Source organism: Stenella coeruleoalba, assembly GCF_951394435.1.
Source record: "Stenella coeruleoalba genome assembly, chromosome: 2".
NCBI lineage: Eukaryota > Metazoa > Chordata > Mammalia > Artiodactyla > Delphinidae > Stenella > Stenella coeruleoalba.
The window spans coordinates 73,524,283-73,585,524 of record NC_137147.1 but is presented as its reverse complement, the minus strand read 5'-3'; the positions used below and the strand labels follow the sequence as shown (position 1 = coordinate 73,585,524).

General features: G+C 55.7%; 4 protein-coding genes across 7 annotated transcripts; 1 reads left to right on the top strand and 3 right to left on the bottom strand.

The window, feature by feature from the left end:
- Nucleotides 1-951: 951 nt before the first annotated feature.
- Nucleotides 952-7,855, bottom strand: SLC22A17 (solute carrier family 22 member 17). 3 transcript variants are annotated; one of them, XM_079914206.1, is made up of 10 exons: nt 7,344-7,855; nt 6,632-7,141; nt 6,436-6,539; nt 4,176-4,330; nt 3,428-3,593; nt 3,086-3,231; nt 2,817-2,922; nt 2,439-2,656; nt 2,040-2,151; nt 960-1,905 (listed from the first exon to the last, which is right to left on the bottom strand). In XM_079914206.1, the coding sequence occupies exons 1-10, from the start codon at nt 7,737-7,739 to the stop codon at nt 1,617-1,619; spliced, it is 2,202 nt and encodes a 733-aa protein (XP_079770332.1). In that variant the 5' UTR covers nt 7,740-7,855; the 3' UTR covers nt 960-1,616. The 3 variants fall into 3 exon arrangements, with proteins under 3 accessions (XP_079770334.1, XP_079770332.1, XP_079770333.1); XM_079914207.1 differs by having other exon boundaries at nt 6,632-7,138; XM_079914208.1 differs by lacking the exons at nt 2,439-2,656; nt 2,817-2,922 and having other exon boundaries at nt 952-1,905.
- A 3,834-nt stretch (nt 7,856-11,689) lies between these two features.
- Nucleotides 11,690-21,211, bottom strand: EFS (embryonal Fyn-associated substrate). Its single transcript, XM_079913387.1, is given in 9 exon segments — nt 11,690-12,230; nt 13,649-13,738; nt 14,119-14,841; nt 14,960-15,100; nt 15,359-15,637; nt 20,377-20,438; nt 20,441-20,488; nt 20,491-20,575; nt 20,577-21,211. Coding segments are annotated over 9 exon segments (1,908 nt in total). The 5' UTR covers nt 20,622-21,211; the 3' UTR covers nt 11,690-11,795.
- A 10,122-nt stretch (nt 21,212-31,333) lies between these two features.
- Nucleotides 31,334-33,895, top strand: CMTM5 (CKLF like MARVEL transmembrane domain containing 5). Its single transcript, XM_079913386.1, has 5 exons — nt 31,334-31,642; nt 32,621-32,773; nt 33,199-33,291; nt 33,494-33,578; nt 33,679-33,895. The coding sequence occupies exons 1-5, from the start codon at nt 31,517-31,519 to the stop codon at nt 33,687-33,689; spliced, it is 468 nt and encodes a 155-aa protein (XP_079769512.1). The 5' UTR covers nt 31,334-31,516; the 3' UTR covers nt 33,690-33,895.
- Nucleotides 33,896-36,177: 2,282 nt separating this feature from the next.
- LOC307182856 (myosin-6) lies at nt 36,178-60,195 on the bottom strand (the record flags this gene model as incomplete). Of its 2 annotated transcripts, none has more annotated exons than XM_079914482.1 (37): nt 59,972-60,179; nt 58,705-58,848; nt 58,304-58,460; nt 58,179-58,206; nt 57,782-57,893; nt 57,426-57,518; nt 56,409-56,472; nt 56,045-56,143; nt 55,512-55,615; nt 55,289-55,427; nt 53,023-53,291; nt 52,574-52,744; nt 51,048-51,357; nt 50,289-50,359; nt 49,911-49,998; nt 49,703-49,820; nt 49,434-49,557; nt 49,028-49,164; nt 47,495-47,750; nt 47,130-47,372; nt 46,804-46,980; nt 46,373-46,518; nt 46,056-46,146; nt 43,534-43,923; nt 43,056-43,182; nt 42,846-42,964; nt 42,289-42,485; nt 41,560-41,743; nt 41,221-41,386; nt 40,960-41,084; nt 39,743-40,051; nt 39,299-39,502; nt 38,605-38,730; nt 38,117-38,392; nt 36,869-36,964; nt 36,613-36,747; nt 36,178-36,252 (listed from the first exon to the last, which is right to left on the bottom strand). In XM_079914482.1, exons 1-37 carry the CDS (start codon nt 60,170-60,172, stop codon nt 36,229-36,231), a joined length of 5,820 nt encoding a protein of 1,939 aa, XP_079770608.1. In that variant the 5' UTR covers nt 60,173-60,179. The 2 variants fall into 2 exon arrangements, with proteins under 2 accessions (XP_079770608.1, XP_079770607.1); XM_079914481.1 differs by having other exon boundaries at nt 36,229-36,249; nt 59,972-60,195.
- Between the last annotated feature and the right edge of the window lie 1,047 nt (nt 60,196-61,242).

Below are 61,242 nucleotides of genomic sequence, written 5' to 3'. Positions count from 1 at the left end.
CCTGTCTCCTGGGCCCTTGCCTAAGGTCTTTCTGCCTCTCTGAGTCTCACCTCCTTCAGGAGGCAGCCTTTTGATGCTCCAAACCACTGGTCTCTCTTCCTCCTCATTAATATTCCCAGTGTTAGATGGATTTTAAGCTCCTTGAAGGATGGCCCACGCCCTAAACATCCAGGATGGAACTGGTCTGTAAATCCGGCACAGGAAACATTTGTTTAAAGAATTAACAAATACAACTTTTTGAACACCTATCGTGGGTCACATGTTGGTGTTTCAAAGTTGCGTAAGACAAAGTTCCTGTCCTCAAGGGGCTTACCATCTAGTGGGATAATTTAAGAGGCACTTACAATGTACTATCTTGTTTAATCCTCATAGCAACGGTTGAAGGAAGCTGGAGGTTAAGAGACTTGCCCAAAGCCAGGCCAGGGCTAGTCAAAGGCAGGCCCTGGCACTGAGGTGGAAGGCCTAGTCTCCTACAGCCCCCTCCCAGGGGGGCCTAGAGACTCACTCCTCACTTCCAAGGGTCGCACGCAAAGATTGGAAGGAGTTGGGAAGCTGGCCACGGTGTGCATCCCTAGAGAGCTCCAGCTCCAGGATCCAGTTATATCCCAGCTGGCACTCGTTAACTTTGTAACCTTGGGCAAGTTACTGAGTCTCTGAGTGTCAGTTTCATCATCTGTAAAAGAAGAAGAATACTGTCGTGGGCATCCATTGTGTTCACCTGCACAACTCCAGTCCTACTTCTGCCAGCAGCACTCAGGTACTGCTCTCCCCTCCCCAATTGTCAGTAATAGGGGTGGGGTGGGGTGATACACAAGCTAGCCAGTCACTTGCTCTCTTGCCTTTTCTGGCTCCTGGCCTTTTATGACTAGTTCTGCTTTTCCTTCTGCTCTGTGAGCTCCGCACCACAACCTGCCCCACCAGATCCCTTTAATAAATTGCCTTTGTGTTTAAGTTCATTAGAGTCAGTCAGTTATTATTGCTTGCAAAAACAAGAAGCTTTAATTGATCCAAACACCTACCTTGCAATGTTGTAAGGCTTAAATGATTAAATGAAGTTTGTAAAGTGCCTAGCCCAGTCCTAGCAGCATAGCAAGCAGTGAGTAAGGGGTGGTGGTAGTTGTCTGTAAGTTAACATGGTGGGGGAGTGAGAAGAGGGGGCAGGTGCAGGGAGGGGGAGGGAGATTTTTACTGGTTTGGGTTCCACTGAGAGAAACCTTCCCCCAAGAGACAGTGAGAAGGACAACAGAAGGGAGGGAAGTCCAGGCTATGGTATGCTCATTTATTCAAAATGTCTTTATTGAAACAGAATGATAGAGCAAGAAAGAATGAGGTCTGGGAGGATGTCTTTGGGCATAGGATGGAGCCCAGACCTGGTGGATACAGTGTGGAGCTCCCTCCCTGTCCCCTGACTCTTGCCAAGGAAGTGAACACAAAGCAGCAAGGAGGAGATGGGGTTGAGGGCAGCCCTCTGAGCTCTCCATGATGACTGGCGTGAGATGCCTCTGAGGCTTCAGGGCAGCCCTGCCTTCCTCATTCAGTCCTCCTGCTCTCCTTGCCAGGGCCTTGTGCCACCTTTCTGTATGGGCCAGCCTCCTGCCAGGGTGCTCGAAGGTCGCTCAGAGGGCAGGGTTGGGGGTGGCAAGCAGTGGAACGTGGTCACAGCGGTTAGGGGGTGGCTGCCGCAGCAGGGAGGGCCGGCGGCACAGCTCCCCATCCCGGAGCACCTCGGGCAGGAGCTTGCGTTTGGTCTCCGGCAGAAGCATGATGCTGAGGATGCAGAGGAGAGCACAGGCCGCCAGCACCACGTGCTGCAGGAAAGCTCCGTGGCCCATGTGGAGGCGCTGGGCTGGGCCACTCAGCCCGCCAAGTGCCCCCAGTGCCATGATCAGGCCCAGGCCTCGGCCCCTGGGAGAGACAGACAAGGCACTGAGCCTGTAGCTGTGGGCCTCACCCCAGCTCTTCTCCAGCAGCCTCCCCTTTTTCATCCCTCAGGCCCTGTCCTCAGCTGGAGACTCCCCTGGCAGCACCCCTGCTCTCACCGGACAGTGGTAGGGATGACTTCAGCAGCAAGGAGCGTGCTGAGGATGCCAGCAGCTTGGGAGGAGAAGAGGCCAAGGACGGAGAAGGTGGTGATGGCAGCCTCGTTCAGATCTGGAGGAGCAAGAGATGGAGCGTGTGAACAGAGGTGGGGAGGTCATGCTTGGCCTAGTCCCTGCCATCATCCCCTCTGATCCCTAGCCGGGCGGGTCTGGGCATTCACTCATCGGTTGAGAGAACAGACAGGACTGTGCGGCCAGGGGGAGAATTGTGGAAGATCTGGGCAGGGTCTGGTCTGGTTTTGGGAGGCCTGTGCCAGAAGCAGTGGCTGAGCCCGTCTGAGGCACCTCTGCTGGGGTTCCTTTGCTGAGCCCACACCGTGGGGAAGGGAGGATGCTCACAATCCCACAGGCCCAGCAGGACCAGGGACGCAATGCCAGTGAGGGTCATCGAGAGAAGCAGGATGCCCCGGCGGCCAAATCGGTCCACGGTGACCCCCAGGAAGACGCAGGCCAGGGCAGCTGTGCCGCTGGCCAGCAAGGAGCACAGGTAGAAGTCCGATGGGCTCCCTCCTCCTCCCACAGGCTGGTAGCAGTGACGAATGGCGTGGGCAATAAAGCTGTGAGACAGGGTGGGGAGGCGAAGAAAGGTGTCTGAATCTCCATCTGCAGCCTTTCACAGCCCTGGCTGGCCTCTGTAGGGGTCCTCAGGCTTTCCCCACCCGGCCAGCCCCCATCCCAGCTACTGGCCTGGCCCTTGGCTCAGACACCCAGGCTCACTTGGTGAATCCCAGGATAAGTAGATTTTTCCAGATGTTGCGGTAGTTGAGGAGGGAAGCGAAGGAAAAGGAGGATGTTGCAGGGAGAGGGCAGGTGTTCTCCAGGTCTTGGGAGACAGAGAGGAGCTGTCTGTTAGAAGGAACAGCTGAGAACCCAGGGTCCTCCCACATGGATGGCAGGGACCCTGGGAGAAGGTGGTACAGCTACAACAGAGGGCACCATCATGTGTGCACACTGAGGTATCACCTGTAGGGACCCCTGTCTCTTACCCTGCAGGGCCTCCTGGGCCTCCTCTCCCAGCATCTGCCCGTGGGGCCGGTTCCGCTCAGCCAGTATCCTCAGCACAGACTGGGCCTCCTCAATCTGTCGCTTCACTATCAGCCACCGTGCAGACTCCAGAAACAGACCAGGCCAGCTGGGGGTGGGGTGGGGGGTACACTGTGAGGCCTCCTGAATCCTGACCCAGGGATGGAAAACTCCCACCTCTGAGGGGCTGGGGCTGGAGTAGGCCTGGACAAGGGGCAATGGAGAAGAGGAGGGGTCTCCAGGCTAGAGCTAGGCTGGAGGTAGAGATGGGAACGGCCAGACAACAGGTGGAGGGTGATACTGACCCATAAAACAGGAAGAGGATGCAGGGAGCGGTGATCATTCGCTGCAGAAATCGCCAGTCCTTAGAGACAAGGGCCAGGCCCAGGAACAGGAAGTGCCCCCCTACCCCCACCAACTCCCCTGCCAGGGCCACCCGAAGCCTCTGGGTTGGGTCGCACAGCTCCAGGCCTGGAGATACAGCAGGGACAGGGAAGAGAGGCCAGGGAGGAAGGAGGCGAGGGAGAGAAGAGGGGAGAGGGAGGGAGGAGGACAGAGAGCAAGGTCAGCCCCTGAGTGGAGGCTGCAGCCATCGCCTCCCACAGGCCAACCGCTAAGGCAAAGAGTGGAGAGTTGTTCAGTTCTCTCTCCTCTCCCACTCAAACCTGGGAGGGCTCGAGGGTCAGAGTCCCTGGTGGGTTTTCAGCATTCCCAAATTATGGGCCCTTTCACACCAGACCTCTTATTTGACTTTCACATTAACCCTTGTTCAAGGTCATACAGCTACTCAGGATTTCATTTTTAAAATAAGGCTCATTCCCTGACAGCAGTAAGTCCAGAGCAAGGAAAGCCTTAAAGATCATGGGAAGAGAGGGGTGTGGAGAGAAGGAAGACCCCTGGATCCTTCAAAGGCCTGGGCAGAGAGATTCCGGACAGCTGAAATCTGGGGCTGAAGAAGGGACTGAGGGGATCTTAGGGAGCAGTAGGAATGGCCTGGGGATATAGACAGGCAGCCATGAGTCCCTAGGGAAGCTCTGGGGGGATGCCACTCACGCATCAGGTAGACACCAAGGTCAACGCCGGCAAGCAGAAAGCCCAGGAGGAATCGGAGTGCCATGACACCTGTGGAGGAGCCTGCAGCAGCCCCTCCCACTCCACAGGGGCCCACCAGTCCCAAGGTCAGCAACACAATCCCACGACGGCCAAACCTGGAAAGTAGGGAGAGCCTCTGATCACCCAGACTCCCTGGGGGAGGAGTTGCTGGGTGGGGCCCAGCTGCCCACTTCAAAGCTGGAGGTATGAGGATGAGGCCCTGGAGTGAGGCTAGAGAAGATGGGAGAGGATGGGGACCATGGTTGGCTACTGGGCACTGGGGCGAGGCTATGGTTCTGTGGGGGTAGGACCATTGACTCTTGGGATGGGGCTATTGGTCAGAGATGAGGGCATTTCTTCATGGAAGTGAGACCAACGATCAGAATGGATGGGATATTGCTTAGGGGACTTGGAACCATTGGTCCTTGGGCAGAGAGCTATTGGTCAGTGGGGATGGAGCTTGTCTTGCTCAGACTGGTCAGAGGAGATGGGGTCATTGATATATGGGGTTGGAGCTATTGATCTATGGAGGTAGGCCATTGGCCACTTGTCCATGGGGATAATATTGGTCAGTGAAAGTGGAGCTCTTGATCTTAGGGGACTGAGTAATTGATTTTGGGGGATGAGGCCATTTTTCCATGGGGTTGGGGCATGGGTCTACTAATCCATAGGGGTGGTCAGTGGGGATGGGGCCACTGACCAGAAGATGGAGCCATTGATCCATGGGAATGGAGCTCTTAATCTATGGGATAGTACCATTGATCAGCAGGGATGACCACTAATCTTTGAAGATTTGACCGTTGATCTTTGAGGATGGAGCTATTGATTCATGGGATAGGGATCTCAGTCCATGTGGATGCGACAGTTGGCCAGTAGGGATGAATCTATTAATCCATAGGAATAATCAGTAAGGATGGGGTCACAGACCAGAGGAGATGAGACAATTGGTCAATGATGATGGTCACTGACTATAAGTCAGTGAGGACAGGGCTACTGAGTTGGGCTATTGACTTTGGGGGATAAGACCACTGATCTATGGGGATGTAGACTGGGGTCAATGGTCATTGGGAAGGGGGCACCGATAGCCTGAGGGTGAAGCTACTGACCCAATGGGGGGAGCCATTTTTCCATGGGGCTAAGCTTATTGGCTAAGGTTACTGAATTTAGGAGCCTGAATTATTGGTCTTTGAGGATGAGGTTATTATTCCACAGGAATGATGCTACTGGTCTGTGGGTATGAGGCCACTGATGCATAAGGAGGGGCTATTGACCTATGGGTTTAGGATCATTTGCCCACAGGGGTGTGTGACTATTGGGCAGTGAGGATAGGCATTGATTTTAGGGAACTGGATTATTCAATATTGGGTTGCCTTTGATCCATGGGAGTTGAACTATAAATCCATTTGGATGAGACTGTAGACCAGTGGAGATGAGTTTAATAATCCACAGGGATGGTCAGTGGAGATGGTGTCGAGGATCAGAGGAGATGGGAGTTTTGACCCCTGGGAAGAGCTATTGGTTGGTGGGGATGGGTTGTTGATCTTTGAGATGAGGCCACTGATTCCTGGAAATGGGGCTTTTGATCTGAGAGGACCTGAGAGCACTGAAGATCCATGAGGATGGGGCTGTTAGTCTTGGGGGAGGGGTGCTATTGTGGTCACTGATCCATGGGGGTTGAACTATTGACCCCCATGAGGGTAGTCATTTGTTTATAGAGTTGAGCTATTGGTCAGTGTGAATGGAGCTGTTGATATTTAGAAATTAACATAATGAGCTTTAGGAATGAGGCCCTTGAGATGGAGTTAACAGTCCAGGTGGATAGGGCTGTTAGCAAGGATGAGTCTATCAATCCATGATGATGGTGAGGCAGGTGCTTGGTGGTGATAGGGATGATAGAGGAGAAGTTAGGACTTTCGATCTGTGGATATAGGGGTTTTGGTCAGTAGGGATGGGGCTATTGTCTTTTGAGATGAGGCCATTGATCCATAGATCTAGGGATTGGCAAGGGAAGGAAGAGTTATTCCCTGTGTGGAAGAGGTATGGAAGGAGTATCTCTTGATGGGGAGTGAAGCTGAGACAGGGGTGGGGCTGCATATCATTGAACAGAAGAAATCCAGAGAACACTGCAGAGTCCACCGAGTCCCCTTCAGCCTCTTGCCAAGGCAAGCTGCCTGGGCCAGCCTCCCTAGCACCCCCTCCTCTCTACTTGCCCAGCCCTCACCTGTCTGCCGGGTAGCCCAGGAACAGGTAGCCAGAGGCAAAGCCCAAGATGAAGAGGATCTGCTCCAGGATCACCTGCCAGCCCAGGTCACACACCAGATCCCACTAGATACGTGAGAGGGATGGAGTGGGTGTGAGGCCCCTCGCTGGTCGCTCTCGGCCCGCCCCCAAACCCGCGGCCCACCAGGCTGCCTCACCTGGCCGATGGCGTTGGTGGTGAGCACGGGGAGGCCGTTATAGTCCCAGTCCTTGAGGCAGTGGTTGAAGTCCGGCGGGGCGAAGCCGCTGCACGAGGGGTCCGTACTGGTGGCGATGCGGCTGGCGGCGCTGGCTGCTAGGGCGGCGCTGGCGACGCTGACGCCGCTGGCGTTGGGGGGCTGCTCCCAGCCAGAGGCGTTGGGGGCGAAGGCCCCGTAGTGGCAATGCAGCGGGGGCGCCAGCGTGAAGATGGGGTCCGAGGCCATGCCCAGCGCCACAAAGAGCACGGGCAGGCAGCAGAGGCCGAGCTGCAGCTGCTGGCCGCCGCCCAGCGCCCCCACCTGGGCGAGCAGCGCCTCGAAGCTGAGGGGGCCGGGGGGCACGGCCAGCGACAGGCTGCTGCCCATCCCGTCGCCACCCGCGTCGCCCTCCCCATCCCGCTCGCGTTCGCGCTCCCGCTCACCCTGCAGCTGCTCCGTGGGCACCGCATCTCCGAGGGTCCCGACCTGCTGTGTGAGGGGGGTGAGGTAAGGGGTGTGTGACGTGGTGGCAGGAGAAGGGTGAAGCGGAGAAAACCGCAGAGTAAGCGAAGAGGCCGGGACCAGCGGGAGGAAGGCGGGCGGCGGAGGAGGGGGCGCAGGAGGAAAAGGCCGGGCTCTTGGCGGGGGTGCTGGGAGATGATGGCGTAGCCCCCAGGGCGCGGGCACTTACTCCATTGGGGCTGGGGGTGATCTCTACAGTGCTGTCGATTTTGCTGCCGCCCCCGCCATTGGGCTCGGGGGTCCCGGTGGCCACCCGGGGAGCCAGCTTGCCGACCGCAGGGGCCCTGGCGGCCCGCACCGAAAGGATGCACTGCCCTCTGGCCCAGTGGCGCGCCCGGTGCCCGGACACAGAAGCCGGAGAGACCCTGCTCTGCAGCCGCGGGCGCCTCCTTCGTCTCTGCGATCTCTGCGCTGCTTTCCCCTCCCCTTCCTCCAGACTCTCCTCCCCTTCCCACGTCAGCAGAACCTTCGGTCCAGACTCTTCGTCAGAGAGAGGAAGGGGGGCCAGGGCCCAGCGGAGGGAGAGGATGGGGCTCTGTCTCCGTTCCCTGGGTCTGCGGACCATTGCGGTATAAAGAGGAAAAAAAAAAAAAAGACCCTGAAGGATAGTAGATCCCAGGCAGATGCCAGCAATTCCTCCTTTGCTTCCAGTTCTTCTTTCTCATCTACCCATCCATCCACCTACCCACCCATCCATCCATCCATCCACTCATTCATCAGTAAAATTTATTAAGTGTCTGCTATGTTCTGGCCTTGTGCTGGGCTTTGGGGATAACAGGATGGACAAGACCGACCTTGGAGAAGCTTACTGAGACAGACGGGTATACTGGAAGTGATGACACGGGGCATGCATATGGTGGACTGGGCTGGGCACTGTACTCAGCCTTGGCCTTAGTCCTCTACAAGACCATTGTCTGGTTTCACCACCCCCTCCCTGGCTGAGTCTCCATCATTTCTCAACAGCATTTGGCACTGTTGGCCACCCCTTCCTCTAACCACTTTTTTCCTTGGCTGCTAAGTCCCACACTCTCCTGGTTTTCTTTCTCTTGCTCCTCTTTTCTCTACTGCAGGCTTCTCCTCCTCCTCCTTGCCGTCATTCAGTGTCTGCGATCTTCAGAGGCTTGGTTCTAGGTCCTCCCCTCATCTCACACTGTTCTTTCCACCTCGGGATCTCACCTGTGCCCACGGCTTTGATCACCCCCAGTATAAACAATACGAGCCAATACAAACCTGATCCCCAGATCTACATTTCCAGTTCCCACCTCTCTTCTGAGCCCCAGACCCATGAAGCCACCTCTTATTTGACCTCTTACCTTGGATGACTCACAGGGATCTCAAACTCAATACATCCAAGACCAAACTCATGTTTCCCCCCAACCCCCCACCACCCTGGTTGTCTTCTAGTGCTTCTTTCCTCACTGAATCTTTCCTCATCATCCAATTGTGGCCAGATGCTCAGCTGACAGCCCTTGGAGTGCCCTCTTCCTTACCCCCATGTCAGATCCTTTACAAAATCCTGTCCGTTTTACTTCCTATATAGTTCTCAGATATTCTGCTTCTCTCCAACTCGACCACCACTAGTCAAGCTACCTGTTGTACAGACTGCTTTAGCCTCAATTCTTAACCAGTGTTCTGCATCTGCTTTGTTTCCATCCCTTTTCCCCATCTGTTGTTCATAGTGCAGACAGAGTGATCTTTTCAAAATGCAGATCTGGGACTTCCCTAGTGGCACAGTGGTTAAGAATTTGCCTTGCCTCCCAATGCAGGGGACATGGGTTCAATCCCTGGTCCAGGAAGATCCCACATGCCGGAGCAACTAAGCCCGTGTGCCACAACTACTGAGCCTGTGCTCTAGAGCCCGTGAGCCACAACTACTGAGCCCCCGTGCCACAACTACTGAAGCCTGTGCGCCTAGAGCCCGTGCTCCGCAACAAGAGAAGCCACTGCAAGGAGAAGCCTGCGCACCACAAAGAAGAGTACCCCCCGCTCGCTGCAACTAGAGAAAGCCTGCGCGCAGCAACAAAGACCCCACGTAGCCAAAAAAAAAAAAAGTGTATCTGTTCATGTCCCTTTCCTACTTCACAGCCTTCAATGTCTTCTCACTGACAAGGTAAATACTAATTTTCTAGATATCTCAAACGTGACCCTGTGCTCTCTGCAGCTCCACCTCACATCTCTCCCCAAACTCTCTGCGCTCCAGTCACACTGACGTTCTTTCAGGTTTTCCAGTGCCACGGGTCCCTTGCATTAAGCTGGTCTTTACACCTAGAAGGTTTCTCCTCCCCCTACTCAGAGTGTGATTTACAGACTACCAGCAGCTGTGTAACCTGGGAGCTTGTTAGAAATGCAGAATCGCAGCCCTTTGAGTCATAATCTGCATTTTAACCAGATTCCTAGGTGTATGTACATTAAAGTTTGAGATACACTTCTCTAAGAGACTGGATATCTAATAGGTACTTTATTCTCTAATTCCAGGTAAGGGCTGAAAAGGCATGTCCTATCAGTCTCAGCTGGGAAATCCATTCCCTCTTGTCTCCACTGAACCACACTCATAATTTGCCTCCTCTGTTCAGAAATTTTCTAAATATGGGAAACTATTCTAATGCAATAAGCAGCCTCACACCACTTTCCCTCCCCCAACTCATTTGAGCATCTCTTCGGGATTTACTTTTGGTGCTGTCACAGCCAACATTCCTTGGGGTTTGTTTGTGTCCTTGTGTCTGTCCTGGAATTATCATCCCTTTGACTTTCTGTGGTGCTGGGCTGTTTACATGCATTGTCTTGTTAGGGCCTCACAATAAGCCTGCGAGACCATTATGTTCATCCTCATATTAAAGATGAAACCAGGACTTGGAGGGACTGACGGGATTTACCTGCAGACATATAGGTACATGGAAACTTGCACAGAGACCTCTGACTCTAATTCCAGGCTGATCTCTTGAAATTCTTTCTGGAAGGTGATGGAGGATGGCCCCTGTTACAAGTCTTCAACACCTGGGGTAAATTTTGGTGGCCTCAGAATCTGAAAATGAGTTTCCTTTTGAGAGTGAAATGAGAACAAAGAACCCAAAATGGAGGAGGCAAATGCATGGGGAAAGGGGCCAAGGGACTAAGAGTGTGATTGAATTTTGGGGTGCCTCCAACCCAGTCACTGTGGCAGAGTAGCATCTTGGGAAAGCAGAACTGAAGCAATGGATCTGTGGCTTGGACTACTTCCCTTGTGGTAAATGGCTGGAGTGATCCCCTATCTAAGCCATGGCCCATTAATTTCACCAAAGCCCCGTGGACTATGGACTTCCAACGCATTAAATTCACTGGCCCCTCAGCTCCTCTAAAAGATGGTGTGTCCAGAAGGATAGTCAGGAAGCCTGGAGAGGGGAGTTTAAGGGGCTAGACCTTCTTGGGTTAACTGAAGGGAGAGGGCGCCCAGGCCAGCAGCGCTCTCCAGTTGGCCAGAGTTGAGGACAGCTGGGGTGACCTCTCCAGCACGGCACCATGAAGGCTCTCTTGTGGCCACCCTCTCCACATGTGCACCTCTCTAATGACATCACTTGACATTGGTCTTGGAGGAGAGGCCTTGGTCACAAATCAGGGCCTGCCTTCCTGCTATGCCGCGTCGCAGACTCTTCTTGGTTCTCTCATCCTCCGAGTCTCAGCACAGATACCACCTCACCTCCCCAACAATTCTGTCTAAAGTCTCCAATGGCCTCTCTCCTCACCTAGTTGGTCTGGCATATCACCCTGTTTATTTCCATTACCAGCAACTGTCAACTTCGTGGCAGGTTTCTTTCTTTACTTACTTCTTTTAGCTGACTCGTTTATATCCAGCCCACCCCCATGATGTACCTTCAGAACAGCGCCTGGCACATCACATGGGAGCAGAGAACCTGCCAGATGAATAGTTGTTGAAGAAACAGCAAAATTTTCCCCAAAACCCTAAAGGCAGCCTGCCCACAGCCGTGCGTCTCATCGTTTTGGCCAAGGGTGCCAGGCCCACTCCCCAGGCTCCCAAGAAGCAGAGTCAGGGAACCAGACAGCCTGGTTTATTGAGATGCACCAGCGCTCAAGGCCCAGCTCTCCTGTCTCCTGTGGGGAGGAGCCCTCTGGCCTCTCCCAGGCCTTCCCATTCTGGGTGGCCAACGTCCTCCCCTCACTCTCAGCTAACAGTGAGGCACTGATGTTCTAGAGCCAAGACACAGGACAGGAAAGGGGCTCCGGGTGGCCCCTTCCCCCAGAATCTGAAAATGATTCAGGTTTCAGCTACCTGAACCTCTGTGGGGCCGAAATCCCAGAGGCAGGCAGCCACGCGGTGCCCAAGAACCTCTGCGTCAGGCTGAGGGAGGAGGAAGGTCCAGTTCCTCCTTCCCCTGGAGGGCCTGGCGCCTGCCCCTGACAAAGCAGGGAATAATATTAAATATAAATAATTTATACAAAATGGCTCGTACAAAAAGCTGCGGGGTAGGGAAGGAGGCGCCTCCGTGAGAGGCTGAGATGACTGGAAGAGGGGGGAAGGGGGAGGGATGCCTCCACCTCTCCTAGTCCCTAAAACAGAGCCCGCCAGCTGCCCAAGGCCTTGAGGGGGCTCTGGCAGGCAGGCGAGGGCAGAGCAGGGCCAAGGGGCTCAGCGGGCCAGGCTGGTGAGCAGGGTGGTAAATTGCAGGGCCCGCCCTGCCAGCTCCGCCACACACTGCACCATCTCTTGGGCCGCAGGGCCGGATGGGTAGCCCAGGGCGGCCCCCTTGATGGCCAGCACCGTGGCCCGCAATGCCTGGCCCAGCGCTGTGCCTGCAGCTCCGACCTGTGCTCGCAGAGGGGTGGAGGCTGCCAGGCGGCCCAGGGTGTCCCCAACAAACACCAGGCGGTGAGCAGCCACCAGCACCTGCTTGCCGTGGGGCACGAAGAGGCGCGGGGGCTGGTTGGCCCGGGTGCTGGACATCAGGGCCGCCACGGCTGCCTGCAGTGTTGAGTAGTGGCCCTGGCACTGCCCGGCGTAGAAGTGCAGGAGCTGTAGATCTCCGGCGGGAAGAACCAGTGGCTCCCCTGGGGACGGGGCCTCCTGCGGGCGAGAAGAGTGGTCCGTGGGATTGCTCTCACTACTGCCGCTTTTGTTCTCATTTCCTTTCTCCTTCCCTCCCTTTGTTCCTCATTCCTTCCTTTCTCCCTGAGCTCAATTCCTTTAGATCGTACCTCTGCCCATCAGACAATTTAGATTCTCATAGCGAGTGGCAGGAAGGTACCCAGAATTGATGTCAGATAAATCTGGATACAAACAACCTCAAAAACAAGTCTCTGAACTTCATCGTTTCCTTGTCTCTAAAATGGGGAGCCTAGGACTGCACTGTCCAGTGTAAACGTAAGGCGAACCACCCATGTAATTTCAAATTTTCTAGTAGCCACATTAAGAAAATCCAAAGAAATTGGTCCATATTTTCTAACTCCATATATTAAAAATGTGGTAATTTGAACACTGTAATCAATACGAAAATTATTGAGATTGTTTTTCATACTAAGTCTGCAAAATCTGGTGTGCACTTTTCATTTACGGTACATTTCAGTTTGGACCGGTCACATTTGGAGGGATCGGTAGCCGCATGTGGCTGGTGGCTACCAGACTGGAGAGTGCAGCTCTCGTCTCTGCCTCCTAAGGCTGCAGTGGAGATTAGCTGATACGATGTACAGAAAGGGCTGAGAACAGAGAATTGCACACTGTAAGCACTATGTGAGTGCTAACTATGGCTGTGATCAGTGCTGACGCACGCGATGTGCTGACCACAGGGTGTGGCACTTGGTACAAACCTGACAAATGGTAGCTATTGTGATTAGGACCATTCTAGATCAGGTCGAGGAGACCATCTCACTTTCCCGAGGCCCAGAGAGATTAACTGGCGGCTTCTTAGTGGTGGAGCTGGGATTAGGAGCCGGGTCTCTTAGGAACCCAGGAATTCACAGTTGGAAGGGGCCTCGGAAGTCACCCGGCCCAGCAACTCTTCTGCTCCCCTGACTGCTCGCTTTTCTGACTCTTCTCCAACACATTCTTTCCTCTTTCCGAATCCCTGATATCCCTTTCTTTCTTTCTTTTTTTTTTTTTTTTTTGTGGTACGCGGGCCTCTCACTGTTGTGGCCTCTCCGGTGGCAGAGCACAGGCTCCGGACACGCAGGCTCAGCGGCCATGGCTCACGGGCCCAGCCGCTCCGCGGCATGTGGGATCTTCCCGGACCGGGGCACGAACCCATGTCCCCTGCATCGGCAGGCGGGCTCTCAACCACTGCGCCACCAGGGAAGCCCCCTGATATCCTTTTCTAAGTTCCAGCTCCTTCCTGAATTCTAACTCCTCTCTACTCCAACTGTCCCGTTTCACTGAACTCTTACCCCCATCCTAAATCGATTTCCCTTGATGCTCGAGTTGAGAACAGCCCTCCTTCCAAGTTCCTGCTCCTCCCCGCCCCTTCTCTAGCACCACCCCCATGGGGTTACCTGCTGCTCTGGTGGCCCCCTCTCCAGCAGTTCAGGATCCCCTGGGGAGGCCTTATCCCGGGGCCTGGCTCCCTGAGCTTTATCCATGCCCTGCAGGGGGGGAGAGGGTCTCAGTGCAGTGGTGGGGGAGCAGGCTGGGGTCTAGCCTCCATGGTCTTCCTGCGCCTCCCCACTCCCACGTCCTCCCGAAGGTCTCTCCTGCCATCAGATCTGCAACCCCTTGACTCTAGGTCCGGGAGAGCTCTGGTGGCAGGTCAGAGGTCTCAGGGACCCTAGGCTGGGTTTAGGGGGAGGAATGTGGCACCGATACAAGTGATGTGGCCAAGTACTGGGGCCCAGGCCATAGGGTACCGGGCCATGGATGCGGAAGAAGGGAAGGGAGGAAGCCGGGGTCTGCATCTGGGGCCTCAGGCCTCCTTGCTGGCTCTCCTGGAGCCATTTCTGGTGGGGCTGGCTGGAGGCGAGCTCACCTTCAGGTGGACGTAGTCATACTCCTCGGCCATCGGGATGCCCTCGTACTCATTGTGGTGTCCTTCTTGATGGTCCTCCACCTCCCCGATCTCTGGATCCCCCTCGACCTTGGGGCCCCCGTAGCCCGGCAGGCGGGGTGGGGGTGGGGGCAGAGGCCGGTCCTGGATGCTGCCCTTCCGGCCTGGAGCAGGAGAGGGAGCCGGGGAAGGGCTGGGGGCCTCCGGGACAGGCAGGGCCGGCAGAGGGCGGCGGGACAGGCTCTCAGCTGAGGGCAAGCGGGGCCTGTGTGCGGGTGGGGGGCTTCTGGCCAGAAGCAGGGCCAGGGCGTCCAGGTCATTGGAAGCCAAGGCTGCCAGGGGCTCTGGAGAAGGGGGTGTCTCCGGCCCCAGCAGGGGGACGTCGTAGATGCCCTCGTCAGTGCCCCCGCTTTCCCCGTCTGCCAGCAGTTCCTCTGGTGCTTCGTACAGATTGAGCAGGGCGGATGCTCGTTTCAGGTTGGAAGGGGCAGCGTAGAGTGGGGGCCCTGGCTCTCGGCCCCCCTCCCAGTCCAGATCTGGCTCCAGGTCTGACTGTGGCTTCGGGGCCAGAGGCACGTCATAGGGAGCTTCATCTTCTCCAGGGGACTGGGGGACAACCCAGGCCAGAGGGCGGGAGAAGGAGGCCGGGGAGTCATAGGGGCCGTTGGAGGGAACTCGGAGGGCAGTGGGGGGTACGTCATAGACCTGGAGAGGAAGCAGTTGGTTACTCTCAGTCTCAGCAGTGGGCCCCCATTCTGCTAACCCCTACCCCCGAGAGCCGTCTGTTCCCTGCCCAACATACACACAAACCTCTAGCCCTCACCTCCAGGGCATCTCCAGGGGCAGCCTGTTGGGTCCCACTGCCTCTGGGGACCTTGTAGATGGGATCAGGGGAGGGCGGACAGGGTGCAGCCAGAGGTCCCGAGGTAGGACAGGGCCGAGCTGGAGGTGGTACCACATACACCTGGGGGATCAGCACAGGCGGGTGGGTCAGGTGGTGTGGGGACCAGGGGATCAGATAATGTGTGCCCGGGAGGAGCTTAGACATCTTCCAACCCCCTCCCTGTACCAGTGGGGAAAGAGCCCAGAAAGGGTTGGCCACCAGGATTAGTACAGCAGAGTCGGTGCAGAGCTGCCGTCTCAGGGCTCTCCCTCCTCCACGTGCAGGCACCGGCAGACGGGCATGTCCTGGCTTGGGGTTTTGGGGGGCTCCAGCTCTCACCTCCTGGTCCTCAGTGCCGTGCTCTGGGGCTGGATGTGGTGAGCCAGGCTGGGCTGGCGGCACCTGGGAGAGGCCAGGCTTGGGCGCCGGGCCATTGGGAAGGAGCTTCACTCTGTTGGCAGGCACAATGCCCTGCTGGCCGTGCAGGGAGCAGAGGCACCAGCCATCCAGCCCACCAGCGCCTTCCCTCTGCAGCACCCGTAGAACGTCCCCTCGGCGGAAGGACAGTTCCTGGGGGGACTCGGCGGTGTTGTCGTACAGTGCCCGGGCCAGCTGGGCCTGATGGGTGAGGTGGGAGTAGGGAGAGGGGTCTTCACACACATATCAGGTCATGTCCTCCCCTGCTCAAAACATAGAGCTCCCCACTTCCCTCAAGCTAAAAATCTTACCTCCTGACTCAGCCCTGCCTGTCTCCAGCTTCATCCCTTGCATTCTCCCTCTCTATTCCTTGATCTAGACAAGCTCTTTCCCACCTCAGGGCCTTTGCAGTCCCTTTACCTGTCCCCTGACTATTCATTTGACTGGCCCTTTTTCATCCTTCAGTTCTTCTTAAATGTCTTCTTCTCACTCTTCTCCCCACCCCATTCTGTGTCTGTCTCCACCCATTGTTTCCTTCACAGTACTTTATACTATTTGTCTATTTACTTTAAAAAATCAATTTCTTCCCTTGTACTGTCAGCCCTGTGAGAAAAGGGATTTCTATATTCCTAGCCTCTGCAATAGGCCTAACCTGGAATCAGTCCTCCATGAACATATGTTGAATGAATTACATGAGGAAGTCCTGAAAAGGTCTCCCATAGGATCTCCTTTACCTTCCCTGTTTCCCAGTCAGCATCCCCTATAAGCAGGTTAGATTAAGCAGCTGCAGAGACGCCGTATTCTGAGAAGGAGTGGGAGAAGCCCAGCCCAGACACAGCCTCGACATAATAAGGAAGAAAACAGAAACCAAAGCAATTGTTTTATTCTCAGTCTGAGCAAGTAAGGCTCTACCAGCAGAGGCTGAGGTTATCATGGAGAAAAGTGTATACGCTCGTGTGTGTTTGTGTGTGTGTGTGTGTGTGTGTGTGTGTATGCAAGGGGGCTGGTGGACGAAACAAGAGCAAACATTTATCAGCCTGTTTCCAGTCCTGTTTGGTGGGGACATCTAAGCTTTTTCCTTTGAGAGCTACAGGCTCAGGTAAGCCACAGACATCAAGTGCAAATTATATAGCCAGACACTGAGCGAGTGTTTGCACTAATCATCTCATCTCATTTAATCCTCAAAACAACCTGATGAGGGAGGAGCCATCATTATCCCAATTTGGAAAGGAAATTGGAACAGAGGTTGGTACTTTGCCCAATGACATACAGCTGGTGCAGCATGATTTGAACTCCAGGCTGTGGGATTCCAGAGCCTCTCACTCACTCCTCTGCTGCCTCTTCACAACCATAAGCATAAGGATCTACTTTTTGGGAGTTCCCTGGTGGCCTAGTGGTTAGGATTCCAGGCTTTCACTGCCATGGCCCAAGTTCAATCCCTGGTCACAGAACTGAGATCCCACAAGCCGTGCAGTGCACCCCCCCCAAAAAAAGGATCCACTTTTTTCTTCTTATATAAGTAACAGTAGTTAAGTCAAGAGGGCCCATGACATATATCCGGACAAAACTATAATTCAGAAAGAAACACACACCCCTAAGTTCACAGCAGCACTATTCACGACAGCCAAGACATGGAAACAACATAAATGTCCGTTGACAGATGAATGGATAAAGAAGATGTGGTACATATATACAATGGAATATTACTCACCCATAAAAAAGAATGAAATAATGCCATTTACACCAACACGGATGCAACTAGAGATTATCATACTATGTGAAGTAAGTCAGAAAGAGAAAGACAAACACCATATGATATCACTTATATGTGGAATCTAAAGTATGGTACAAATGAACCTATCTATGAAACAGAAACAGATTCATGGACATAGAGAACATACTGGTGGTTGCCAAGTGGGAGGGGACTGGGGGAGGAATGGAGTGGGAGGTTGGGGTTAGCAGATGTGAGCTATTATATATAGAAGGGATAAACAACAGGGTCCTACGGTATAGCACAGAGAATTATATTCAATATCCTATGATTAAACCATAGTGGAAAAGAATATAAAAAAGGATGTACATATATATGTATAACTGAATCACTTTGCCGTACAGCAGTAACACAACATTGTAAATCAACTATGCTTCAATTAAAAAAAAAAAAAAGGGGACTTCCCTGGTGGCGCAGTAGTTAAGAATCCATCTGCCAATGCAGGGGACACAGGTGTGAGCCCTGGTCCACGAAGATCCCACATGACGCGGAGCAACTAAGCCCGTGGGCCGCAACTACTGTGTGCTGCAACTACTGAAGCCCACACGCCTAGAGCCCACGCTCCGCAACAAGAGAAGCCACTGTAATAAGAAGCCCGCTTACCACAACCAAAAGTAGTCCCCGCTCGCCGCAACTAGAGAAAGCCTGTGCGCAGCAACGAAGACCCAAGACGGCCAAAAATAAAACAGAATTAAATAGGGCTTCCCTGGTGGCACAGTGGTTGAGAGTCCGCCTGCCGATGCAGGGGACACAGGTTCGTGCCCCGGTCCGGGAAGATCCCACATGCCGCGGAGCGGCTGTGCCCGTGAGCCATGGCCGCTGAGCCTGCGCGTCCAGAGCCTGTGTTCCGCAACAGGAGAGGCCACAACAGTGAGAGGACCGCGTACCGCAAAAACCCAAAACAAAACAGAATTAAATAATAAAAATTAAAAAATAAAATAAAAAGATAACAACAAAAAGACTTAAAAAACAAAACAAAAAGAGGACCCATGGCTCAAACATGACTCAAGTTCATAGGCAGTCTTCATGATGCCCAAGTTCCCTTTGCTAGTCTCTCTTCACTGGGCTCTGGTTCCACCAAGTTATTTGGTAGAATCAAGCTTAAGCCACTCACAATGTCAAAATATATTCCGCTTCACCTATGTTTCCTAAGTGACCCGAGCCTGCTGGCAGGATCCCAGGCAGTGGTAGAAAGCAGGTAGTTAGGCATTACTGAACAGGTAATCCACGTGGGCTAACTCAGTGAAACATCTCAAGCTCAAGATCTCTGGCAGGCTGCATTTGGCCACCAGGCCCTGGGGGAAGGGTGTCTGGCTCAGCCAGCATGAGTGCATGTTCCTCGTGGCCAGTGTTTCCCTCAGGTGGAGAGGTTGTCCAGCCCTTTATGGCTGGGTGATTTTAACAATAAGCTGACTTCTCTTGCCTGATTCCAAATGATCAAACCCTCTTCTGATTATATTTTGGCTTCTAAAGGAGGTTGTCCCACAAAAAGCCAATACGCTAGCCAGATGACACAAATTCCTGGTGAGCCTGGCCTTTTTCTTTCTAACTGTAAATTAGAAATTGGCGTTTTGGATCTAGCCAGGGGGTTAAAAAGCACGGTTTCTGAGGCAGACCGACCTGAGTTTGAGTCCTGGCTCTGCCCCTTTCGAGCTGGGTGACTTTGGGCAGTTTGTTTAACCTCTCCAAGCTTCAGTTTCCTCCTTTATAGAATTCCATATCCACAGCTGAATATCCACTTTCAGATAATAACAGTACCAGCCTCACAGGGTTGTTGTGAGGACTGGGTGAGATAATGCATCAAAGAACCAGGACAAACCCAGACAAAGCTCAGGGCCAGCTTAGGGCCAGGAAATACTCAGTAAATATTAGCTGTTGTTAGGATCCTGTGAGTTTCATAAGCGTAAATACCAACACGCCTCGCTCCCCCAGGCAAAAGAAAGATCTACCTCCTGGCACTACAAAGTTGACCAGCTGACCAGCTGGCTCCTGAGAAGGCATCTTTATGTCACAGTACCCCACTATGTTCAGGACCTCCCCCTCTTCTGGCTCCGAACTAGGGTCTGCTCACCATCATACAGATTGAGGAGCTAAGAGGAGTTTGGTCTGAGAAGGAATGAAAATCTAACTCATCCTCGGGGGGTGTGGGAGGATGTCAGAAGCCATGCTTCTCTTCCCAGCCTCACAATCCTCCTTCGCAGGATGCCCATTCAGAGGGAGCCAGAAAGCAGGTGGCAGCCTCGCTTTCCCTGGGAATCCTAAGGCCTAGGGAAGGCTGGAAAGGGGACAGAGTTGCTTAGATTCAGACTACAAGCAGCAGAGGACAGAAAGCAGGGGCGGGGCTGTGAAGAGTTCCTCCCTGTGTCAGGTTTGAATTCTGTCCAATGGGACCAAACCTCTGGGCCTTGCAATTGCGGGAACCCAGGCCAGAGTCCCTGATAGACTGATTGATGATGGGTGTGGCCACCCCAGCTCTACCCCCTCCTCAGGGGCCCAGCTGACTTGTGAGGGAGTGGCTGTCTTAAAGGGGGGTGGCCGTGGGCTACACGCTCACTGGGAGGCCTCCTCCCACTGGCCCATCATGCCAGCTGTCTCCTCCCTTTGTCCCCAGTCCTAGGAAAGTGGCCAGAGGCTGGCTGACATCACCTCCCCTCCTCCCTCTATTTTCTCTTGCTCCCTGCCCGATCTCCCTCTTTTACTTTATTTCCCACCTTTCTGCCGTCCCTCCTCTAGAGAAGGGCCCCCTTGGGCCCTTTGCCCTCTCCTATTTCCTTGAAGCCACCTCCGTTCTTTCAGCCCCCTCCCAACCTTTTACTAGCCTCCCAATCACAAGCCCCTGCCAACCTCCAGTGGCCATCTGTTCCCGCCCATAAAGGAGCAGATAGGACTCAGGCTTGCCCCCTCCCCTCCTTCCAGGAGCAGCCTCTGGAAAGAAAAAGGGGAGAATGGGGAGCGGGAGGAGAGAGGGGGAGGCCAGATCCAGTAGGAGCTAGGGATGAGGAGTGAGAGGGGGAAAGGGAAACAAAAGTGCCAGAAGGGGGACACAGTCTCCCAAAGAAGCAAGGAACCAAGGAGCGAGACAAAGAGAAGGCAGAAATAAAAGTGACAGCAGTGCAGGACAGGCTGTGGACGTCTCTGCCCGGCAGCCTCCTCTCTCTGGTGGACTCACCGACGTGGCTATGGCCATGGCCTTGGCCTTCCGCGCGGCCAGCTCCAGGCCAGGCTCGGTTTCGCTGACTTCAGCAGCGGCTGCCCCGCACCATGGAGGCGGCCCCCTGCTGCGGCGCCTGAGTCGTGGCCTCCGCAGAGGTTGGAGGAGGAGAAAGAAAACCCACGAAACTCCCCAAATGGGAGGCAGCTTGGCCGGGCAGGAGGAGGAGCGGGGCGGGCCGGGGCGTCGCTGCGGGACCTCATCCAAGGGCGCGCGCTCTGCCCCGTCCCCGCGGCCTCCCGGGGGCTGCCGGGTGGACCAGGCCCCCGGAGCTGCCTGTCCTAGGCCTAGGGGGCACCCCGGATCCGCACGGGCCCAAAGCTTCCTTCCAGTGCCAGGGCGGGCGAGGAGGCGGGAGCTGGGGCTGCGCTCGACGCCTCTCCGGGCCGCTCAGGACGGCCCCGAGGGCAGGGAGAAGCCGCCGGGGCGGTCGGGCTGGACGAGCGAGTTTAGGGGCCAAGCCTCCCCACCCGGCTGCTGCGCCGGAGAGCGGTGCTCCCGAGGCTGAGGGGCGTCGGGGGCTCTGCGGCAGCCCCGCTGCGAGGGAGGGGTGGGGGGGGCAGTGAAAACTGAGACGTTCGTCCCTCTTCAAACTCGCCCGACTTGGCGAACCGAGGCCAGGCTGGCGCCGAATGTCTCGGAGAGCGCGGCGGCTGGGCTGGGCGGCCCGAGTGGTTGCCTTCTGCCCAGACTCTCGCAGCCCCGGCGAGGAAGCGGGTTCCCAAACACGCACACTAGCTCGCAGCGCGCCTGGGGGTCTGGGGACGCCGCGACGACGCCTCGCTACCCGCACGCGGGCCCGGCTCGAAGGGGCGGGACGGCGTTCCCCACACGCCCCCCTCCAGCCCTCGACGCCGGCGCTCCCGCTCCCACCCTCGGCCCCCGGCCCTCGGCGCTGGCCCCGCCGCCCCGCTTACACGCACCCTTGGCGGGCCCTCTCCGCGCGCCCCAGGGCTCGGGGCAGCCCGGGTGTCTCTGGCAACCGAGAGAAAGGCCACAAAGCAAAAGAAGGAGCAAAGAGAAGGCGAAGGAGGAGCAGAGGCCAGGGTCCTGCGGACTCGCCTGGAGGTGGGGCTGGGGGGGGGGGGACACTGAGAGCGCTGGGAAGGCTCCGGGGGTCGCGCGCGGCCTTCAGGCTCACCCCCCGCTCGCGGCTCCCCTCCCCTCCCCTTCCCGGGCTCCCGGCGCCCTTTCTGTGCAGCTCCTTTCTCCTCCCCTCGGGCCCTCTCCGCTCCGGCGCGGGGCTCAGTCCCGGGGATTAAGAGAAAGGAGGGAGGGGAAAAGGGAGGGGAAGGGAAGGGGCGGAGGAGAAAGAAGGACGATCCCTCCAAAGGCGGGTGTTGAGTTTCAGCTCAGGACCCTCGGGCCAAATTGCACGCCCCCTCCCGGCTCCTCTTCCCCGTCGGCTGCAGCCCGGCGTCGCGGCGAACCTCCAGGTGGTCTGGTTCGCTCCCTCCCGGGAGCTTTCCTCTCCCCGTCACGCCCCCGATCTCCCCCGCCGGCCCCGCGCCTCTCTGCATCCCTTTCATTAGCCCCACATCTGTCTTTCCCTTGGGAGGGAGCACGCTCCTTCCGCCTTTCTGGGGTCCTCCGCGGAGCCTGTCTACTCCCTTGGCAGGGCCTCCGCAGGGGTCTGGGGCTGGACACGGATTCTAGCCCTGGCGAGAAAACGTGATGCCTGAGCATCTGGTCCCGGAGCCGCGGGCGGGCCGGTTGTGCCGCCTCTTAACGCTTCTCTGCCAGTCTAGACCTGTCCCCTGCCCTCACTCTGGCTCGCTCCTGAGGAGCAAAAGTGGGGACTTCGGGCACAAAAGGGCAGGACTCTTTCAGAGGAGCTGGGATTGCCCCCAAGCTTCGGCTGGAAGGACGCGGCTCGTGTCCCCCACACCTCTCCTGCCCTGTTACTGCTCCTTCGCGTGCGCTGCCTCCCTCCAGTTGCCCGCCCCCTCCCCGCCCACCCCGCGTTCTTCCTTTGGGAAAGAACACATCGAGGCCTCTCAGAGGCTCCAGAGAAGCCTTCCTTCTTCCGTTTTTGAGGTTCCTGGAATTTAAAAAGTTAGATGCCAAACTGGATTGAAAAACTGTAGCATGTTTTCAATATTTACATTTAACACATTAACACTTCAAACAGATAGACAATGGCTCTATGTATGTATAGCGTCATTTGGAGATAACATCAGAAGTCTAATTTAAGGCCCTTTGTGAACCTGAGGCCGGGGATACAGAGAGGCTCCCCTCTCCCCTCCCATCCCCCTCCACCTTCGCATTCCACAGGCCCACTCTTCCAGGCATTTGTCAGCAGGGGAGGGGGAAGCACCTGACCCAGCTCCTTCCTCTCCCTGTTGCTTGGGCACCTGTGAACAAACTCAGACTCCTTTAGGATGGGAGAAGAACTTTAACATTTCCAGATGCATCTCAAGGGAGAGCTCCCCCATTCCAGTTCCAGCCTGGTCCAACTTCTCCCAGACCCCAGCCCTGGGGGGGGCCTGGCTGCCTGGAACACAGATATTCAGCTTCTGGGGAGTGACTTGGTATATGATCTCTGCCCAGGGGACTGCCAAGGCAAATTGGGGCTCAAGATGGAGGTGGGCAGGAAACCCTGTTCCAAAGATGAGTGCCCTGATTGGCACAGGGGAAACAGATGGAGGCCGGAAAAGACTAAGCAGGAAGGAAGTGCTGGGACCCGGCAAAATGGTGGTTTGGGAGGAGGGTAGTGAGGCTCACTGCCCTCATTGTAGCTGAGCGCCTAGCTAGTGCCTGGAGCTAGGTGAGGGGGTTAGAGTGCACACCTGCAGGAACACAAGTCTGTGCTTCTGGAGTGCCCAGGCAGGAAATGGAGCCGGTCAGGCTCGGGAGTGAATCCTGGTTTGTCAGCTCTGTGACCTTGGTCAAGTTCTGGAACATCTCTGAAGTTTAGCTCCTCATCTGGAACAGTTGCTCTGGTGAGGAGTAAATATATGTAAAGTGTGTAGCACAATGGCCTTTCCTCTTCACCTTGGCTCCCCACAACTCCCCCTGCACCCCCAGCTTGTACCTTCATGAAAGTTCAAAGTGCTTCTTTGTTGAAGGCAGGAGGAGCCTTCTTCCTGTCCTTATGCCTCATCTCTGCCCTCTCCTTCGCAAACTGAGGTTTCAGGTGATTCTAACTTGGTCAGGGAGAGTTCTGGGCTCCAGGTTAGGTTGGAGAAAACCCAGGCTGGGTGGTAGGCTAAGACCCTGGGTGGGCGGCAGCCTCAGGCAGGGGGGCCCTCAGCTTCGGGGCTTGCGTTTGCCACTACTCAGGGGGTAGAAAGTCAGGAACCCCTCCGTCAGGCTTTCTGGGTCCCAGTCTTCTCTCCCACTCTTGTCCTTTCCCAGCAGGGCCAATCAGCTGATCTCCTCCTCATCCCACCCCGTGACCTGTTCTACTCAGAACTTCTCGGGTGCTCATGGATTCTTCCAGTTCTCTTCTCTTTGGACCCCACCGCATCCAGATTGGCTGCATACTAATCCTGGCTCCAACACTAGCCAACTCCAACCTTGGCAAGCTATGTGACCTCTGGGAGCCTCTGGTTCCTTGTCTGTCAAATGGGTTAATAATGGAACTGAGGATTAAGAGAATCCTGAGAACTGGAATTCCCTGGTGGCGCAGTGGTTAGGAATCAGCCTGCCAGTGCAGGGGACACGGATTCGAGCCCTGGTTGGGGAAGATCCCACATGCTGCGGAGCAACTAAGCCCGTGCGCCACAACTACTGAAGCCCGTGCGCTTAGAGCCCGTGCTCCGCAAGAGAAGCCACCGCAATGGGAAGCCTGCACACAGCAACAAAGAGTAGAAGCCCACATGCAGCAGCGAAGACCCAATGCAGCCAAAATAAATAAATAAATAAATTTATTTTTTTAAAAAAGATTCATTCATTAAAACAAAAAAAAAGATAAAACAAAAAAAAAAAGAAAAAAAAAGAAGAAGTCTGAGAACAGTGCCTGGTCCATGAGTGTAAATGTTGGCTCAAAGCAACTGTTACTATTGTTATCTGATGTCAGTTCTGTGGGGCAGCAGAATGTCAAGGACACGGAACTTGCCTTCAAGAAACCGACATCATGTAGATCATGCTTGAATACAGTTGATACCTTCCCACTAAATCTGGCATAAAATCCAAATGCTCCGGACTTCCCTGGTGGCGCAGTGGTTAAGAATCTGCCTGCCAGTGGGTTCGAGCCCTGGTCCGGGAAGATCTCACATGTCGCAGAGCAACTAAGCCCGTGTGCCACAACTACTGAACCTGCGCTCTAGAGCCCGCGAGCCACAACTACTGAGCCCATGCGCCACAATTACTGAAGCCCGTGCGCCTGGAGCCTGTGCTCCGCAACAAGAGAAGCCACTGCAATGAGAAGCCCATGCACCTCAACAAAAAGTAGTCCCTGCTCACCGCAACCAGAGAAAGCCCGCACGCAGCAACGAAGACCCAACGCAGCCAAAAATAAAAAATATATATAAATTAAAAAACAAAAAACAAATGTTCCGCCACAGGCTTTAAGATCCTATGTGAGCTGGTCCCTGCCCACCTCTTCACCTCACTTCATCCCACCCTTTCCCTTAACCTTTGTTTTCTACCCACACTGTCCGTTCTGTTTCTGAAACATGTCAAGCTCTTTCACCTCTAGGACTCTGCATGTCCTGTTCCCTCTGCCTGGACCACTCTTTCCCAGACCCTTTCCATCATCTTGTCAAATTCCACATCTTCAGAAAGGCCTTCCCTGGCTTTATTTTTTTTTTTTTAAGATTTTTTTTGATGTGGACCACTTTTAAAGTCTTTATTGAATTTGTTACAATATTGCTTCTGTTTTTTTTGTTTTTTTTTTTTTTTTTGCTTCTGTTTTATGTTTTGGTTTTTTGGCTGCGAGGCATGTGGGATCTTAGCTCTGACCAGGGATCACCTGCACCTCCTGCATTGGAAGGTGAAGTCTTAACTGCTGGACCACCAGGGAAGTTGCCTTCCCTGGCTTTTTAAAGTTAAGTTGCCCCTCCCTCCACCCACCCCCCACCTCCCAGTAATTCTCTATTTCTTAACACTGTTTCATTTTCTTCATAGCACTTATTATTATCAGAGATTATCTTGTTTCTTTATTTACCATCTGTCTCCTTCTAAAACGTAAGCTTCTTGAGGCACGGACCTTATCTGGCTTGTCCTCCTCTGCATTCCTAGCATTTAGAATGGTGCCTGGCATATAATAAGTGCTCAATAAATATTTGGCAAATGGGCGAATGAACAGGGCAGCCATGACTGTAGGACAGAGTTGAGTAAGCCAAAGGCGCACCATGGGGGAGGCACCAGGCCTGGGCTGGGGGAGGGAGTTGCTAGGCTTTTTGTCCTGTTCACTCTGATTCTCTGCGTGTCTCCCAGGCCAGACTGGGTTCTCTTTGAAGGCAGGCTCCAGGCACCATGTAAGTAAAGATGATACTACAAATAATTAGCAACTGGTACCATCATGGCATCCCCATCAGGACACGGGAGCCTGTTCTGGAGGCCTCCGTCTGGGCCAGGTGGTCTCCCTTTAGTTGCAGGATCACAGGGAGGTTGTAGTGCGGACGTGCTCCAGTCCTGAGGACAGTATCTATTTACCAGCCGGGACAGAAGTAATATTTCAGCATTTTAACCACCAGTGCCCCTGCCTCACCTCAGGTGAGTGCAGATGAGCTTCAGTAGGCCCTGCGGAGTGCTGGTTTCAGCACTGTTGCAGGGGCTGCTAGGCTGGTTGGCACTTTCGTGGCCACCCAGGTTACCCCCAGCCCACCGCCCAAGCTGCAGCCAACATGCATATTTCTACAAGAGAAGAGAGGCCCCTAGGCGAAGAGCTGATCAGAGGCAGGGGAAGGGTGAGAACTCGGGTGACTTTCTGAGGAAGGGCAGGACAGCCATCGTAGCTTTTTGCAAGCTTTCTTGGCCGAGGTGGAGTGCTTCCTTTCACATCCTCCCTGCTCTTTCCTGCTAGGGGCTGATCTCTTCCCAGAGGCTCGGGGGTGGGACTCTCAGCTGGTCCCCCGTGGCTGCCAGGTCAGGCCCAGGCAGGTGAGGACACATGGGGAAGCACCCGTGATATTGGGTACTGGGTGAACTTGCCTTTGCTTCTGCCTCTACATTCTCCCCATTGCCACCCCCATCTCTCCACACCCCTAGTGATTCCCTGGAAGCTGACTGACTCAGGGATTCTTAGTCATCCCAACAGGAGAACCCTCTGGAAAATGTTTCTCATGGCAGGGAGTCATCCTGAGGAGACCCACAGCTGCTCCTGAGATAAGGGTGGAGACTGAGCAAATGGGAAGAGGTGAGTGGGGACATGTGGCTCAGAGCGCAAGTTCTGCGTCAGGCCTGGTCAGGCAGGGGAGACTGCCCTTCAGGGGTTTCGTTAGAGGAGGTCCTGGTACAGAGGCAGGGGACACCCCAAAGTCCTCTCCTGGAGGGAATGTCCCACGTAACCCACGTGGGTCCTTTGCGGCATCAACAAGTGAAACAAGTAGCTTGGATCACTTCCAGCTCTTTCAAGCACGCTGTCCTGGATAGGGGCCAAGATCAAGAGGTCCGCCCCGTGTCAGCCTCTGAGGTTCTGATTGGTCTGGGAGAGACCCAAGGGATCCAGCTCTCCTGGAAGGCTCCCTCAAAGCCTTTTCTGCGGTTGGGGGTTGCTCGGGAACACCAAAAGCCACCCTGGGGTCCACGTGCCAGACCTAAGGCTGGACTCTGCACTAAGGTCGGTGATCAGGAGGACATCTGAGAAGAAACGGAAGAGAAGAGACAAGACCATGGGTGGAGCAGCAGGGATCGTAGAAACGAGGCCTCTTGGAGAGAGACCAGGATGGTGTTCCCTAATTTTGGGTAACAAGCGAACCAGGGAAATTCCAATAATGCCTGTTCTCAAAGGCATAGAATAGCAGGATACTATTGCTTTGACCCATGCCTGGAAAAGTATAAAGAACAAAGTTTACCCAATAGGTTATGGGGCTTACAATGATGTTAATCACAACTTCTGTGAGTCTAGCATTTAAATCAGCTTTTGAAAACACTTGCAAGTTTTTTGGGGTTTTCAGTTTTTTTTGTTTTTTTTTTGCGGTACGCGGGCCTCTCACTGTTGTGGCCTCTCCCGTTTCGTAGCACAGGATCAGCGGCCGTGGCTCACGGGCCCAGCCGCTCCGCGGCATGTGGGATCTTCCTGGATCAGGGCACGAACCCGTGTACCCTGCATCGGCAGGCGGACTCTCAACCACTGCGCCACCAGGGAAGCCCTTGTTTTGTTTTTTAATCTCAGGTCACACACTCCAAAAGGTAGTGGAAAAAAATTTGAATAAACAAAACAGGTTTGCTGCAGATAAACCAGGACTCCTAAACTGCTCCAGTCAACCTGCTTCCACAAGGCCCTGCTGTCAGCCAGTGCGGCACCCAGGCTGGGGGAGCAGCATCCGGCATGTACCAAGTGAGTGCGCAGGGGCCTGGCTGGGACGGGACGTGCTGAGCAGGGCAGGAGCAGAGATGTGGCTAGGGTGGAGGAAGCTCTCAGGTTTGGGGCTGGGGACCAGATGCGGCATGAATCCAGGAGCTCAGGGAACAGCTGGGGGAGGGGGCACCCGGACTAAGTGGAAGCAGTTTTCTCACTGGCCTTTTCCTACAGGTGGTTGCATTTTTGGCAATGGTCTTGGGAACCCACACCCTCCATTTGCGGCCCCAGAAGGGCTGTACCCACTGGCCCAGCTGCTGCCCCAGCAAAGGACAGAACCCCACTGAGGAGTGGCTGAAGTGCAACACTGTGCGCATGCCTCCCCCAGAGACCACCAGCCTTGCCCACCACCCGGAATCCTGCAAGGCCAGTGAAGACGGACCCCTCAACAGCCGGTCCATCGCCCCCTGGAGATACGAATGCTGGCCCCTGTCCCCTCCCGAACACCTGCTCATGTGCTGGTCAGCGTGTGTGCAAGGGACCAGGGGGGTTCCAGACAATTCCAGCCTACCTGCCCCCTTTTACCTCAGGGAGGTTATCAAGTTTGGGTGTTAGACAAGGCCTAGCTCTGACTCTTATTGGGTGACCTTGGGCCAATCACTCAAGTGTTCAAAGCTTAGTTTTTTTCATCTGTAAAATGAAATAATAGTCCATAGGCTAATGGCGCAGATCATAGGAAATAAGATATGAAAAATCTGTACTTAGTACAGAAAATGTTGGTTTCTTCCTTTCTTCTTCTTCCTCTACTTCTTCCCCGCCTCCTCTTCCTTCTTCTCCTTCTTCTTCCCCTACAATGGCTGTGTTTTTCTAACTAAAATATCAGAGAATAATGTACAATACAGGCACGAAGAAGCCCGATACCAAATGCTACTGCCCTGAGCCATGAATGGGTTATAATTATACCCTCCCTCTGCTCTGGGGGGCGCAGCTGGGTGGTTGGAGCGCCAGGCTGGTTATCTCTGATCACGAGCAGTCTTATTCTTTTGCTGTGTGCCACGCACATAATCCTGTATTTGTGTCATGATGTAAAATAAAATATTAGGAAGCCCTGAAATTGGGACAATTAATAAAAATATTAAAAATTAGTGCCTTAGGGATCCCAAACATATTTCTCTTGCAGTCTTGAGTCCTCACGGGGTGTCTGTGTTCCCACGCTCTGTAAGTCTAGTTCTGGCTTAGCCTTGGCTTTGCGGATGGATGGAGTAGGTCAGTGGGTAGGGAAGGGTCAGCTTTGATTGAGACTAGATCCAGGGTGGAGACTGTAGGTCACTTTGCTTTGAAGTGGTCTCAGAAGGCTGGCTGGGTTCTGGGCTAACTCTAAAGAGGTGGGAGCCCCTTTGGGGAGGCTGGGTACCAGATGGCTGACTCGGCTGGGATCTAGACCCCTGGTTGGGAGGCCGTGAACCCCCGATAACCACTCTGCTGTCCTTCCCCAAAAGCGTGTTCTTTGCAACTCTTGTCCCACAAGCTGTTCCTCAGAGAAAAAAAAAAAAATGATGACGTCAAGTAAGTGGGGGAAAAACTGCTGCAGGCCCCACTCCTTGGAGGTTCCCAGTGTGCCCAGCACCTTCATGGCAAGAAGTCCACAGAGAAGAAATCATTAAACTCAGCGCTTCCCAGACTCATTTGGCCACAGACCCCTCCTGCTGCAGCGTGTTTATTGGGGAATGCCACTCCGGGAAATGCCGCACTAGCTGAGCCCCAGTTTGCGAAGTCCTGTCTGTTTGGAGGACGGTTTTACAACCTAGGGGCTGTTTCCCTCTGGGCTTCTGGGGTCCCAGACCTTTGGAGCACCTACTTTTCATGCCTTTCAGGGACCATGAAATCCTTTTAGAATAAGTCACTAAGCCTTACCACACACTCTTATGTGTGCTCATAATACATGCACAGCCTGTGTCTGGAGGACGGGCAGGATATGGCAGATGGTGGCTTCCTCTGGGGAGGGGGACGGGGAGACAGACTGTCAGCCTTCACTTGATACTTTCTTATATTTGGATATAAGAGCAGTTTTTACTTTAAAATTTTTAAAAACCCTAAAAAATAATAACAATTACAAAAAGGAACCTCAGGCTAGAGCCCAGTGTATGTATCAGATGGAACCAGGGCTGGTCTGGTGGAGGCTCTGGTGGAGCTGCTCACCTGCCCCGCCTCCCTTAGGGCTCTGGGACCAGTTGGAAAGTCACTCTTCTATGCCCGACCCTCACTGACAGTTGGGGGAAATAAATCCCAGGGAAGAGGGGGTGACTTGTTCAAAGCCACCTGACACGCGGGTACCAGAGCTCGAATAAGAAGCCAAGCCCCCGACAGTCCTGGCATTTCCACCCTGGGCCCTCGCTGCTCCTGGCCGGTCCCCTGTTTGCCAGCCAGCCTTACCCCCAGGACCTGACGCTTGCCGCCCCTGCAGGTTGGACAGAGACTTGAACTGGCTGTAAGTGGCCTGTAAGATGGGAATAAAGACACAGACCTACTAGAGCATGGACTTGAGGATATGGGGAGGGGGAAGGGTAAGCTGGGACAAAGTGAGAGAGTGGCATGGACATATATACACTACCAAACGTAAAATAGCTAGCTAGTGGGAAGCAGCCGCATAGCACAGGGAGATCAGCTCGGTGCTTTGTGACCACCTAGAGGGGTGGGATAGGGAGGGTGGGAGGGAGATGCAAGAGGGAAGAAATGTGGGATACATATGTATATGTATAGCTGATTCACTTTGTTATAAAGCAGAAACTAACACACCATTGTGAAGCAATTATACTCCAATAAAGATGTTAAAAGATAGATAAATAAATAAATAAATAAAGTGGCCTAATTTGTCTTTGGCATCCCTGGTGCCTGAGCATCTTGTGGTCCCCAGCCTGGTCCCTCTTCCTCCCCACTGTCAGCCCTCACCTACTGCCTTCTCCCTCTGCCGTCCAGAGTTTCCGCTGTGGCCCCCCATCCCTCCCCTTCCCTGGCTCCCTGGCTCAGCCCTAAACCCTGGGGGGGCGTCAGGCCGCCCTCCTGGCATGCTGGAGAGACAGAGGCCCATTGAGGTACTGCAGCAGGCACACAGCGCCCCCTTGTCCCCCAACAATCTGCCTTTGTCCTCAGTTCTGGCTGCTACTGCTTGGTTCTGGGGGGTGTTGCCTGGGCTGGGCTCCAGCTCCCACCCTCCCTAAAAGGAAAAGGGAGAAAGGATGGTGAGGAAGAGGGTTAAGGTTAGGGAAGAGGGCCACAAACTTCCTCAGGCTTGGGTTCTTGGGGGCTCCTAGGCCGGCCCATTTCTCAGCTCACCTCCCAGCTCATCCTGGTTTCTCCGCGGACCTCCTCCTCCCCGCCGCTTCTCCCCTCTGCGGGAGGCGGGGTTGGGCTCCAAGTAAGGGGAGGGTTGACCACGCCCCCCTTGCCCGCGCCTCCCCTCCCATGTGCTGCCCGGCGGGCAGTGCACGCACCAGCCGAGCACTCTGGGCAGCTGGGTGCAGGCCCTTCTGGGCAGCCGCCTTCCCCGGGGTCCCACAGCAGCCCTGCCCGCTTCACGTTCAGGTTTCTCGCAGTGCCTTCCTGCTCCTCTCTGCTTCCCCATCCTGTCAGTTTTCCATTTTCCTTCCTGGCTGGTGGCAGTGGGGGCTGTGCCCGGTGGGCCCCGTGGAGATGCTCAGTGCTTGGAATCGCCGGGACCGACCCCCTGAAGAGGGGGCAGCTGCGGGGCTCCAGGGCTTCACCGTGGACAAGGCGTTCCTCTCGTCCCTCAAAGGCATCCTGCTGGAAACTGAGCTGGTAACAGCTGCCTCCCTGACCTGCAGCCTCCATCTCCCAGCCCGGGCCCCCTACCAGGGCTCAGCCCTCAGCAGCCTCCCTCCCCAGGCTCTCAGGACACCCCTCCGGCCCCAGCTGCCCCACCCCCCCACCCAGCCCCTCATCTCCCATCTGGAGGCAGTCACAGCAGGTTTCAGTTGCTGCAGGAAGGGTTGAAGTTAAACAGAGGACAGCTCTCTGGGACATCGAGGGGGTGTGAGGCACAGGGATGGGACAGCGGTAACACCAGCTGGTCTTTCCCCAGGCTTTAAGATGGCCACTTCTTGGCAGATCCGAGAAGTTCAACTACCAAAAAGGGCAGACTTCCTGCAGCCCCGCTTTATCTGCTGCCTGCTCCCCATGAATATCTGTCCTCAGGAAAGGAGCTTCCCTTAGTCACTTAGCAAGACCTACTAGTAAACTGAAGTCTGCTGCATATACGCCATCCTACATCGCCAGAGCTCAGGGGACCCCAGAGTCCACCCTGGAGCCTCTGCCTTCTAAACCTTGCCTCTTGGCATGGAACCAGAGGCTCTGGTCCTCGTCAGAAGAGTTTTAGGCATCCAGGAGTGGGAGAAGCGTTATGGGGCGTGGGGTGCCTCCTGGGGGCACAGGCTGATGTGGGTGCCACTCCAGGGGCCGGCGTTCCCATTGTACTTGGGGCTAAAGGGGGACACACTATCTTGTGGATTTCACAGAATGGCGGCCCCTGGAGCCGTGCAGCTTGGCCAAACTGCTGGGGCTGCTGGGATCCCGAGGCAGGGGGAGCATGGGTGGGCAGAGGTGGGGGGCCAGAGTCGGGCCTCAATAGGCAAAGGCCCTGGATGTGGCTCCAGGGATGGCGAGGCCTCCAAGGACAGGTGGTGGGGCCGGCTGGGGGAGCTCCGGGGAGGGAGAGGGCAAAGGCCTGGCTGTGCCTGTGTCCCCCTCCTGGCAAGCTTCCCACCCTCGGTCCCACAGGCCCTGACCTTCATCATCTTCGTCTGTTTCACGGCCTCCATCTCCGCCTACATGGCTGCTGCGCTACTGGAGTTCTTCATCACGCTAGCCTTCCTCTTCCTCTACGCCACCCAGTACTACCAGCGCTTCGATCGGCTGAACTGGCCCTGTCTGGTGAGGGACCCTGCCTCCCCCACCCCGTTTTGGTCCCTTTCTTCTCTGCACGTTGAATTTTCCTTTCCTCTCCCAGCCTCTCTCCTTTTCCTGGTTTAACAAGGAGTCCGGCTCCCATACCCAACACTCAAACACTCCTTTGACCCACATCCCTCAGATCTGCTCCCTTGTCCAGGTCCAGCCCCAGCCCAGGCCCCTGGCTTCTGGTCCTGGTCCTGGTTGCTCTGCATTTATCTTCATCCCTCCCCTGGGGAGCTGTGTGAACTCTCTCTCTCTGTCTCTCAAGCACTTTATGTTGTGTCCAAGGGTATCTCCGTGTAGGGATTCACAGTGCCTGAGGGTCAAGCTGCTGACTAGCCTGGAAAACCTCAGGGCGATGCCCCCTGCCCTCTGCTTCCCTTTGACCCTGTCCCCCCAACCCCCAGGACTTCCTCCGCTGTGTCAGCGCCAGCATCATCTTCCTGGTGGTCTCCTTTGCGGCTGTGACCTCCCGGGATGGAGCTGCCATTGCTGCTTTTGTGAGTCCAGCCCCACAGAGCTCTCTGGCTCCCCAAGGACCTTTGGCTGGTGGTTGCACACTTTGTGTGCCTCTCTCCACCCCAAGCTCAACCCAGTGCCCAGGGCCTGCCTCACACCTTGCCCCATATCACCCACCTCCCTCTCCCCAGTATCAACGGCCCGATGACCTTTGTTGTGCCATCCCTGCTCCTACGCCCACAGGTTTTTGGCATCATCCTGGTTTCTGTCTTTGCCTACGATGCCTTCAAGATCTACCGGACTGAGTTGGCGTCCAGGGCCACCCAGGGTGAGTGCCTGTGCTCTGGGAAGAGGAGATGTCCCCTCCACCCCCTGCCCCAGCTACCCCACCCTGCCATGCCCTACCCCACCTGGCTCCATCTTCACAGGGGACCAGTAGTGATACTGGGGCTACCTGGCTCCTGAGCCCAGCCAGAAAAGGGGAACAGCAGAGCCCAGACACGTCTCCTTTGGATTCACTAGCTCCCCAGCCTACTGTCCACCACCCCAGCCTACAGCGATGGAGCCAGGCCTGTGAAGTCACCGGGGATTTGTCTGTGGGGCCTGGTGTTCTAAGATCTGACTTCTGATGATGCTCGGCCAGGGAGGGGGTGTTATGGACGAAAGGGAGGGTATAGGAGGAAGCTGGTCATTCCCAAATTAAAAGACTTGAATCCTACTGGTGAATCTTTTTCTTCCCCCCAAATTAGGCAGACTAGGAATGCCAAAGAGTATTCATGGGAATGTTGCCTGGAGCAGGTCATGGTCCCTTCTCTGGGACCAGGTGTGAACAATGAGGAAGGGGGTGGGGCTTAGACATCCTTCAACATAAAGCTTCCATGCCACAACTCTTGCGTGCAAGGCCACCTGGCGGTGTGCCTGGTGGCCAGGCACCCAGGCTTCTGTGTCTGAGAAGGCGCAAGCCTTCCGTCTGTGAATGAGTGCCCACTTGCGAAGCTTTTCACATATCGGTCTTAGTGGGTTTGAGGTGAGGTGCTTGCCTGGGGCGTGTGTAGAGCTCCCCCTAGTGGTGAGGGGAGGACTTGGCCCGCAGGCTGCCAGGGAGAGGTCAGCGTCAGATGAGGGCAGAGATTCCCACATTGCTGGAGCTGCGTGAGCCCCCAGATAACAGCTGGTTCAATGCCCTCAATTCACATGCGAGAGGACACACCCAATTAGGGGAAGTGACCTCTTTGTCTGTGACAGAGTTAGGGCTGGAGCCCAGCTCTCCTAACACCTGAACAGGTGTTCTGGATATGGTACTGAGCCCCTGTAACTCATAAAAAATGGCCCAGCCTCATTTCCAGCTCCCTCCACCAGCAGGTCCACCTTCCCAGCTTGCCAGTGCCTCAGCAGGACGTTTCCTGAGCATCCCCTGTGCAGACCCCCTGCTGGGTCCCAGGGATTCAGAGGTGCCCAGCAGGCCCATCCTTGAACGCTCACAGATGGGGAAGAAGACCAGCTAGCGAAGGGCAGTCATGGCTCAGGGGAACTTTGGAGTCAGCCCTGCCTGGCCCGTGACAGCTCAATGTGGCCGGGACATCCTTGCCCAGCCCCGCAGAGCCCAGCGTGGCCTAGCTCGTCCAAGCTGACTTGCTAGCCCCTCTCCAGTGCTTCTGCGTCCCTGCCCTGAAATGCCTTCCTTCTTCTAGGGTGCTCCTTCCAGATGCAGGCCCCAGCACCCAAGCCCTGCCTGAACCTGAACTCTGGTAGAGTTGCTCTGCTCCCCTCGGTGCTAACCACCTGCCACTCTGGGTCTGGCTTTTCCTGTCTCTGGGCTCCTGTTCTCCTGACCTCATGTCCTGGCTCCTCACCGGAACTGGTAGCCTCTCCAGGGCTAGAAGCGACTGGCTTTTGTGTTGCTCTGGTCTCTGCTCACGGTTCTCAGGACTTTACCGACAGGCCATTCTCAACACTGGTGACCAACCTTGGGCAGGGGTGGTCAAGGCCTCAGAAGAGGGAGAGGGAGGGCTTAGCCAGGGGAGTCCAGGAGATGGCGGGGGGGGGGGCGGGTAGGTGGGCAATGAAGGGATGAGAAGGAGGTCAGGAGGGCCTGGCCATAGTAAATTCCAGCAGGGGGCAGGGATTTGCTAGGAGCAGAGTGGGGTAAGGACCCGCCTTGTCCCCTGAGCAGCTGTGTGACACGGGCCAGCCTGTCCCTGGTGGGAGCTCAAAGGGAGCAGAAGTGTGCTCTGTGGTGTGCACCTGCGCATGCCCTGCTCGTCTGTGTCTGTGTGAGAGGTCAAGATGAGACAAGCGGGACCTAGGTTTGGTCCACACTTTGGTTCAGTTTGGTGTCAGCTGGCTGCAGAGTCTCAGGATGCCCTCACGATGGGGTGTGGCCCACAGACCCGGGCCCCAGCTGACTGTACCGGGGGGTTAAGGGGAGCGGGACTCCCTGTGGGTTACTTCCAAGGGGCTGACCAGAAAGGGACCTGCGTCACCCTCTTTATCCACATCTCCATCCCCAGCCAGCTCTGAGCCTCTCCTGGCATCGGTGGGGAATTTGTTTTGGAGGAAACAGGTGTCCCAGGACAACTTTAACTCCTGGGGCCTCAGGGGTGGTGTAGGTGGAGGGTGGCTTCAGCTTCCGCAGTGCAATTCTGTCTCCTAGTGTTTGGAATTGGCTCACCCTCTGGTGCCTTTGTTTTCTCCACTTTTGGAATTTCTCCCTCTTGTCCCTTGTCTGGTTGGCTGAGCAGTAGGGGGACTCACGGCTCTGCCACCCCAGGGAAGCCGCCTCACCTCCATGGGCCTCGGTTCCTCTTCGGTAGATGTGGGGTGTCTTGGCTCCCCCAGCTCTGACACAGGGGCAGGGCCCCCCTCCCCCAGGAGTCCAGGACGGCTCCTGGATGGTCGGCGGGGAAGGATAGGGGCTCAGGCAGAGTCTGGCACTCATGTTTATTGCAGGTCAGCAAGAGCGAGGCTCAGAGGCAGTGTCACTCCTCATCGTGCATTTTTTGCTGAGAAAGAATTAAAGGTGTGAGGGGGCAGCTGGCGGGAGGGAGGAAGGGTGTGGGGAGGAATCTCTAGGGCTTTGAGAGGCCTAAGGGAGATGCCCTTAGTGGGGAGAGGTTCAGGCCTCAGGAACCTTGGGGTCCCATTTAGGGGTCCTTGTGGTTCGGGGGGGTGGGACTGGGCTTTCTAAGGAGGTTCCAGTCTGTGGGGGGCTTCTCTGAGCAGGAGGGGGGATGCTCAGGTGTGAGTGCTGTGGGACCCTCAGGGCTATCCAAATACAGGGGAAGGAGTGCCCACTAAGAGGGCACTGACATTGGGGCCGCGCTGCTAGGGGGCTGAGTAACGGGGTCTGGGGAGGGACCCACCTTGGCGCCGATGTCGCGGCTCTTGGCCCGCAGCTTGTTGACCTGGGACTCGGCGATGTCCGCCCGCTCCTCTGCCTCATCCAGCTCGTGCTGCACCTTGCGGAACTTGGACAGGTTGGTGTTGGCCTGTTCCTCCTGCGGGGGTTCGGGGGGGCGGGGGGATGAGGCGAGAGGAGCCAGGGGTTATTAGACTCCCAGCCTGGGGGCCGGCTCCTTGTCCCCTCCTCCAGGCCTGGGCCCCATCGGGGTCACTCACCGCCTCCTCGGCCTGGCGCTTGTAGGCCTTGACCTTCAGCTGCAGCTTGTCCACCAGGTCCTGCAGCCGCAGCAGGTTCTTCTTGTCCTCCTCCGTCTGGGGGCATATGCACGGGAGAAGCCAGTTTTTTTTGTGGGGGCAAGAGCGATTATCTCTCCCTCCCTCACCACCCCATCTTCTCCTCACGCCTTAGCTGCTCTTCCCTCCAACAGGCCAGGTCAAAGAGGTGGTGGGGAAACTTCATCTCTGACACTACTTATAGGTCAAAGGGCACGGCAAGGTCCTCGGTCCAGGATCTAAAAAGCAAGGAGGGCTGTGGCCCTAAGGTGAGAAATGGGAGGAGGGGCTCGGAACCAAACGGGATTTCTTCATCTGATAATATGGAGACATCAGGGCTGTTCCAGCTCTCATCTGGAGCACCAGAGGCGCTCTTGGCCAGTGGTTCTGGAGTGACCAGAGAGGACGAATGAGGAAAGCAGAAAGAAGGGATTATCAAAATCCAGATCATTCTAATCTATCATAACCCAATATACGTTGTACTGGGTCAGGTATCGGGCACCAGGATCAGTGGCTCCAATGTCGCGTGATCATTCCTGATCATTGCACGTGCTAGGATGCTATTGCCACTTATGCCCACAATACACCCGAAGTTCTACATCTGTATCTCTTTCCTGTGTCTCTCATATCCAGCTGTCAAACGGACCAATACCCCCTTTCTCTGTCTCTCCTGCCCAGGCACACTGTGAAAATAACAGGTCAAAGGCATAAGCTCTGAGCTATACAGATGGAGGGCTTAGAACATTTTGGGATTTCTTTCTCTAAGGCCTTCTGTTTGTGGTCCCAGAAGTTCCATGGAAGATCTGAGCCTTTTCCCATCCCTGACTTTTATCACTAAAATGCCACACAATGCCCCTGCCTCTGAGACTGGTGGAAAGATTGCTTGGACTGTTCTGAAGCCTTCATGGTAGCGCTTCAGGTTATTAAAAAACTGGGGAAATGCTGGTTCAAAGAGCTTTCAAGAAGTAGAAGTAGATTTTCCCTTCGCTAGAAAAATTCATGGACTCAAGCCAAACTATCTGCAGAGATTGTGAAAGAAAATTAATCTCAAGACAGCTTCTCAAGGAGCAGGTGGCAAGAGGGCTGGGTGGCTCTGTGTGGGGCCTGTGTGGGTCAGGAGGGGGGGGCGAGGGATGTGCTTTCACGTCCACTCCTAAGGCCCTGGCCCCAGAGCAGCCGCCGTGCCCGCACCTGGTAGGTGAGCTCCTTGATGCGACGCTCACTCTTCCTCATGCCCTTGATCGACTCCGCGTTGCGCTTCTGCTCGGCTTCCAGCTCATTCTCCAGCTCCCGCACCCGGGCCTCCAGCTTCTGCAGCTGCTTCTTGCCGCCCTTGAGGGCGATCTGCTCGGCCTCGTCCAGCCGGTGCTGCAGGTCCTTGATGGTCTGCTCCATGTTCTTCTTCATGCGTTCCAGGTGCGCGCTGGTGTCCTGCTCCTTCTTCAGCTCCTCCGCCATCATGGCGGCCTGTGCACGGCAGAGAGCGTAAAAGAACAGGACCCCGGGGCCTCCTCTTTCCCATTAAGGATCACCTCTTTCCCATCCTGCCGTTTGCTCCCTGAGGCCCTCAAACCCACAGAGTGGCAGAGTCACTGCTGTTACAGCACAGTGGCCTGGCCTGGACCCACAGGCCTGGTTCGAGTCTTTTGGGGAGGGCAAGAAGGGGAGCGGTCACTCACGTCCGTGATGGCCTTCTTGGCCTTCTCCTCAGCGTTCCTGCACTCCTGCACTGCCTCCTCCACTTCGCCCTGAAGCTGGGACAGGTCTGCCTCCATCTTCTTCTTCTGGTTGATGAGGCTGGTGTTCTAGATAAAGGCAAAGAAAACTATTGAATGTCTGCTTTGCTGCCTGATTCTACACTTTTTTTTTTTTCTTGCGGTACGTGGGCCTCTCCCGTTGCGGAGTATAGGCTCCGGATGCGCAGGCTCAGCGGCCATGGCTCACGGGCCCAGCTGCTCCGCGGCATGTGGGATCTTCCCGGACCGGGGCACGAACCCGTGTCCCCTGCATCGGCAGGCAGACTCGCAACCACTACGCCACCAGGGAAGCCCAAAAGTCCCATTTTAATACAGCAAGCTGAGGCTGGCTGTCTTCTAGAGGTAGGATATCACATAACAGCGTGCATTCCACGACTCCCAGATTTGTGATTTTGCCAGGCACCACCAATCCACCATGACACTCTTAGCTTTTAAGTGTAGACCCCTTTCTCAAGGTTGTGGTTCCGCAGCCATGACTAACAGAGGCGAGCTGGTCCCAGAGATGAAATAATTTATGATCCATGTGCCTGGACATATGCTTTCTCAGGCCATCTGATTCAGAGCATCGCTAGGTGTCCTGGCTCTGCTGCTCGGCAGGTTTCTCCTGGCCTCTCACCTGGGAGTGCAGCAGCTGCACCCGCTCGCTGGTCTCGATCAGCTCCTGCTCGGCCAGCTTCCGGGACCGCTCCGTCTGCTCCACCACGGCCCGCAGCTCCTCCAGCTCGGCCTGCAGCAGGTTGTTGCGCCGCTCCACGATGGCGATGTTCTCCTTCAGGTCATCGTTGGCACGGACCGCGTCATCCAGCTGGATCTGGGTGTCCTGCGCATCAGGAGAGTGGGCGTGAGAGAGGCAGCTGGGCTCTGGCCCATCAGAAGGCCGTCAGCTGAACCGGATGCTGCGGAGAGCCCCTGGCGGTGGCTCAGGTGGGACCTGTGGGAGGTGCCTGCGACGGCCCCGGGGCAGGAGGGATCTGGTGCTGTGATGGGACGCCACCCCCCAACTCGGCCACCGCCCCTCTCTGGGTGAGGTGACTTCCTGCTTCCAAGAGTCACCAGGTACCTTCAGCAAGCTCTGGAGGCTCTTCACTTGCTTCTGGGCCTCGGCGGCCACGCGGTTGGCGTGGCTGAGCTGGATCTCCATCTCGTTGAGGTCGCCCTCCATCTTCTTCTTCACCCGCAGGGCCTCGTTGCGGCTGCGCGTCTCCGCGTCCAGGGAGGTCTGCAGGGAGTCCACCACCCGCAGGTGGTTGCGCTTCGCCTGCTCCATCTCCTCGTCCTTCTCTGCCAGCTTCCGCTCCATCTCTGCCTTGATCTGGTTGAACTCCAGCTGGGCCCGCAGGATCTTGCCCTCCTCGTGCTCCAGGGAGGCCTGGAGGTGGGTGGGGAGACAGGGTCCGAGGACGTCAGGGCACAGGGTACATTGGGGAGGGAGGCTGGGAGGATGCAAGGTGTCAACCAAGAGGAGAAGAGCTGAGAAGAGATGGGGAGGGGGGACCTGCATCCCAGGCCATCCGGGTGCTCTGGGGGAGGAAGTGCTGGATACCCCCAGTTTCCTCTGTCAAGGAAAGTGTTCTGAGCTCACAACTGTCAAGACCCTCCAGCACCAACACTGCGTGATCCTGACCCATCTAAAATAGCACAGAAAAGGGAAGGATTTTTACAACCAGAAATTCGAACATTTCTCCTTGTTTCCCAGGTCTCTCACCCTGTAGTGAAAAAAGTTAGAAGCCCCAAATCTCAGGGCTATCGCTAGGTTCTTACAAATGAACAGTAACAATAGCTAACATATATTAAGCGCTTAAGCACGATACCTCGTTTAATCTTCATAATAGTTATGCATAAAATCTCATGAGGTGTGTACAACTGATGCCATTTTACAGACGAGAAAACCGAGGTACAGATAGCTTAAGGAACTTGCCCAATGACAAAGTGGTGGTCCTGAAGCCAAGTTTCAAACTCAAGTCTGTTTGAGTCCGGAGCCCATGCTCCCACCCCGTCTGAGGGGTTGTTATGATGGCCAGGTTTCAACTTTATAAACCCAGTGGGAAACAAACCTATGATCAAGCTGTGCGTGGCATTTTCCTTTGCACAGACCTTGGCTTTGGAGGTAGTCATGGGTAGTGGGTATATGACCTTGGACTCAGAATAAGGAGCTGATAGATTTTGTCTTGGGTCTGCGTCACCCCCAGGTGAGGGAGAGTGCAGAGTCAGAGACAGGAGGGCAGGGGTGGGTAGGAGAGGGTCGGAGGCAGGGGTGCAGGCAGAGCCAGGTCTCACCTCGGCCTCCTCCAGGGCCGACTGCAGCTCCAGCTTCTCGGCCTCCAGCTGCTTGCGGACCTTCTCCAGCTCGTGGATGGTCTTTCCACTGGAGCCCAGCTGCTCGGTCAGGTCGGAGATCTCCTCTGTGGGAGGGGCGGGCCGCTCAGCTGGGGGCAGCCGGGCTCCAACGGGGGGCACGCCTCTAGGAGCCGCTGGGCGGCGCCACGTGCGGACCCTCCCTGCCCCGCCCCCGCCCCCGCCCCCGGCCTGGGCCCGCACCCTGCAGGTTCTTGTTCTCCCGTTTGAAGGTCTCCAGGTGCTCCAGGGACTCCTCGTAGGCGTTCTTGAGCTTGAAGAGCTCGGTGCTGAGGGAGCGCGCCTCCTTCTGCGAGGACTCCAGCTCCGACTGCGACTCCTCGTACTTCTGCTTCCACTCAGCCAGGATCTGCGGGGACGGGACGCGGCTCACCGGGCAGCCCCAGCCCCACGTCCAGGGGCGCCCAGGCCCCTCTCCTGGGCTCAGCCTCCTCCCAGCCTCTGCCTCCTGGGAGGACGTTCCTGACTCCCGCCTGCCCGCCTGCTCTGGCCCCTGGCTGCGAGTCCCCAGCCTGGGCCCACCTTGTCGAAGTTCCTCTGCTTCTTGTCCAGGGCCGCGGCGGCCGCGTTGGAGCGCTCCACGTCCACCATCAGGTCTTCGATCTCATTCTGCAGCCGGTGCTTGGTCTTCTCCAGCGAGGAGCACTTGGCGTTGACGGCCTCAACGGCCTCCTCGGCGTCCTGCAGCCTCTGGGCCAGCTTCTTCCTGCCCGGCGCGGTTGGGTGTATGTGTGTCACTCTACTTGGGAACAGCGGGGCCTTGGGACGACCCCTCCCTGAACTGCCAGATGAGGAGGGCCTGGCCCTCCCACAGAGCTCCTTGGGACACTGAGTAGCCCTTCAGACCCTGGAACCCCAGCCTCCAGGGAGCCAGGGCTTCGGGTGCCTAGAACAGAGGCTCTTCCCTACGGGGAGCAGCATCAGGGTGGCAGCCCTCACTTCTCCCCACCCAGGCTGATCGGCGGTAGCTCCTCTGACCAACAAGCTTTTTGCTCGTCTTATACGTGAGCATCAGGTATAACCCGGGCCAAAAGCTCGCCCGTCACAGGAAGTGAGTCAGGGCCAGCCAGGGTTCACTCAGAGTGCAGGATCCCAGCTCCCTCGCAAGCACCTGTATTGCCCACCACGTTTCTCCCCACCTCCTCTCTTCCACCTCAAATCTGCCTCCCGTGCCCACTCTGCCTGTCTCTACCCATGTCCTCTTGAGCCTTCTTCTCTTAGAAGCAGGCTTGGGGGCTGCCCAGGACTCACTTGGCCTCCTCCAGCTCCTCGGTCCTCTGGATGGCGTCCGTCTCATACTTGGTCCTCCACTGGGCCACCTCCGAGTTGGCCTTGGACAGGACGCGCTGCAGCTCGGCCTTGGCCTCCGTCTCCTCCTCGTATTGCTCCCGCAGCAGGTCACAGTCGTGCCGGGCTGACTGCAGCGCGTGGGCCAAGGCGTTCTTCGCCTGGGAGGGGCAGCACCGGGAGGTGGGTTCAGCATCTGGGAAGGTGGGAGGGAAGGCCCTGTCCCCATTCTCCAGATCCTTTTCATATCTATGAACTTCAACCAAGCCCCAGCCTGCTTCAGGGTGAGGGCTGGTGTGGAATCTCAACATCTTAAGGTACCTTCCCAGTTTGCCCATTCCTTCCAAATAAGAAAGGAGGCACTCAGTGATGTTCGGGTGTGGCTTAGCTGAAGAGTGGAAGAACCTGGCCTGGAGGTTTTTTCATTAGCAGCCTCTCTGCAGCTTCCAGGCTCCATTTCTGAGGTTGGTTGCCCCAGGGCTGCCATCAATCCTGTCTGCTGCCCCGTAGCCGGGCCTCACCTTGCCCTCCTCCTCCAGCTGCCTCTTGAGGTCCTCCAGCTGCTGGGTGTAGGAGAGCTTCCCTCGGGTCAGCTGCAAGATCAGTGCCTCCTTTTCCTCCAGTTGCCGGGACAGCTCACCTGCAGGTGGGAACAAGGGTTTGTGGGCCATGGAAGGGGGCAACTGATGCTCTTCCGTGAGGCAGGCACAGGGCTGGTTAGGGGCACCCACCGTTCTCCGTCTGCAGCTTGGCTCGCTGGGTGGAGAAGTCATTGAGGGAGCGCTGGGCCTCTTCTAGCTTCGCCCGGTACTCGTTGGCCTGGTCCTCCAGTGTCCGGGACACCTTCTCCAGGTTTGCCTTCAGGCGGTAAGGGACAAGAGAAAGGTGAATGTGGGAGGGGCTGGGTTGACTGGAGGAAGGAAGGGAGGGCCAAGGTTGGGGAGCGCACAGAGGCAGGGGGTGGGAGGTGAAATGGGGCGGGGCTGGAGGGGCACAATCTGGAGAGGATGCATGAATTAAAGAAGGGAGAGATGGTGAGGAGATGGAGACACAGGTGGAGGGCAAGGCAGGTGCAAGGGAGAGAGGGAGAGAGACCAGAGGGTGACGAAGGGAGTGAGAATAAGAGCGATGGCAGAGAGGAAGTGGAAGGAAGGCACACTGCGAGGCTGTGAGAGAGGAGAGGGCGAGGAGAGGAGAGGAGAGGCCCACCTTGGCCTTGATGATCTGCTCCATGTTGGAGGTGACGTCGTCCAGCTCCAGCTTGAACTCGCTCTTCTCCTTCTCCAGCTTCTGCTTCACGCGCTGCAGGTTGTCGATCTGCTCGCCCAGCTCGGCCACGCTGTCGGCGTGTTTCTTGCGCAGGGCGGCCGCCGTGGCCTCGTGCTGCAGCGTGGCCTCCTCCAGGTCCCGCCTCATCTTCTGAAACTCAGCCTCGCGCTTCTTGTTCATCTCGATCTGCACGGACGTGGCCCCGCCGGCCTCCTCCAGCCGCTCACTGATCTCCTCCAGCTCCCGGGACAGGTCTGAGCGCAGCTTCTCCACCTTGGCCCGGGCAGTGCGCTCGGCCTCCAGCTCTTCCTCCAGCTCCTCGATGCGCGCCTGGGCAGGGTATAGGGGGCTCAGACCCACCGCCTGACCCCTCCATCAGAGCCCCCTCCCCAGGGCTCTAGAAGGCTCCTGGCCAAAGCACCCAGGTCCTGCAGAGCAGTGGTTCTCACCAGGGGACATTCTGTACCCCAGGGGACAGTCAACAAGGTCTGTAGACAGTTTTGATTGTCGTGACTTGGGGAGGGGGTGGGTGTTGCTACTGGCATCTAGTGGGCAGGGGCCAGGCAGGCTGCCAAACATCCTATAATGCAAGACCGTCAGTGGGAATTTGGTTGAAGCCAAACTCTCAAGGCATTTCCCGGAGGGGCATCTCAGACCCAGTCTGCGCATCGGCAGCCCTGAATCCTGAGAATCTGTCTTCAGAGAGGGATCTTGAGATCCCGTGAGGTCCTGGGTCTCAAAGATTCCACAGATTCACTAGTGGAATTCATATTCTGCTAATGATAAGGCAGGAAAGCTGGTGCTTGTATTTTCCAAATATTTGCAACAGTATGCCTCCAAATAATCAAAAGCTTTTGTAATCTTCCGAATTAACCACAAACTCCAATCAACCACATTCCTCACTCTCCAGGGCTTACTTTATTTAGGCCCAGGGCTCGGTTCCAGCTTAATTGTTCCCTTCCAGGCCCGGTGAGTGCTAGCAGGGTGCCCTCCTCTGTATCATGTCCCTACCTTCTGGTCTTAGCCTTGGCCTGACTAAATTGGCAGAATGTCCCATTTACAATTTTGATCTGTTGTCTGACTAGCAAGGAGCAAAGGGGAGGATTGGTGGGATCCCTTCACCTGTGGTTATGGATGGTGGTGATGGAATGTGTGTGAGGGGGTCCTGGGAGCAGGAGAGAGAGAACCACCAGACCCTTGCTCCCAGGATGGAGAATGGGGACTGAGTGCAAGAGCTTGGGCAGGAAGAAGGAGGAGCCACAGCCCACTGCCAAGACCTGGTGAGGATAACAGCACAGTTGTTCTGGGTTCAACAGTCAAAGAGGTTGCCCAGACCAGGCTAGGAGAACCTGGGGATGTCCTAATATTCAGGCTAAAACCCAGAAGGGGCACCCAAGAAGATGGGAGGGAAGAGTATCACTGAAGGCAGACCAGCCCCTGAGCAGCCCCCAGAGGAGGGGAATTGTGTTCATGTGTCACTTGCACCCTGGGCCATCGACCCTGAATGCTGAGGGGAGATTAGCTCTCTCCACTAGTGGCCTCATAAGAAAATGAGAGGATAAATAGCTGAGTCCCTGTGGCCTTGGGGCCACTATGTCCAGATGTGGCCGTATAGCTTCTGCAGCTATGAAATGGGAACGAGAGTACCTGCCTTCCTTGCTTCCAGGGCTCTTCTGACAAACATGGGACTAAAAGCACATTAAAATTCAGTTCATTAAAGGCAAGGGAGACTCTGGCTGTTAATTCAATCTCCTCCTGCAGAGGGATGAGAAAGCCATGCGAAAGACAAAAGAACATCTTCTTGCAGGTGGCTGGCTCACTTCTCTAGCCTGAGCTATATTAAAATAACATATATATGTTGCCTCCTGGTTGACAAAGTGGGTTCCTGTACAATGTCTCTTCTGGTCCTCTGCAAGGCAGGGGTCATTAGTCCCATTTTACAGATGAAAGGAGAAGCTGAGGCTCAGGACGGGGAGTGACTTGCTTAAGTTTGCGGGAGTTGACTCCATATCACGGTGCTCTGTGGGGATCCAGCCTGAGTTAGTGGCTAGGGTAAATACCCGGGAAGAATAAGAACAGAGCTTCCCATGGCAAGGTGCTCCATGAAGGCCCTTCTCACCCCCATGAAGTGGGGAGAAGCACCAAAAGTAAGGGTTAGAGGAGAACGGAGCCCTACCAATTGTCCCAGAGCAGAAAACCCATGAGGTGGAGCATAGCTCAGCAAGAGAAGCCCTTTTAGTAAGTATGATCCCCACCCTCTCCCCCAAATAGTCCTGCTGAAATAAGACACTATTGCTCTAATGGGGGAAGGCTGATGTTCCCAAGTGCCTGTAAGTCAGGGCTGTTGGGCCCTCCGGGCGGCTTGGAGTTCTAGATACTGTCTAGAACCCTAAGCAGCTCCTACAGCCTCAGCTGCCTCAGCGCCATTGAGCTCCCGGTGGCTACACCCAGAAGAACTTCACCTGGTTTTCCTTCAGTTTCTTCTGCAGCTGAAGGGCCAGTGCCTGCTCATCCTCAATCTTACTGTTCAGCTGATTAACGTCAAACTCCTTCCTGGAGGAGAAGAGGGTGGCAGGTGGTTTTCCTTTCCCTGTGCCCATCCTCTCCTTCTGCCTCGGTATTCGAGGACCAGTCCCCTCCCCCTGGCCCCGAGGGTGAAGGTTGGGGGTGGGGGCTGTGTGCCCAGAGCAGCCTTGCCCAGAGGTGCTGCAGCACCTTGCACTCTAACCCTCAGGCCAGACACCCTCAGTAGCCCTTCCTGGCCGCTGCAGGCTCCTACTTCTTGAGCTTTTCTTCCAGCTGCAGCTTGTCGTTCTCTAGGTCCATGTTGCTCTCCTGGGTCAGCTTCAGGTCACCCTCCAGCTTCCGCTTGGCTCGCTCCAGGTCCATGCGCACCTTCTTCTCCTGCTCCAGGGATCCCTCCAGCTGGTGGAGAAAAGAAAATGAACAGGATGTAGGAAACCTGAGATCCACAGTGCATCCTCTTCTGCTCCCGTCTAAACCCAAAGTCCAATGGGATTGGAAGTCAAACCAGCAGAGTTAGCCCTGCAAGCGTGAAGCATTAGAGACCCAGCCTAGTGAGGAACTGTAGAAAGAAAAGGGCCCCAGGGGTCATGGAAGTTAGTTCTAGGGATTGGGAACCCCTTGGCCATTGGTGTTGCCTGAAAAATCCCAACCTGAGAGGGATGGAGCATGGTTGTTACTACTCACATCATCCACCTGCTGCTCCAACTTGACCTTGGCCTTGGTCAGGGTGTTGACCTTGTCCTCCTCAGCCTGAAGGTCATCCAGGGCCTGTTGGTGGGCCTCTTGCAGAGCTTTCTTCTCCTTGGTCAGCTTGGCAATGATCTCGTCCAGCCCAGCCATCTCCTCTGTCAGGTTCTTCACCTGTTGACCAAGAACCCCATCCCCTTTAGGGTCAAAGGTCACCAACCTGGAGACATCTGTGGAGACCTCCAATGCCAAGGACCTGGGCCACACTCAGGTCTGGGAATCCTGAGGAGACTTGGGCTGGAGCCAGAGGGAGCTGCCCTCACCTTGTTCTCTGTGGCGTGCTTCTCCTTCTCCACCTTGGCCAGCGTCAGCTCCAGGTCATCAATGTCCCTCTTGAGCTCAGAGCACTCGTCTTCCAGCTTGCGCTTCTTGGCCGTGAGCTCGGCGTTCATCTCCTCCTCGTCCTCCAGCCTCTCGGTCATCTCCTTCACCTTGGCCTCCAGCTGGATCTTGTTCTTGATCAGCTGGTCGCAGCGTTCTTCTGCATCAGCCAGGTTGTCTTGTTCCTGGGAGAAGAGGACAGAGAGGAGAGATCCAGGGTCTTAAAGAGAGCCAGAGCTCTGAGACTCAGTCCCTGGTGATGAGATGGGCTATAATCCAGGGGAGGGGAGAGGAGAAATGGTCTCACGGCCTGCACTTGGAGCTGCAGGTCGTTCTTCTCCTGCAGCAGGGACACCATCTTCTCCTCCAGCTCCTTGCGTCGAGCCTCCGACTTCTCCAGCGTCTCTTTGAGGCGCCCAAACTCCTCCTTCATGGTGGCCATCTCCTTCTCTGTCTCTGCACTCTTCAGCAGCGGTTTGATCTTGAAGTAGAGCTTCATCCAGGGCCAATTCTTGACCCCCATGAAGGCCCGAATGTTCCACTGGATTACCAGCAGGGCATCCCTGGCAAAGAAACATGGAGGCAGGGAAGGGCACTGTAAAAGAGCGCTTCGCAATCATGGGGCCAGCAGCACTCGGCTCCCAGCACATCTAAGCAAGTTTGTAGGCACCTGACGGCAGGAACCCTGTCTTGTAGCCTTGATAGGCAACCCCACCTCAGCATAACCACACTGAACATGGAGTTGCTCCATAAATAGTTATTGATTGATCAATTCAACAAAAGGGCAGTTTATATCTTCCTTACTGGAGTATTAGTAGCTATGGAAGCTACCACTTCCACAGTAGAATGTCTACCACAGTAGAATGTCTACCGTGTTCGGTGTTTCTAATCTCATAAGAACCTCAAGCATGTTAAAAATATGATATTTTCCATTTAGGAATATCTATAATATATGTGTAAGTTATGAAGCATGAAACAAAATGACTGTCCATGAACTCATCACCCAAACAAGAACTAGAGCATTGCCATCGCTGATTCTGTCTGTGGGCTCCACCCCATCCCCTTTCCTGGTCCTTCCACCAGAAGCAGCCACTACCTCAAATCTTGTGTTTTTTGTTTCCTAACTTTTTCAAAAAATATTTTAACCATGTGTGTATGCATCTTTTAACAATATGCTATTTTAAAAATTATTTCTGAGATTTATAAAAATTGCATCACACAATAAGTATCCTTCTGTGACTTGCTTTTGTTTACTCAGCAATATGCTCTTAAGGTGCAAACGTATTGTACCATGTAGTTTTAGTTCCCTCCTTTTTCATTGCTTTATAATATTCCCCTGAATGAGTACACTACTATTCACCCATTCTCCTGTGGATGAAAATTCAAGTTGTTTCCAGATCTTCGCTATTTTGACCAATGCTACTATAAAGATTCATTTTTTGTCTCATGTTGAACACGTGCAGGAGTTTCTCTGTGGGAATGCACTCAGGAGTGGAAAGGTATGTAACTGTTCAACTTTAAAAGAAAATGATACATTGTTTTCCAAAGAGATTGCACACATTTACACATCCATAAGCAGTGGGTCAGACTTCTTGGTTTTTGTCAATCTAGTGTTTTAAAACGGTATCTCATTGGAGTCTTAATTTGTATTTCCCTAAGGGGAATTTTCTTTTTTAAAGAATTCAAAATGAGACCCAGAGTGGCAAAGTCACTTGCTCAGGCTAGCTAGTAAGTGGTGCAGCCAGGATTTGAATTTAGGTCTCCTGACCCACGCCACTTCGCTCTGCTTGTCTGCCTCTTACATCTCTGGGAGTGCCTCTCTCTTTCCCTCCAGCCTCACCTGCGCTCCAGGATCTTCTTGAACTCAATGCGCATGAGCTGACCCCGGGCTTGTGCCTGGATTCGGGTGATGATGCGGCTCAGCCTCTCGTCCCGCATCTCCTCCAGCAGCCCCAGCAGCCCCGCCTTGAAGAACACCTGGGGGTGAGGGGTAGAGCCAAGGGGGCCACAGCCTCAGAGAAGGGTAGTCAGGGTGGAGGGAGAGTGTGGGAGACCCTGGCTCAGCTTCCCAGGGCCCTGTTACCCACACATCCTAGACCTGGGAGTGAAATGTGAAAAACAAGACAGAAAGGAAGCCTGGGTTCCAGCCCTTTGTTGATACGGGTAGCCAGGAATCAGGCTACCAGCTGGTCCACTCAGCATGGTCGCACATCCTGCAACGCCACCCTAAGGGGCTCTAGACTCACCTTGGTGTGGCCAAACTTGTACTGGTTGTGGTCAATGTCCAGGGAGCCCAGCAGCTTCTCTGACCCTTTCCTGCTGTCAATGAACTGGCCCTCAGGGATGGCTGCCGGGTTCAGGATGCGGTACCTGGGAGGGAGGTGCCCGTAGTTACCCACGTTCTGCACTGATCTGCTCTGCCCAGAGAATCTGAGGCCACCTGAAGACTCCCCTCCCACCTGAGGCTGCCTATGCTCCCCCTGTTCCCTGAGCCCTGGGGGGCCCTGGTACCCACCTCTGCCGGAAGTCCCCGTAGAGGATGCGGTTGGGGAAGCCCTTCCTGCAGATGCGGATGCCCTCCAGCACGCCATTGCAGCGCAGCTGGTGCATGACCAAGGGGTTGTCCATCACCCCTGTGGCAGGAAGGGAGAGGGAGGGGGTCAGCCTTAGGGCAAGTGGATGCCAAGTGCCCTCTCCAGACTAGACGCTCGTGCATCGCTCACCGGGAGCCTTCCGTTCATTGGGGATGAGGCAGCGCACAAAGTGAGGGTGGGTGGTCCTCAGGTTGGTCATCAGCTTGTTCAGATTCTCCTGGGGGTGGATGAGAGTTGGAGGTCAGGAGCCACAGGGACCATCCCTTTGGTCCCTGAGCCCTGGGACCCAGACAACCTGTCACCAGAACCCTCAAAGGGATAGGGAGCTGATACATAATTTATGATGTGAGTTCAGGCTTGTATAGAATTTACATGCCAAAAATGACCACATAACTCTAGCTTCTTTTCTCTCCAAACTCAGAGCATCAGGTTAGGGTGGTGCAGACAAAATGCTCTGGGCTGGGCCTGCCCACCACAAGTCTCTTGGCATCCCTGGGCCCTTCTTACCCGGTGGAGGGCCGATACTGTCTGAAATGATGAGCCCTTTTTCTTGCCTCCTTTGCCTTTACTGCTGTCCCCTAATAACAAGAGAAGGAATGATGAACAAGGGCTTGAAAACGGAGGAGCCCTCAGGTAGGGACAAGGCTCTGCTGCTCACTAGATGTGTGACTTTGGGCAAGTTATTCTCTAAGTCTCAGTTTTCTCATGAGGAGGAGAAGATTAGAAAAGATCAAGCATGGAGCGTGCCTTTCCAGTGCTTGGCACAAAGCAGGCATTGAAATAACATCTGTGCTTTCTCTTCCCGTTCCCTTCTAACCCCTACCCATGCTTACATCTTTCCACTTTCTACTTTTCTTCTTGTACTTTACCCTCATCGTTTCAGTTCACACCCTTTCTCTTCCTTCTCTGAACTGGAGGCTCGTTTGTTCTACTGTATGTTCAGTGATCCTCTCAACATTTACTGTGACCTCCTGCAGGCACGGCTCCATGCCAGGCCTGCTGCAGTGATGTGCGTGCCACCCTCACTGATCTTCAGTTGCTCAGAGTCTTGAAGAGATGCACAGCATGTACAACAACGTCCATAACCCAAAGGGCAAAATGGTACTTCCACAGAAGGGGTAGAGATGGGCCGCTGTGGGATCTCCTGACCCCCTCCCGTGGCTCACGGGCTCCCTCCTGCCTTTAGAGTTGTGTGCTTTGAAGCAGCGGGATCCTGGCCCCTTGCACCTCCGGAACTGCTCTGGCAGTGCAGGGCTGCCCTCTTACCGACATCAGTGGAGGCATACGAGGAGAAGAGTGTGGCCATGAGCTTGAGGGAGGACTTCTGGTACAAGCCCACTACTGTCTCGTTGAGCGGGTCTTTGTTCTTCTCCAGCCAGCCTATGATGTTGTAATCCACCGTGCCGGCGTAGTGGATCAGGGAGAAGTGGGCTTCCGGCTTCCCCTTGATATTACGCGGCTTCTGGAAGTTGTTGGACTTGCCCAGGTGGTTGTCGTACAGCTTGGCCTTGAAGGTCATGTCAGTGGCCTTGGGGAACATGCACTCCTCCTCCAGGATGGACATGATGCCCATGGGCTGATGGCAGGGTGGGGAGGGGGAGAGCATCACTGAGTGCACTCCCAGGCTTGCAGAGTCCCATACCCCGACAGAGGAGAGACTGCAGCCCAGTGTAGCAGGCAGGCCACAGAGAGCCTGAGCTGGTACCTCGTGTCCCGATACAGGAAGCCAATATTCCTGGAGTTAACCTAAATCCGAATACATTCAGATCTGGGCAATGTAACCTTTCTGCCCCAGTGGACCCAGAGAAGAGCCCTGTACTCCCAATCCCCAGCCCCCGGCCCCCCAGGGCTCAAGAACAGCCCCTTCTTCCTGAATGGCTCCCTGCCCCAGCACGGGGTGAAGGCTGGGACAGAAATGTGTCAGAGGCACCAGACTACAGGGCAGGCCAGACTCCTGCCTATATGACGGGTAACAATCGTTCAAGGAACGGTTAGCGGGATCCAGGTTCTGCACAATGTCCTGCACTTCAGAAAGTGTAGCAGCTCTTGACTTTTCTTGGGACAGGGATCCTACTGAGAATTTGGCGAATCCAAAGACTCCCTCCCCAGAGAAATGCACACACACACACACACACACACACACACACACACACACACACACACTTGCATATACACCTTGCCCACGACCAGTCCACACACACTCTTACATACAATTTCAGGGAAATCTGAGGCCTCTGGAAGAGGAGCACCCTGGATAACTATGCAGAGCTTGTGGGGAAGGCCCTGTTTTCTGACTGGCCGCGGCTGGGCTGGGGGAGGGGCAGTTGCTGCGGCCTCTGGCCTCCATCAGCAATGGAGCCCCGGGAGCAAGCGAGCACTGAGAGCCTCCCACCAGCTCCGTCCTGTCTCCTCTGAGGAACCTCCATATATAAGAGGAGCTGAACACAGGCTTATCCTCAGCCAACAGGGAGAGGGTGGGAAGCTGACATGTCTAGTTTCAGCCTAGTTTCTTCCCACGAATGACACTTCTCATGGGGTGTCAGAGGGGGCAGGAGCCCTCTCCTTCACTACATCCCCCTCTTAAGACCCTGGGAGGTGTCCACGAGACAGGAAAAGGTCTTAGGTGTTGGGGAGAGAAGGAAGGGCTGGACCTGTGTACGCTTGTGATGTCACGGTGTGTGAAAGCAGGGCTTGGGGTTCTGGGACTAGTTTCCTGGGTGTAGAGGGACAGGGCTGCCACTTTGTCTGGGATGGCGGGTGAAGGGGACCGGGCGGAGGGGCCGAAGCGGCACCTTCTCGATGAGGTCGATGCAGGCCTGCAGGTCCATGCCGAAGTCGATGAACTCCCACTCGATACCCTCCTTCTTGTATTCCTCCTGCTCCAGCACGAACATGTGGTGGTTGAAGAACTGCTGCAGCTTCTCGTTGGTGAAGTTGATGCAGAGCTGCTCAAAGCTGTTGAACTACAGAGCGGGGGGTGGGGGAGGGGAGCGGGTCAGGCGGGCAGCTGTCCGTGGCCCATGCGGTGCGCCCAGGGCCGCGTCCAGCCCGGCAAGGGGTGCAGCTGGCCCCTCCCCTCCCCTGTCAGGGCGGGGAGGGAGGGCGCCCTGAAGACACATGACCGTCTCCACCAGAGCACACCGCCGTCCCCGCGCCTGGCCTGCAGCCGGCTCAGCCAGCGGTGGCTGCCTGTGCGAACCAGTGAGTTACTGTTCTCCCGGCCCCGGGGCTCCCCACTCACGTCGAAGATCTCGAAGCCGGCAATGTCCAGGACACCTATGAAGTACTGGCGCGGCTGCTTGGTCTCCAGGGTGGCGTTGATCCGTGTCACCATCCAGTTGAACATCTTCTCGTACACGGCCTTGGCCAGCGCCCCAATGGAGTAGTACACCTGCTGGACATTCTGCCCCTTGGTGACGTACTCGTTGCCCACCTTCACCCGAGGGTGGCACAGCCCCTTGAGCAGGTCAGCTGAGTTCAGCCCCATGAGGTAGGCGGACTTATCAGCATCTGGTGGAGAAGGAAAGGGATAAGCAAGCACTTTCAGCAGACGTCTTTCCCTGCCCAGGACCATCAGGTCCTGCCTTTCTCGTTAAAGAGCTGCAAATAGGGACTTCCCTGGTGGTGCAGTGGTTAAGAATCCACCTGCCAATGCAGGGGACACGGGTTTGAGCCCTGGTCTGGGAAGATCCCACATGCCGCGGAGCAACTAAGCCCGTGCGCCACAACTACTGAGCCCGTGTGCCACAACTACTGAAGCCTGCACCCCTAGAGCCCGTGCTTCACAACAAGAGAAGCCACTGCAATGAGAAACTCGCGCACTGCAACGAAGGGTAGTCCCCGCTCGCCCCATCTAGAGAAAGCCCACGCACAGCAACGAAGACCCAACGCAGCCAAAAGTAAATAATAAATTAAAAAAAAAAAAAAGAGTTGCAAATAGAGGCCTGAAGGGCACAAGGCTTGCAATGGTGACACAGCCAGTGTGTGCCCGAGTCAGGCTGGAGCCCAGGCCCCTCCCTCACCCCAGGCCCTCCTACCACACTGCATCCCTTCATCTCTCCAGGGCAGGCACTGTGGCTGATGCTGTCCTCTGCTTCTTTCCTCCTTTGTCCCCAATCCCAGGATCTAGCCCAGGACTGGGCCTGCTCTACCCTGAATCTATCTGTTGGCCAACATGGCCGGCTGGGAAATCAAGCTTCCTAACAGCATGTTGGTCACCCTCCCCCAATCCCCAGCTCTCCAAATGTGCCATCCAACATATGATATCTATTTAGAAGGAATTTATTTGGTTGAATTTCAAGAGTTTTGTGATAACTGGCAACATGCTATTGTGAAACTGAGACTTGGCATTTGATCTGGACAGACATGGAGAAGGGGTCCTTGAAGGTGGGCCAAGAGGAACGTTCTTGGGCGTTTGTCCAGCCCTGTTCACACCCCTTCACATCTCCTTCTCAAAGGATTCTCGAGATAGCCTTAGAGGGAGCTGGGAAGGGCTTTCGCTCCATTCCACTGAGGGGGAAACTGAGGCCCAGCGATGTGGGTGATGTGCCAATGCCCTGAGCTGTGTCCTGACCCTTGGCTTCCTGCCTCCCAAACAGAACATGGCACGGAGGCTGCGAGGGGCTCACCCAAGGCCTGGGCATCCCTCACATACACACTGCATTAGTGATGGGGGTGTGCAGAGATCAGTTCTCTGCTTTCCTGGGCTTGGGGGTGTCTTGGGTGCAGAAGGAAATCTCCCCAATTCACTTCTGCTCTGTGCAGTTGGGTTGAGAAGCTAGCGGGATTGAGAGGTGCCTCCTTGTCTGCCCACTTCTCCCATGTCCCTGCCTTCACCCACCCACAAGCCTCAGGTCCTCTGGGAGCCAGCCTGTCTGGGATGCAGGGTGGCGTCTGGCTAGGTTCTAATGGAGAAGAAAGCCTGGAGCCTGGGCCAGGTGGACTTGGGGTGGGGCTGAGCCCGCCCTGGGAGAAAGCACAGCCTTTCAACCACCTGCTTCTCCTATTCCTGGTTTCTTTCCACTTTCTCTATCGAGGTCCTAACATCGCTACTGTGAACATAACTCCTTAAAAATCATTGAAAGGGGCACATCCCTGGTGGCGCAGCGGTTAAGAATCCGCCTGTCAATGCAGGCGACACGGGTTCAATTCCTGGTCTGCAAAGATCCCACATGTCGCGGAGCAACTAAGCCTGCGAGCCACAACTACCGAGCCCACGTGCCGCAACTACTGAGGCCCGCGCTCTTAGAGCCCGTGCTCCGCAACAAGAGAAGCCGCCGCAATGAGAAGCCCGCGCACTGCAACGAAGAGTAGCTCCCGCTCGCCCCAACTAGAGAAAGCTCACGCGCAGCAACAAAGACCCAACGCAGCCAAAAAAAAAAAATCGTTGAAAGGCACCCCTTTAGGACACAGAATGGGAGACCGTGCTCCCAGAGGACCGTCTCTGCATGACGGGCAAACGCCCATCCCCTCAGGCCTTCTCAGCGCCTGCTCTCCTGTCCTCGAACCTTCAGTGCCGTCGGGCTCCGCCTGCTCCTCCCGCTGCTTCTGCTTGAACTTCATGTTTCCGTAGTGCATGATGGCGCCCGTCAGCTTGTAGACGCCGGCCTTCTCCTCAGGAGTGAAGCCCAGCACGTCGAAGGCGCTCTGGGGCAGGGCAAGAGAGGCAGAGTGGGTGGCGGGGCAGGCGGCCCAGGAGCCCCGGGACCCGCCCACTGCCTCCTAGCTCACATCCGTGGCCGCCAGCTCCTCGGAGTCGTCGATGGAGGCCACAGACACCTCCCCCTGAGACACGAAGGCGTAGTCGTAGGGGTTGTTGGTGACCAGCAGCATGTCTGTCCAGGCGGGGGACAGGGCAGGGGACAAGGGGGTGGGAGGGGGCACGGTGGGGGGCAGGGGTGGGATGAAGGAAAGAGCGGGAGCAGGTAGAGAGGAGGACCGTCAGCAAGGACCAAGGGGAGGACCCAGAAGAAAAGGAAAAGTGGGTGGCGAGGACCCAGGGTGGGAGGATGGTGGGCGAATGACAGGTGGGAGAAGGGGAGACAAATGCAGAGGAGAAGGAGTAAAGCAGCAAGGAAGGGTGGAAAGGGAGGCAAGAATTGACACAGGGGAGTCCAAGGTGAGGGAGGAAGAGAAAGGCAATGGGCAGATGGAAGGAGGGGGGGTGAGAAGTCTGGTGGGACGGGTGAGGAGGAGGGATCTGCCCTGCACAGGCGGGCTTGCGGAGGGCGCTGGGGGCAGCAGGGCCATCGGGCTGGGCTCACCCAGCAGCTCTGGCTTCTTGTTGGACAGGATCTGGTAGAAGATGTGGTAGTTCCTCTCAGCCTTCAGCTGGAAGATCACCCGGGACTTCTCCAGGAGATCTGAAGTGAGGAAAGGTGGGGAGGCAGGTAAGGAGGGAAAAAGCCAAGCCAGCAACAGGGTGGAGGTCAGGGGAGAAGGGCTCTCATGGCAAGTGGAGAGAGCCCGGGGAAAGATACGGTTTAAAGGAAGAAGAATTCTAAAGCCAAGAGGCAAATGTAGACAGAGACAGAAGATGGAGGGGAAATGTTGAGGTGGGGCATCCGGCGGGAATGAAGGCAGAGGTGGAGGACCCAGAGGTGTGGGCAGGGCTCCCCATGTACTCACAGGTTTCTATGTCTGCAGAAGCCAACTTTCCAGTGGCTCCAAAGTGGATCCTGATGAATTTCCCCTGGGGGCAGATGGGACAAAGAGTGAGAGAACTGGCCAGAAGAGATGCACGGAGATCCTGGACCTCATCGCAACCCAGAATGCCCTGGACGGTTCTGGAAATGTAAATGACTTCTTTGGAATCCCAGTTTAGTATCAGTAAAACAGGGAAGAGGATGCCCATCCCCACATGCCACCCAGGGATCTCTGAGCAGAAACGACACAGGAGGGGACTTCCCTGGTGGTCCAGCTGTTAGGACTCTGCTCTCCCAATGCAGCGAGCCCACGTTCAATCACTGGTCAGGGAACTATTAATAGATCCTGCACACCACAACTAGAGATCCCGCATGCCACAATGAAGATCCCACGTGCCACAACTAAAGACCCAGGTCAGCCAAATAAATAAATATTTTTTTAAAAAAGAAAGAAAGGACACAGGAATGAGCACTGATAGAATGTGTCCTGTTTGTACCTCTGATATGATCTCTTGTAATCCTCCCAATAACCAGCAAGGTAGCTACTACTACCTCTGTCTCACTGATGCAGGAACTGGGGCTCAGAGAGGTGTGGGGACTTACTGGGCAGATGGAATGCTGGGGAATTGGCTCCAACGCCCACGCTCTCTTTCCACTTCCAGTGTGGAAGAGCTTTGGAAACAGTCATAAGGAAAATCTAGAATGTGGCCCAAATCAGCCCTGTTACTCGGCTCTGGAACAGCTGTGGTAGCTCTGGGTCTCTTTTCTTGAGTTCCCAGCACTCGGGGGCCAGGCTGAGTGGGGAGGGTATGGAGTGTGTGTGTGTGTGTGTGTGTGTGTGTGTATGTGTGTGTGTGTGTGTGTGTGTGTGTGTGTTATTTGATATCCCAAAACCAAATGCAGGACAATCAACCAGGTGGGGTGACTGTTGGCAAAACTGCACCCCCCTTTTTTTGTTGAGGCCGCATAAGGCCAGTTGGCAGTGGTCAGGTGCACTCACGAAGCGGGAGGAGTTGTCGTTCCGGACCGTCTTGGCGTTGCCGAAGGCCTCCAGGGCGGGGTTGGCCTGGATGATCTGGTCCTCCAGGGTGCCCTGCAGAGGGAGCAGAGCGTGGGGCTGCATCTCCAGTCCACCTCCAGGTGGTGGTGGGGAGGGCGGGGGTGTGGCCGGATGGACTGCTGGGGGGTCTGCAGCTCCAACGGGTCATATTCAGACCCTCAGAGTGTGTGTCTCCTGCCAGGTAGGTCTTGAGCTCAGGGGTGCAGTCCACACTGTTTCCCAGGGCAGGGCTAAGGGTCACCTGGTCAGCCCACCCCCCCGGTCCCCCTCTGCCGAGCCCGTGGCCCACCCGGCACCTTGGTTGCATTGACGTTGTCCTTCTTGCCACGGTCACCTATGGCTGCGATGCTGGCAAAGTACTGGATGACACGTTTCGTGTTCACAGTCTTCCCTGCCCCAGATTCTCCGCTGGGGGCAACAGGGACCCATCAGAACCCAGATTCCCATCGTCCTCCATTCAAAGTTCAGCACTGCACCCTCCTCTCTGAGAGTCCCAGCCATCTAATCTCCTCCCCCGGGGCCCAGCTCCCTGCAGAGTCTGCCCAGCACTGTAGGTCACTCCGGCATTCCTCGGAGAGCCCAGTTCCTTGCAGTCTCCGCCTTAAACCTTTCCTCCCCACCCCATCACCCCCAGGAATCAGCCTGGGTCCCCCCCAGCCCACGCCCCTCTGTGGGTGGATGGTGTTTGCTCACGTGATGAGGATTGACTGGTTCTCCCGATCTGGAAGAGAAAAGAGCAGAGGCAATGGGGTCAGGGCTGAGGGCCCAGGTCCACGGGTGTGGGGCTGAGGGGCCACAGGTCAGAGCAGCCAGCCCACCTGTCAGCATGTACTGGTAGGCGTTGTCGGAGATGGAGAAGATATGGGGCGGCGCCTCGCTCCTCTTCTTGCCCCGGTAGGCGGCCACCACCTCGGCGTTGTACACCGGCAGCCACTTGTAGGGGTTGACGGTGACGCAGAAGAGGCCCGAGTAGGTCTGAAATGGAAGATAGGGCAGTCATGAGAAGTTGGAAGGGAGAGCCTGGGATGGGCAGTGGTGACAGGCAGAAGAGTCCCTGGTCAGCCCAGCTGGCTCCTCTCTTCCTGCAGCTGACCAGGGATGGGATAGGGGCAGAGAGCCCTTTGGGAGCGTTCCAACCCCCTCCCCGTGAGAGAATCGCCCCGGCCTACTTTGGACTCTGTGCAGGACAGGCTGCCCGCCGTGTGCAGGACACACTCACGTAGATCATCCAGGCTGCGTAGCGCTCCTTGAGGTTGAAAAGCACTGCAGGCTCGTGCAGGAAGGTCAGCATGGCCATGTCCTCAATCTTGTCGAACTTGGGCGGGTTCTGCTGCAACACCTGGTCCTCCTTCACGGTCACCGTCTGGGGAGGGGGTGGGGCAGTAGGACAGGGGTGACCACACTCCCACCAGGACCCTTGCCAGCCTTGCCCACTTACCTCCTCCCAGAGTACAGGCTGTGACCTGGCCTCGTTCCCCTAGCTCTTCTCTCACCAGTGCCTGGGCCCTAGCCCATAGCTTCCCATGACACCAGATAATTTACCTGCCCACTGTCTCGCCCTTTCTAGAGACTGTCCTAGAGTCCCTGTGTCTTGCCAGTTCCCCAGACCCTGTGCCCATGAGCATCACCTTTCAGTCCCTGCTTAATTGTCTAGGGATGGCCACTCTCTGACCTGTGCACACACACCTTACCCTGACTCCTGGGGGCAGTACTTCAGGGCATCAATTGCTCAGGGCAAACCTTGCCACTAATGGAAAAACATCTCACCCATCTACCCTACACTCTTCATTGGTCACTGTCAAATGGTTCGATCTCCACTGGTCAGTTTGCCGTGCCCTGACGTCATGAGATCCTGCAAGTAGGTATTCCAGCATTTTTTACAGTGGAGAAAGCTGTGGATCGAATAACTAAATGATTTGCCAGCATGGTGGCTGCTAGTGGCAGAGCTGGGTTCAGGGTCAAAGTCCCCAGAGGTTCTGAGCCACTGCTGCTGACCAGTGGCAGTTCTCGTGGCCAGCATGAGGGACCAGGACTGTGGATTTCTGAGTGCCAGTCGTCAGCTCTGGACTGAACTCAAGAGTTCCTGCTCTTTGCGTTCATCGGTAAAAGTTTGCTCTTGGTATGGCTGGGGAGGACTGGGGAGACTCGGTTCATGGAGGAAACTGAGGCAGAGTGGAGGGACGCAGGTTTGAGAAGGGAGCTTCATTTGATGCTGTGTCTATGCCCTCTTTATCTACAAGTCCCCTCTGAAGAGGAAACCAGCTGAGGTTTTCGGCCGCCAGCATCCTCTCTGGCAACGGGCTGGCGTGGGGCCTCGTTACACCTGCTCAGACCTAACAAGAAAGGTCAGTTCTTACTCAGATGCTGGGCTTCTCGAGGGGGTCACCCAGCACCCCCGCTGGCTTTGGCTCTTCTCCAGAGCCCCTCAGCTCCCACTGCATGTGGCTCCACCCTGCACCCACCACCCCGTGCTGTGCCCCACGCACCTTGCCGTTCTCCGTCTCGGCAGTGACCTTGCCTCCCTCCCGGGACAAGATCTTGGCCTTGACAAACTCTTCCTTGTCATCCGGCACGAAGCACTCAGTGCGGATGTCGAAAGGCCGAGTCTGGGCCTCTAGACGCTCCTTCTCTGACTTGCGGAGGTACTGGGCCGCCGCCCCGAAATCGGCCATCTGGGCATCGGTCATCCTGTCCCTCCTCTGCGGCTGAGACAGGAGGGCCCAGGCCTCAGTGGGCAGCATTGCCCTCTGCCCCTGACTCTCTGCCCCACCCCCTCACCACCTGGGTCCTATCAGTCTCACCTCCCTACCTGGCCTGGGTCCAGCCCTCCCCAACTCGGGTTCTGCTTCCCTTGCCCTCTGACGTGAAGCTGAGGGAGAATCTGTGAGGGGTCTGCGTGGGGTGGAATTGGCTAGCGTTTGCTAAGGCGAGGTGCTGAGCTGCTCAGAGGAGAGCAGCAACCTGGCTTCCAGGAGAAAATTGGGGTGGTTCTCACCCGGCGATCTCTTCACAGAGAATCCTGGAGACTCTGGACCATGGGCGGAGCCACAGAGGTACAGCCAGGCAGAGGGAAGAACGGACAAGGAGAATGAGGAACAACGGAGGTAGCCCCGTGGGGAGAAGTAAGCCGGGAAGCTAAACCGAGAGCCAGCCGAGTGGGACAGACCGACATGGGCAGTCGGGCAGATGAGAGGCAGGGAGACAGGAAAGAAAGGATGCAGAGCTAGTAACAGTGAGAGGAGTGGGATGTGGAATCCGAGTTGGAAACAGAGAGGCAAGGAGATTAGAACACGCAGCTGTGAAGGGCAGGAGGAGAGACAGACAAAGAAGTATGATAGTGACAAGTACTGACAAAGACCAAGAGGCAAAATAAAATTGGACAAAGAGAGGGAAGCCGTCCAAGGAGGGACAGACATGGAGAAAGCACACGCAGGACACAGAAAGCAGGAGAGGACAGATGCAGGGAAAGAAATGCAGATGGGAGAAGAAAAGAGGTTTCTGGTTTTCCCCTTGCAACCTCCCCTCTGTCAGTGGAAACGTCCCAGGGCTGGAGAAAGTCAGTTTTAGCAGAACCCTTGGGCCTCCGACTGACCTGCACCCCCGTTCCCCTCAAGTTGGGGGCTCTGAGGGCTAGCTACGGAGCTCCCACCCAAACCCCATCTTACCTGGCTCAGAGGAGTGTCAGTCTGTCCCTAGAGCATGATCCTTTATATCCTGCTGCACCCACCCACTGCCTAAATTTGGAGTCCTTCCCTAG

What these genes read in the sequence shown, in the direction of transcription:
- SLC22A17 (XM_079914206.1), bottom strand. Translation starts at nt 7,739, where the DNA reads ATGGTCCGCAGACCCAGGGAACGGAGACAGAGCCCCATCCTCTCCCTC. An exon ending in CCACCAACGCCATCGGCCAG is followed by an intron (nt 6,540 to 6,631) that starts GTGAGGCAGCCT and finishes TCACGTATCTAG; the next exon opens with TGGGATCTGGTGTGTGACCT. An exon ending in CTTATCCTGGGATTCACCAA is followed by an intron (nt 2,657 to 2,816) that starts GTGAGCCTGGGT and finishes CCTGTCTCACAG; the next exon opens with CTTTATTGCCCACGCCATTC.
- CMTM5 (XM_079913386.1), top strand. Translation starts at nt 31,517, where the DNA reads ATGCTCAGTGCTTGGAATCGCCGGGACCGACCCCCTGAAGAGGGGGCA. An exon ending in TCCTGCTGGAAACTGAGCTG is followed by an intron (nt 31,643 to 32,620) that starts GTAACAGCTGCC and finishes TCGGTCCCACAG; the next exon opens with GCCCTGACCTTCATCATCTT. An exon ending in GGCTGAACTGGCCCTGTCTG is followed by an intron (nt 32,774 to 33,198) that starts GTGAGGGACCCT and finishes CCCAACCCCCAG; the next exon opens with GACTTCCTCCGCTGTGTCAG.